The sequence below is a fragment of the Schistocerca gregaria genome, chromosome 7 (genome assembly GCF_023897955.1).
Source record: "Schistocerca gregaria isolate iqSchGreg1 chromosome 7, iqSchGreg1.2, whole genome shotgun sequence".
NCBI lineage: Eukaryota > Metazoa > Arthropoda > Insecta > Orthoptera > Acrididae > Schistocerca > Schistocerca gregaria.
Window position 1 is genome coordinate 184,254,738 of NC_064926.1, and position 72,089 is coordinate 184,326,826.

At 40.2% G+C, this 72,089-nt stretch overlaps 1 protein-coding gene across 1 annotated transcript; it reads left to right on the forward strand.

Moving 5' to 3' along the window:
- The first annotated feature begins 15,747 nt into the window (after positions 1-15,747).
- On the forward strand, positions 15,748-32,093 carry LOC126281193 (high mobility group-T protein-like). Its single transcript, XM_049979901.1, has 5 exons — positions 15,748-19,399; positions 27,799-27,975; positions 29,967-30,127; positions 30,454-30,628; positions 30,716-32,093. Exons 1-5 carry the CDS (start codon positions 18,962-18,964, stop codon positions 30,839-30,841), a joined length of 1,077 nt encoding a protein of 358 aa, XP_049835858.1. The 5' UTR covers positions 15,748-18,961; the 3' UTR covers positions 30,842-32,093.
- Positions 32,094-72,089: the final 39,996 nt, after the last annotated feature.

Here is a 72,089-nt window from a genome sequence, read left to right on the forward strand (position 1 = left end):
ATGCTATACCACATCATTCCCTTTGCTGGGCATAGGGTAGTACTTAATTTGAATACATAGCTGAAATCTTTCCTGTCTAAGTAATGGGTGATTTGGACACACATACAAGAATGGTTCACTAGTATTAACAGGCATATGAACAGCTTAAATAGTCGGAAAGGACTTTATGGACAGGCTTGTATTTTTGAAATGAGTTAAACATGACCTTAGGAGTGGTGATGGAAAGCAGTCCAGCAACTGTTGTATCATCTCCAAACCATAATGTCAGAGAAGTGAAGAACCACCTTCCTTCGGGTAATTAACATAAAGACCTAAAATTATGTCTCTTACAGGCTGTAGTTTACACTCAGTGACATTACATGGTTGGTTTGATCATTTTTGAGGTGATTGAAACATGTGGTGGTGTTGGTTAATGAATGAAATACAGTTCCTGCACCATGCATATGCAAACAGCTTTCGGATATATGGTCAGTCTACAAAAATTATTCCATTCTTTTTTTATTTTCTTATTACTAGTTGACTAAATTTCTTTTGAAGACTGGTTGGAATGTTTTGTGATCAGATTGTGACCCCGAAGACTTTTGTAGATAATGATGGTTGTGAGATAGGTTTCATGTGACTGTTTGGAAAGTGGCTGTGCTGCCTGTGTTTGGAATTGAAATTTGAAACTATTTTAGTGCATAGCACAGATTGTAAACAAATCTTACTTCTTTTAGTTTATTGGACTTCAGTTTTTCAATTATACTTTCTGTGCTAAAATGTTTGTTTGGTGCATAAGTTTGTTCAATAGAGGGGTGGCAGCTGCAGAAGCAGCCAGAAACATATATGCTGTGTATGGGGATCACATTATTGGATAGAAGAAAATGTTTTTCTAATTTTAAGGAAGATAGTTTTAACATTGACTCCATGTTCAGGAAGACCTGTGGGTTTTGATGATGATTGTTTAAATGCAATAATCCACATCTTACTACTGAATGGCAAATATGATGGAATGTGATCACATGCAACATTTTCAATCGGTGGGAAAGGTTTAAAAATCAGATGTGTGAGTGTCTGTGGGTATCTCGTGCTGTAAACCAAAATCAACAGGTGGCCATATGTGCCATTGTACTTGCTAATTCCACAGTTGGCTTGTGGAGAACACCGACCGTTCTTACCCGGTATGATTACTGGTGGCGAGAAATAGTGTCTTTATGCTAAAATAAGGAAAAGGAAGGGATGGCTGAGCCCAGACAAAGCAGCATCTCTATGTACAAAGACCTGGTGCAGCAGTGACATTGTTGTATACAGTACTACAAATAGCTTCCCTGAGATGTAACCATAACTGCTGACATTTGTCAACAACTGAGGCAGCTTGCAGATGAAAGCAAAGAAAAATGAGGACTGTGTGAAGTGATGCTACTCCACCTTAACACCTGCTCGCTGTCTAGTAGATTGACAAAAAGCGCTGTACAGGAGTTGAGTTGGAAAATCATTCCGACCACCTTATTAGCCTGTTCATGTGCTCTGATATTTTCGCAGTTTTCACTTTATTGAACGACCTTCAACAGACTTCCTTTCCAGATGAAAATTAGCTCCAAAAGTAGCTTGATGAACTTTTCATCCCAAAACCACATGATTTCTACAGTTACAGAGTCAAAAAGTTACCAAAGCATTGACAAACTGTTGTAAGTAATGGAAAATATATTTTTTACTCAAATCTGTATGTTTATTAAACTAATAAAAACTCACCGAACCTAAGCACCAACCCAATACTTACTGGTATGTATGCAATAACATTTTTATGTAATTAGTTGTAATAAAACACAAATGAAACTGTATATTTGGTTAGGCTTTACAAGGCTTACCAACCACAAAATCTTATTCACTCGTCATTAAAGTGATCTCTCTTTATCTAATGTTTGGTAAGACAGTTTTATGGAAGCAGCTTTCGTCTCTAAAGTAATAGAATTCTTTGAGGAAGCTTGTAGAAAAATGAACAGGCAGAATCGGTAGCAAGGTACATATTTCTGTGTGGTGTAAAGTTAAGTGACCTACTTCTATTAACTTCATTTTTATGGGGTGTAAGTAAATTTCCTTTCGTTACTGCTGATTAGTTTTGCTCTTTGGTGTAGCAAGACTTAAAGGAGAGGTCCCCAAGGGTTGGATAAAACTTTTGAAACCATCTGTAGGGTGTAGGTTATGATCACACCCTGTAGCTGTTAGTAATAGTGGTCCTTGTTTGCAATTACTTTGTGATAAAGTATTGAGTGATGTTCTGGAGCCTTGAAAGTAGTGTTAGGCTGTGTAGCAGTATAGCATAATGATGTACAGGTACGTTTGTGTCACATAGGAAGTTGTAGGTTCAAATTAAATCAGGTGCATTTATATTTTTGATTTTAAACCTTTACTGAAATAACTTCAAACATTTGTATTCACTTAATGGTTCAATTGTATTTTCTATTTAATTGTTGGCATTTTAATAATTGTGTTAGATTTTTCATTTGCTCTGTGTTCTTCTTTCATGTGTTCTTTTATCAATTGGAATCATTTTGTTAATTTAATAGCTTTTGTCTATTGTCAAAACCTTTTCAGTCATCTTACATTTTGTCCATCTTATTGCATTCATTATTTGTAGTCCACATTTAGTTTGAATTTTGTTTCGTTTGATGCCTTTTGTTTAAATCTTCATTTGTAAGATTTTTGTCCATAGTGCAACAAGAATGCTTTTAAAATTTGTGTGATTACCACCATCAAAAAATGTTCATTTTGTAACGAAAAATGTTTTTAGCACCTTCACACGTCTTTGTTTTGTAAGCAATAGACTGGCATTTTCAGATGTTCCAATGATGTCTACATAAAAGTAACTAATACGTGCATGAAGATACCAAATGGAAAAAAAAACAAATGGAAAAAATGTTAGGAAGAAAATGAGAGCAAATGATGTTGCAAAGGATTAGAAGTAAAAACAATTAAATTTAAATAATTGATTTAGAATAGTGATCAGTCATTTCGATTAAATTCAGGCCACCTGATGTAATTCAAACCCAACCAACTGTGTCAGGGACGAACTTGCTACATCACACTAGGGAAGAGTCAATCCAACATTTGAGACACTGGCATCTTGCAAATTTAAGGCTCACAAATGGTGGCCCAGAAAAGGTCAAAATTGCTAAAGAATGTGTTGGTGGAGAAAAACCATTTTTGCAGAATTGATTTATAAAAACGAAATTTCTTCTCCACGTGGGCAATAGGAAAAAAGCTTTAGTGTTTAATTTCACCACTTAATTCATGTCCTTTGTGAATTGAACTAGTGTCTGGCCTGACGAAACAGAAAAGTTTAAAGTTGTTTGAAAAAAGGACATGTAACAGATATTTGCTAGAACCAAATTTGTCATGCACTGTTAAACTTTGATGCCTTCAGGTCCAGAGTACTTAGCTGCTCACAAGATGGTCACAAGTGTAGAAGTGTGCAATTCTAACTTGAGAAATATAGTTATGTGGCCAGAAAGGGATGATGTAAGAATTGTAACCTAAAAGAAAGAATTGCAAGCTTACAATTTAGTCAGTGCCTTAAGAAACAATTGAAGCAAACACCAAGTGAAGTTATAAGTCGAAAGTAATAAATAGTCTGAGTAGAAAAGTGTTGTATAAATAACTCCGCTAAAACCGACACATTTTCCAATAAAAACAAATGTTTTGCAGAAAAGTGACTGTAATAACTCTCCGAATGATCGTGAACTTGTAAAAATCAGTGAATCGAAAATGAATAGTTTTTTGAAAAAAGCAAACACATTGTCGGTGGAAAAAATGTAATGTACTATTTCTAACAGTCATGGCAGAAATCTATTCAGGTTGTTCTGTGAGAAAAATTGCAACATACCAGTGACTAGTGTAATGAAACCACGAGTGGATGTAAAAATGTTGTAGGCACTAACTCTCAGATGTAATTAATACAAGAAGACTTAATTGTTTGCATAAAGGGCTCAAATGATGTGGCAAAAAATTAAGCAAAGGTTTGTGTGAAAATGCTGCAGAACTGTTTACAAGTTAACATATGCAGAAACACAGTAGTTGCCACACTACCTCATAGACACAATCTAATTCATAGTTCGTGCGTAAATATAGAAGTTCAGAAAACAAACATTAAAATAAGGAAACTGTTCTCAATATGCTAAGTGTAATGTACTGGATATAAGCAAGCTGCATTGAAATCTTCACATGAAGCATGGAATGCATTTGAACTACAAACAGAAAACATTTGTTTGTGATTGTGTTAGTGAAATAGACACATTACTAAGGAATAGAACAATATCAGCTTCCTGTACATCCTTTGAACAGGGAGGGAAATGAAATGAACAAAAAAGAACAGAAATACAACACTGCTGACATTCCTCTTTTAAACTAAAGGCATGTGACACTCTAAATCTGATTCCCAATTACCAAATCGTGGGTACGCCCAATCAAAAAATTTATCACCATCATGTTCAATCCCTGTGTAATGAGTTGTGAAATTAACACAATGCTAACAGGTGAAAAAAGGTATCATTGTTATGCATTTATGAGCACTGGCTTAAACCAGAATTAATCCAGAATATGAAAATAGAAAAATTCATTTTGGCTGCTTACTACTGCAGGAAAAATAGCAAGCAGAGTGCGGTAGCAATATACACAAAGGGAAATATACATTTTATTACCCTACTGTACTTAACTAGAACACATGTCGAAAAGGATTATGAAACTGCAGCTATAAAAATTATTCGGTTCAACCTGGTTATTGCTACAGTTTACTGATCTCCAACTGGAAATTTGGACTTTTCGTAAACCAAATGGGGGCCATTGCTAAATGAAGTAACTAAAATGGATTGTGAGCTGGTAATCTGTGGTGACTTCCATATTTATTTCCTCACAGATGGTGGAAATAACGAGACCCTTTTGAACCTTGTTACATCCTATAATTTAAAGACTGAAGAAAACGCCGCTAATCGAGTAGCAGAAACTCGTCAAACGGCTCTAGATCAGTTTCTAGTCACCAAGAATTTACACAAAAGTAGACTAAAATTTTTCAATGCAGATTGTAGTGTCCCATCATGCTCAAATATTAAGCATAAAAGGAAAAGTCAATATTAATAACATGTCTTTCAGAACCGTTTGTAGAAGTTATAATCAGGATAATCTAAAGTACTTCAACAATTTGTTACTTAGAGAAAGATGGTCAGAAGTGTAAAAGATGAGACATAAACGAAAAAGTCAATTCTTTCATTGACACATTAACTCATTTCTTTGAAATTGCATTCCCACTAAAAACATTAACCATGTGGGGGAACTCTAGAACAAACAACTGGATCACACGGGAATAAGGGTTTCTTGCCAAAAGAAAAGACAAATATGCAACTAAAATTCCTAACCTGAAGTATGAACATACTATAAAAATACTCCAGAATATTAAGAAAAGTAATAAAAGCAGCAAAAAAGGCATAATGATGAATAAGTTTATTATTCAGCTAATAAATCAAAGGCTATGTGAGTGTTACAAAAAGAAATCTGGTGAATAGACAATCTTGCAAAAATAAAACTGTCACATAAAAATAAAAAAGTAACCACTTAGAAGTAGTCAACACATGTAACAACTTTTTCACAGTTGTTGATAATGTTACAATCAACTTGTAAGAGCACCCAGGCAAGTGAATATAAATAACTACAGACCCATCACAATTTCCTGCTGCATCTCTAAAGTATTAGAAAAAGTTATGTGTGACAAACTTATGAAATTTATAAATAAAAACATCCTATGTAATGAACAACATGGATTCAGAAATAAGGTCAACAACTGTCATTTACGAGTGCATCAATTTCATCCTAATCCTGATCGCCAAAAGTCAGAAGTAAATAGTATTTATTGACTTGTCAAAAGCTTATGACAAGGTGGATCATAAAATTCTGCTATCAAAGCTTTGAAAGATATGGTATTAGAGATCTGTCCAACAAATGGATAAGTTCCCTCCTGACTAATCGTAAGCAGGCAGTGTGCACCAACCATACAAATGTTGAAGTAAAAACTGTATCTGAACACTTCCATGACTATAAGCAAACTAAATGTGGTGTACCCCAAGTATCAGTAATGGGACCTCTTCTCTTCCTTCTGTACATAAATGGTCTAAACTTAAATGTTGATGCACAGCCAATAAACATGGTCACAAAACAACTTAGCTCCTGGGCACAAAATATCAGCTTGTACTAAACAAAAAAAAACATTGCACCAAAATTACACAATGCTCCTATCGAGGACATGTTTACCCCATTGACGAACCAGTTGGTAACAGTACTGAAATCAGCTTCTTTGAACTTGGGCTGCAGAGCAATGTCATATTGAATACTTCAATGCAGAACTGAGCAAAACAGGTTACCTTCTTTGCTCATTAAAATCCTGCTGTAGTGAGGAAACAGTAATGAATTCATATCATGCCTACTTTCATTCTTGTCTTATGTATGGGGTGACCTGTAGAAACTCTAAAACACCTTGTAGCACTTTTAAACTCCATAAAAGGGCCATTAGAATATTGTTTGGGTGCAAGTCTTGATATTCTTGTAAATCTCTTAAGAAATCTGGTATTCCACCATTACCAAGTGTATACATTGTGGAAACCCTTTTGTTCTTTAAAATGAATGTAATAGGTAAGAACTGCAAAAAAAAGGAAGGAAGAAAAAGGTAATATACATTATCACTTTACCAGACAAAACTGTAACTTACATGTAACTCAAATCAGCACAGCTCTTTGCCAAAAATGTACTTTTCACATGGGAGTGAAACTTTATAGGAAACCTGAAAACATAAGCTATTACTGAGGTCAATACCATTGGTAAATCTCTAAAGTCATATACAGCAGCACTGCTTTTACTCCATTGAAGAATATTTAAATTTATGAAGGAGGCTTGTATGTTAAGTCCCATAGTGCTCCGAGCCATTTGAACCAAGCCATTCTTGTGCCAAGGCAGCTGAAAATGACGATGGTTTTAAACTGTTACTAGCATATTGCATAGTTTACTGACAGTTTTTTTTTGCATGTTGTCACTACAAAGGGCTAACTGAAGGCAGCGGAAAATTGCAGTGGGCACCTGTCTGGTAGACAGTGGGCAGGTTTGCCATCCAGAGAGCAGGCCACACAAGACACGGTCATGGAAACGGATTAGGTGTAGGTCACTTGGATACAGCTACATCGGTCGCTCTACTCGGGCCCTGCAAGATTCCAAGAATGTCAACAGACTTGAAAGTTTTCAACTAACATTGCAACATATGTACTGGGCAGATGCCTTGCTCATTATCTGCAGATGACCCGCGGATATCCGCACTGGTTGTGATTTTATCCGCCAAGTAACAAACAATGCGGATATCTGCATCCGCGCAGACCTCTAGCCATCTCTTAAAATTCGCAGAATATTCTCATCAGTTAATTATACTTCAAACTGTGTCTCAATTTTGTTGCAACACAAAAGGGTTGCTTTGTATATACACATTACAGTAGAAAACAGCAACTTAAATTACCATGATACCTTGACCAGTTTCAGTTCCATACATGAATTTTGTGTGGAGTGTCATGACCAGAATTATATATTAATCATGATGCTATAAATATAAAAACTTGTTACTCTGGACTGGGAAGAAACCAATGACAGAATTGAATATCACATGGCTTACCCAGCATTGTGTAAACAGTTGTATAGGTTTTGCTGAGTGAGTTTGCAAGTCTCAAAATGTGACAATAATTGCCATAGCTTTTGATTGCATTGACTTAGCTTAACCCTTCATCAGCAGCACATTGTGTACGGTACAACAGCCAGGCACGTACTGACTAAATTGTTTGTGCACTTGCAACAAAGGGGCGAGTAGTTGGGGAACTGGGTGGTGGCAGGTGCCAGAAGTATTGTCACAACAAATAACTAATATCAATATTCTAAGAAGCTGACAGTGAACCATAGGCGGTTAAAATTAGCCAGTGGGGTTGTAAATTTACACCACCAAAAGACTAGATTATAGTATCAGGTATGAATTTAAACTTGATACCTATACCTGCTCCAGAGACAAGGGGTCTTAACAGATGCACAGCAGAGTAATCTTATAATACTTTGGTTATTACAGACTGAGGTATCAAAAATTCTATGAAAATATCCAGTACAGTAATTGGTGGTGGGGTGAGAGATGTGACTACTTCAAATATGCACTTCAGCAACTTATTCAAGATGTGTGAGATGAAGACTAGGGAGAAACTAGTTGAGACGGATAGCTTAGAAAATATCAAGGGAACTGTTTCTGATAAATTTAGAGAAATCACAAATGCAGCAGAGGAATTAGCTGTAGTGAACCATTTGCACATTCCATGTGTGGATGAAGAGAGTTTAGTTCTGTTTTTGTCACAGAATCAACTAGGGTCGTAGACAGAAAATTACTGCAGTTGGAATGAAAATACAAAGTTTTTGAATGGCTGTCAGATTTAGCAGCATGTAGGTTCTTGGTGTATTAAATCACCAATTTTGATTGATGCTTTTGGCTGTATGGAAATAGCTGTATGGGCTTTGTTACATATGATTGTAACATTTAAACCAGACGGAATTATATAGCCCTTGTCACAAGACATATTTCTAAGATACTTTTTGTGTCCTTTCCTTCCCCCCACTTTTTTGTGTCCTTTCCTTCCACTTTGAGTAATTGCATAATACCTCAGTTTGAGATGTAACATCTGATGTTGTTGTAGTTGCGTGTGACAAGTTACTTTTATGCCTTCGTTGTAGCTTTCTTAAGGGTGGTTACCACAACAAACTAATAACACCACAGTGTATATGCTGCAGTGGCACCGTATGCTGCAAATTGTATGTAAGGGTTTAGTTTTCAATATGGAATCAGTTGAGTCGCAGCACGTTGCTTTACTCTTAAAAAAAAAAAAAAATTATTACTCTAGGTATATACAGCATCCCTTCCCCCCCTCCCCATATAGCTCATGTATGGATTGTGAGGATAAGACCAGAATAATTACTGTAGGCACAGAGGTGTTCAAACAAATCATTGTTGCTGCACTCCATATGTGAATGGAACAGGAAGAAACCCTAATAACTGGTAAAATGGGGTGTACCATCTGCCCTGCACCTCATGGTGGTTCGCAGAGTATAGGTGTAGATTTAGATGATTCAGGTACATGTTGTTGTATCATTGATTTTGTTGACAGGAGCTGCAAGAGTACTTCCCTAGTTCTGTAAGCCTAGCATCAAAGAATTTTTACTTTAACATTAACTTAAGTTGAATCAAATTTCTTTAGCATACTAATTTGGGGGAATCGTTTTTACAGATTGGTTGCACGGTACTAACATTGAGGATATTTTGCTCTAGGGCTAACACTAGTTGATATCTAGTATAAAAGTTATCTATGAGTAATATATGCCCCCTTATTTAGAAATGTGAGACAGTTAACTGCAAGCTGCTTTTGCAATAGTCTTGTATTGCCATGTGTTTAAGATCTACCAAGTAAATTTTAATGTTGTATGTATATCCTTCTTCAGTAGAGTATTTTCTGTATCTTTTTTTTTTTTACTACATTTATGGGATAGAAATTTGAGGATTAGATGTTTGTCAGTGTGTTTTTTTCTACTAGATAACTCATTTTGGAACCACTGGTGCAACATTTTTCTGGTGTGAGAACTTGCCCTGCATAAGTCACTTTCTTTAAAAAATTCATTGTCCACAAGCAGAAAAGGCATCAAAAGGGGACCTTGTTTTTAGACTAGACGTGAATGTGAATGCAAATGACTGCTCGGTCCTATGTATGCCATGCATATTCCACAATTCCAATTTAAACTTCTTTCTCTTTAGTTAACAAATGTCATCCTCTGCTTCCATTAGCTGTAGTAAATCAGCTAGTGTTCCTCTTCATTCAGCTTTTCATCCGTCACTTTACAGGCATTAAAGAGATGAAACTAAACTGAAGTTTTTGTGAATGAATCTGCTGCTCTGCATGGGTTAAAATATCCTTTCAGATTGCCCACTGCTACACAGTGTAGGCTGTGTTGCCTTTCTTAGTGTTTCCTTACACTTTTGTGTGTGAACTGTGCCATCTCAAAATGGTGACCAGTTACTAGCATACTGGACCCTCCTATGTTGTTCTGAACAGAAACGTATCTTACAGTGAATCAGACTCCCATCTGATTCTATCAAAATTAACCTGTAATAGTACTAACAGCACCAAACATAAACCACCTTATGTCAACCACAAATGACATTGCAATTAAAATAGGAAAAAAAGCTTAAGTGCTGAACTTCAATGTTTGTGAGGCTATGCTCCGTGATCAGTTTCAAACTTTCAAAACATGTAGGTAATATGTGCCTGCCACGGTGCTGTGACATACATAAACATGTCCACGCAGTGACAAGATGACATTTTAATGTCAACTGCATGTGATTGGCATGTTGCGTTACTAGTATAGTGTTCGGAGATTATTGGTGAAAGTCATTTATGACTGATGTGCCAAGCAAAGAGTTAGTGTTCTAATTTTATTTAGATGCAGGGATGTTGCAACTTGTCCAGAGGTAAGTGCTCATACATATAAATGACAGCACCATGACAATATTATGAACAAAATAGGTAACTGCTTTTCATAATGTTGCTGTTATGCCAATCTGGACTTCCCATTGCTGGATTAGACAGCCGAGATGTGCCCTACTAATGAATTATATTCATGTAAAAGGGTTACATAAAAATGTTGTATTGGCTGTTGACTCATTTGCACTCTAGTCTTATTAAAATGACTAATGAAATTGTATGGCAGGGCTTTATCGAGGAATTCTACTAGAAGTAGAAATTCATTTGCTTTCTGCTTGCTTTCATTAATGAGCAACAGTAAAAAAGATAATTTAGAGATGCTACAAATGTGAACTTCTTGCTTAACATTTGTTGTGACTTATTGACATGAAATGAAACAACAAGGTTACTGTTAGCAGTCACACATTTATTTCCACAAGGCATTCCACAGGGTTAAACCTCCATCTGGTGGGTTTATGTGGGCTTATACAGTATATATATATATATGTCTTGTGTTAAGACTTTTAAGGTAACCAGTGGCAGCAGTACCTCCAGTGGTCACGGACTCTTTAAACATCTTATACAGAATTGCCCTTTGTAGACACTGAAGGGAGAAGAGGTAGTGTAATACTTCAGTTTGGTCAAATTTAATCACAGATTTATGTTAACCATTTCCCACTCTTGTATGTTGTGATTTCTTACTGCTGTCTGTGACAAACTACAGAACATTGTGCACGAAGTGATCTCCAGTTTGTTTCCAAACAATATAGCAAACTTAAGACTGTGCACATATTTGGACTTTACCTCTATAGGCTGCATTATTTCCAAAAGTTTGCTTAAAATTCTAATGTCTGGTGGTTCAGTTTTATCAAAGTTTATAGCAGTACAGTTTCCAAGTGATATTTTACATTTTTGTTGTTTCTGACTAGTGTTGTTTATAATATTGAAAAAAGTGTCTAGTGAGGAGCTGCTGAAAGGAAGGTATGTTACCAAAAGTGCAGAATTTGAGTGAATAGCTAGTTTGCAGTACATTAAAAAAATTGCATACAGTTTTGTGACTAATGATTTTGATGAAATGCAGAAAGTGATGGCAAATCATAAGCTTTCCTATCAAGTCTATTCTGAAAGCTTACTTGATTCAACCTTGGTATGTGCTGCTGCCAATTTTATGGTGTGTATTGAGGTTTATAATACCCATGTCAGCATTTATAGTGTGTACGCATTGTGTGATTCTCACTTAATGTACCAGTTTTTCAAAGATCTGTAAGTGGCAACCTCTATATCCAGCCATTTTGAATGAGGCCAATTTCAACTCGGGCAGCAATAACTTGTGCTTAAAGTGGGTTACTCGCACATAAATTCTCTTTGATGTAATACACAAATGCTAACAAGTGGATTAACTAAATATCAAACGAAACATAAACCATATATTTCAATGAATTTTTTATGTTTCTGATTTATTTTTGAATCATAAATAACCTGAAGACCTTCATTTATAGAATGAAATCATTCAGACTATGCTATACCTTATGTTGCTTAATTGTTTGAACATTCTTCCAAATGAAGGTTTGAATAATAGTGCTGTCAGGGTTAGATATGTTTGTGGATTAATTGTTGAAAAAAGCCTAAAATGTAGAAATAGAAAGCAGTTTGCCAAATTCTTCATAACCACAGACAAGAAGTTTATATGCTTCCAAATAAAATATTAAGTAGAGCATGCTGTCATTTCTAGACAACATGTATTTTCAAACTTGACACTTTTTCTGCCATCATTCTAAACTGTGATTATAAAGGTAAATGTGATGATTGCTCACTTATGGTAAATTGGCCATATCTTTGTAACATGAAAATTGCCAGTTAATGTTAATTTAATTGCTGTTGTGGTCTTCAGTCCAGAGACTGGTTTGATGCAGCTCTCCTTGCTACTCTATTCTGTGCGAGCATATTCATCTTGGGGTAACTACTGTAACCTACATCCTTTTGAATATGTTTAATGTATTCATGCCTCGTTCTCCCCCCCCCCCCCCTTTAAAAAAAAAAAAAAAAAAAAAAAACTGCACTTTCCTCCGGTACTGACTTGATGTTCCCTTGATGCCGCAGAATGTGTCCTGCCAACCGATCTCATTAGTTGTGATATACCCATTTAATCTTCCCCAATTCTATTCAATACACCACCTCATTAGTTAGTGATTTACCATCTTATCTTCAGCATTCTTCCGCAGCACCACATTTTGAAAGCTTCAACAAAACTCATCTACTACTTTGTGTCTCATTTCCTAATCTAATTCCCTCAGCATCACCTAACTTAAGTTGACTACACTCCATTATCCTCATTTTGCTTTTTTTTGTGTTTTTTACATCCTCCTTTCAAGACATGGTCCACCCTGTTCAGCTGCTCTTCAGGTCCTATGCTGTCTCCAACAGAATTACATTGTCATTGGCAAATGTCAAATCTTTTTTCTTCTCAATGCATTGTAATTCCTACTGCAAATTTTTCTTTCGTTTCCTTTGCTGTTTGCTCCATATACAGACTGAATAACATCGGAGATTATAACATCGGAGATTGGTAACAACCCTGTCTCACTCCCTTTGCAACCACTGCTTCCCATTGACCTGTTAGAACTTCCATCTGGTTTCTGTACAAATTGTAAATAGCCTTTTGCTCCATGTATTTCATCCCTGCCACCTTCAAAATTTGAGAGGAGTATTCCAGTCCACATTGTCGAAAACTTTGTCTGCAGATGCTGGAAACATAGGTTTGTATTTTCTTAACCTACCTTCTAAGGTAAGTTGTAGGCTCAGTATTGCATCACGTTCTATGGAATCAAAACCGGTCTTCAGAGAGTTCGGCTTTTACAATTTTACCATTCGCTTGTAAAGAATTTTGTGTTAGTATTTTGCAGCTGTGACTTATTAAACTGATTTTTCGGTAATTTTCACGCCTGTCAAAACTTGGGTTCTTTGGGTTTGGAATTATTATATTCTTCTTGAATGCTGAGGGGTATTTTGCATGACTAATAAAGATTGCTCACCATATGGCACACTTTCGTCAGGGCTGGCTCTCCCAAGGCTATCAGTAGTTCTAATGGGAGGTTGTCTACTCCCAGGGAATTGTTTCAACTTAGGTCTTCCAGTGCTGTGTCAAACTCACCACTGCAGTATCATATCTCCCATGTCATCTTCATCTATGTCCTCTTCCATTTCGATAGTATTGCCCTCAACTACAATTAATTTAGTAATAAGGCCTAATGGTATAGGTTAAACAGAAACCATGATAATTTTTACAGATCCTGCTGCTGAGCTATTTATTGAAAGTGAACGATAGTAGCATACAGCCTTCATAACACTTCATATGCTTATTAATATAAAATTTCAAATCACATGCAACTTGATCAGTGAGCAACAGCTATTTATATGTGAATGATTATATGTGACATATATAGCCACTGATAACTTATATGGTGTCAATAGAAATAATTACACCACTTATGTGGAATGTTAGCACACTATTCAATCTTTCCCAAGCCATGTAGTGTCTCTTTCATAGTTATTTTTACTTTTCACATACACATGTGATAATTATCTACTGTGCGAAAGAAATAAAAGCTTGAGGTTTGTAATAATGAATAGGGAGACACAGGTATCAAGTCATAGGTTAAATTTCCATTAAAAATGAGCATTGTTTGTTTTTCATAAATACTGTATGCTTGTCCCTATTGCATCATAAAACAGGGATATGTACTTAACATATGAGGGCCGAAAAGTCACTATCCGTCATAACCTTATTGAATTCAAAACAATGTTGGGATTCTGAGAACTTACTACTTCATTGAATCTACAGGATTTTGACATTTTTTCGTGATTTTTGATTGTTGTTGACAAATTGCCAGACAGTCTGGGGACCCTTGTAAAACATTGAGTGTTGTTTCGTCACTTTTTGATGGCCCCCCTGACCTGTGGTAATTCACTGAAAATCCAGTTTTCTCAAAATGTTCCTGTAAATTGTAGATAGCCTTCCTTGTAAGTGGAATAGTGTTAAAATTATTATTACACTCATTTATTGTTAAATTATAACCACATTTTAAGGCAAAAACACTTCCTTCACTAAAAAGTTCTCACAACTGGCTTGTATCAACAGTGAACACTGGAAGAAGTGATTGATTCAATAGCAGCACACTTAGTTTGTAAATAATTAACTATAAAAACCATAGCACTGCACTCCAGTGTTAGTTTTAGTTCTCTCTCTCTCTCTCTCTCTCTCTCTCTCTCTCTCTGTTTTGTGCAAATCATTTAATCCAATTTTTCCTATATTGTATATTTCCCACCAGCCAAATACTTCCACCGTTACGCAGCTCATCCTGGTACAGTTGTGAAATAGTGATTTTTATTGCGTACAGTTATGTTCTAGTTTAGTGCAAACATTTTTATTTGCTATTATGTGGTGTTTTAGCAAAACAAATTTCGTATACTAATTTAAATTATTTGAACTGTTCAGGCTAATCAGTGTAAATTGTTGACATGGATACGGCCCAGGTGAACTGTTTATTTATTCAGTCTCCAAACTGGTTGTAGCCGGCCGCGGTGGTCTCGCAGTTCTAGGTGCGCAGTCCGGAACCATGCGACTGCTATGGTCGCAGGTTCGAATCCTGCCTCGGGCATGGATGTGTGTTATGTCCTTAGGTTAGTTAGGTTTAAGTAGTTCTAAGTTCTAGGGGACTGATGACCACAGTTGTTAAGTCCCATAGTGTTCAGAGCCATTTGAACCATTTTTTCCCTTCGGCATGCCACTGCACATCTTGAAAGTTAGGACCACTCCAGGGAAATTTGAACCAAACTGGTTGTTAATGAGGGTACTCTTACGTATTACATCCAAATGTGGGCAAAAATTGTGTAGTTACAGCATACAAAATACTCTTAAGTTACTCCAAGAAGTAGTCTGTTCTTATCACTAGTTTAGTGCTTCTTATTACATGTTGAACAAAAAGTCTGTTAGTAATTGGTATACCTCAAATGAAGTTGTTCATTCACATCCGTAGCTACCCTGATATTCCAGAATATTTTCTAATATAGCACCAAAAACTGAGGTTGTGCAATATACAAAGCTCCATATCTGTATCTGTGAAGTTTGGCATTTTTTCTAAAAGGGTATTGTGGGTTGGCTCTTTGGAAGGCTGCACTGTCATGCATTTTTAAATGTGTGTATATTATCTGTCAGTTAATGCTAATTGACTTTCTAGTCTGTTCTTTCTTCATTTTCTCACCCCTTTTTAGTAGCACCGACTAATGCCCATTCTTGGTGTATGTTTCCGTGACTGGCTACAATGTTCAGCTTCCTGGGTTTTATCTTGCACTTAATTACTCTAGCTTCTGTCCTGCAAATTTTCAAGCATGACAACTGGGTCACAGACTGGAGCTGATCAATTTCTTTTCTTGTTCCTCGTTGTTTCACATGAAGTTCTGGTCCAATGAAAGACAGATAACTAAGATATTATTCCCTTCAAACCCATAAGTCGTCATAATGCAAACATGTATGCACCTGTTTCTTCTTGCAAATCATTTATTAGCCCACTTGTTAACAATTTTGTTACGTGCCCGCTTGAATCCTATGGAAAGAATGAATGGCTAGTCAGTTTTGCTGGTAACAGGGCTTGTAGGTGACATAGGTGGGATATCTGTATTCTTTTTAGCTAAGATTTGTTTGTGGTGAAATATTCACTGAATTTAAAGTCATTCAGCAATTTAATGTGAAAAATAAGTTACACTGACGGTTGGAGTGCACAGTAAACTACATGTCTTTTCCCTGTCTAAACCTTTTCTTCTCTTTATTAATTATGCCTGCATTAAAGTTATTGGCAGTAACAATGATTCTCTCTCTCTCTCTCTCTCTCTCTCTCTCTCTCTCTCTCTCTCTCTCTAATGGTCTTGTGACATCTAGCCTTGTAGGCCTAGAAACAAGTGTTGCGTGGTTTAATGTTGTAATAGTATCATAATGATTATTTAACATTCCAGTACTATTCCAGCTTCTGAGGTTTGGTGCAAAGGAAAATTGTGAACAATTATTTTTCACATTGTTTGCTAAGGACACTAGTAGAAAAATTCATTTTCCTGAAATACTGAAACTCAACTCGTCGATTTGCGTAACAAGTTTGACTTTATAAACGTAAAGGGATGCGAAAGCGTCTATTAATTTTACGCGGTAGTTATTTAACACATTTTTTTAAAAAAGGTCGCGAGCAGCAAGGGCGCTGGAGTAAAAGAATGATGCTTGGTAAGGAAAAGCGGATTCCAACTAACTTCCAGAAGTTAATTGAATTGATGCTACATTAATAAAACTGGTTTTAGTTTTAAGGTGGCTTGATCGAATGTGCTTAAGAGTTCTGAATATATGTAACGTGTAGCCGTGGTTCGTAATTTTAAGGTAATTCGTGATTCCTTATGTCGCGTTAGCATTTTTATTCCAGTTTTACAAACGTTTGGAACGTGATTAGAAAGTTGATGTGAACTGAAGTGTAAAACTAATTTTCTCTAAGTAGACCACTTGAGCTACTGCGTAAGAAAAGACGTCTAGCAGCTATGAACCGAACTGAGCGACGGACATAATTATTTTGTAGGAAATATGTCTAAGCCTTGTAAACGTTAATACTGCTTAAGGTAGTGATAGGTTAACTTGAACTTCGCGTTTTGTTTATTCAGAAGTTTTCGCAGAAATTCTATCTCTTAGCAATGACAATGTGCATCTGCCTATTATCGCCGCCTATTTCGATCGGCAAAGAAGTCGCCATTATTATTATTATTCTTTCACACTCCTTCCAACAAAAATGTTCAGTGTATCATGTTTATTTAAAAATTCGTTAAATTAAGGATGTGTGTGTGTGTGTGTGTGTGTGTGTGTGTGTGTGTGTGTGTGTGTGTGTGTCGTCAATGGACGAAGCGCTTGGCGGCCAATACAGGTGAGAAGGGGATGCATCGTTGAGAACGGTACACAGCAGCTACCCCGCTAGACCGCGAATTGCGCTATGCTCGTGTCCTCCCCTCCACATCTCCCTTTTATGCATGTAAAGACCGAACCGGCGTCCGGGTTGCTGTGCTGTCGGCCGGCTCGGCACGGCCCGGCTACCCCCAGGCAAGCCTCAGCCCTGGGAATGCGTTCGCCTCTCCGTCCGTCTTATTGACCGAGCAGCCGCACTCGTCACGGCACGGCTATGCCGGTTTGCGCGGGGCGAAGCGGGGTTTCCTAATTCCGGTCCGATCCGCTGCGTTGTGGAGGGCGCACGGCGCTGCCGATCGTCGTCCGTCGACTCGGATGCCGTATTCGGCGTTGCCACGTCGAAGCTTATTAACTTACAAGAATTTTTTTGCCACCCCTTCTTTCCCCTCCATTCTAATGTTTCGTGCTTTCCAGTGCGCTCCCGCGCCAATTTATGCGCTCTTCCTCTGTGCAGGTGGCGGTCCTGTATTGATTTTTAAGACGCCTCGCGCTGCTTCAGCCATTACTATTGGCTTTCCTCAGACTTGGAAGCAGCGGACTGAGCAGAAATAATTTTCCCCCTCCCGTTTAATTCGTCAATACGCACTTTTTTGTGTGGTTTGTTACTACAGGATACCATCTCTTTGTATTAAGTATCTTAGAATGTAGAAGTTATCGAAAATGTATGAAGTGTGAATTTTGCTAAAAGATACTGAGCATTTGCTCGTATATGTTCTCCTCAAATTGGAAATAGCATCCGTCGCGATATAAAATTTGAATATTCATGGGTGGTAAACAGATAATTAGTATATCGTTCTGTTGCTTGAATGCAGTCTCATGACACAACACAATAGTGTGCACGGCCGGTCAGATAGTGTACGTTATCACAGGTCTTTGCTGGCGTCGAAGCGTATTACCCGATGTAATTTCTGTAGGTTTTGTTTCAACTGATGTTGTCGCACACTACATGACGCGATCTTATGGTTGTCATCCATCCTTTCTTCGCTGATGCTTCCCCCGTTGTAGCGTCTTGAAGACACCGCCACTGTCGTAAGACTGACCTTCGGTCTCCTCCGGGGGTGTTTGGTCGGTTGTCAGCGGAGTGGTGAAGAGGGCGGAGACGGCAGACGCGGATCACGCCCCTCCCCGCTCTTGGAGCCAACCGCCCCACCTGCCCCGCGCGCCCGGGCCTCTTCTTTGTTGGCCGTCGGCGCCGCCACCGCTACCGCTTGGCAACGTCGCCCCCACGTTGGAGGCGCGCGCGCAAGAGAGAGAAAGCAAGTCCGCGCCGAGCTGCGTTCGGCCCCCTCCCGTACCACCCCGCCCCCTCTACTCCTCCACACACTTGCGCCGGTGTCCGGGAACCCCGCGCACCTCTCTTGTGCGCCACAGGCCCGGCCCCTGGACCCCTCAAGCTCTTGGGGCAATACCGCGCGGTAGTAGTGAAGCCATGTCCGAGCACCACCGTGGTGCCTGGGGATCGCGCGACGACGCGGCGGCAGTGTGGTGGCCAGGCGCACTCGAGTACCAGCACCATCAGCATCTGCTGCAACAGCAGCTGCAAGCCGCGGCGCAGCAACAGCAGGCCCAGCAGCAGCAGGATGTCGCTCGCAGCACGGCTGCGGCTGCCGCGGCCGCACAGCACCAACTCTTCTCTTACAAGATGGCCAGTAGCTTCCAGAACCCTACGACGACCACCGCAAGTGTGTCGTCGCCAGTGGCCTCCTGCGTGCGCGGGCCTACTGCCCCTTATGATTACAGTAGCGGAGGTGGCCGGACGGAAGCCGCTGCTGCGGCTTCTCTCGTGGGTGGCGCTGCCCAGTGGTGGTACTCTAGTGGCATGGGCAATCCTATGCATGGAATTTCCACACCCACTCCGCCCACTTTGGTACGTACCCTAATAGAATCCATTTTTCTTTCAGTCCATCCCCGCATCGTTTAACAGCGCCAATTACTAGCACTTTCTCGTTTTGCGGTTAAAAGAATGCCAGACAACGACGCTATGTGCGTCTCTCCGATCACAAGAATTTGGAATGGTAACCGCCTAAAGAATTCTCCCTCACAACGTTAACTCTGGCCTTTGGCGGGAAGCGTAGCGTCGCTACGTCATGTCACCCACGTGCTGCCAGGGCGCCTTCGCTTTTTTCTCTGCCGTCGTGGGGAGCAGGTGGCGGTCTTAAGGTGCGCCGTGATGGCCACTTCGGCGAGAGGAGTGGGAGACGGAGAAGGGGAGGTAGTGGCCTCTGCCAGAGTACTCCTCACATGGCGACCTTCTTCTTAGAACTGTCTTAGGCGATATAATAGGAGTACGAATTTCTATAACTGTATGCCAACAAGAATTGATTCATTGTAAAAAAAAAAATTCTTTAGGAACACTACTACAGATTTATTTCCATTTTCAAAGTGAATGTGGGAAGTTCTCAAATGTTTCTGTATTTTCGAGAATAACGTTGCAGTTCCAAAAAATATTTACCTGCTGGTTCGTTTGAATTGTGCCAATTCGTTCCCCATACACTGAAGTGGATTGTAGCGCTCTGTATACAAGTTTGTTTACAGAGCAGTATTTTTAAAATTGCTGTGATGATACTGGAGGGGTGACGGCCTAACTTCCCATGACTTGAAATAAATCGTAAAGACGTAAATGTAGTCCAAGGAAGGTAATTGGTTGAATGGTGTTTCATTATTTAGTATAAAGCGGCGTGAAAATTACGCCCACGGTGCCGAGTGTCGCTTCCCGTTTTGATAAAAGGTGGACTGCAGCACATTTTCATCGCGTAGCTACCGATGTTGCTGCTTCCGAAGCCTGCGCGGTTCTACCTCTTTTCGGGTTCTCTCCGTCCAGTGTGTACTAACACCTATCACGTGACTGAACGTGTAATAGAAAATATTTGGAAACTGTTTATTGAGCATGCCCTGCCAATAAATTGCCAGCCAATACTAAAACTTATGGCAGACTTTAATTTCCTTACGAGCACATTGCGCATGTGTGGCCATATAAAGTCATTACGTAGTTCAATAGAAGCAACAGAAACGAACCGTGATGCACATACAGGCTACTTTGCTTCTCATCTTAATCATATAGACCAGGGAAGACAGAATTGCTCTTTTTGTTGAGACCATATTGTTATTGCCACAATGGATTAGTTAACTACATAATTCACGTACTGGATTAGTTAACTACATAATTCACGTACAAGCTATCTTCAACATTTTATATACATATATGCACATTTTGTGGCTGGTCCTGCATGTTGAGCTAGTAAAATTATGGTGCATGTTTTAAGATAGAAACTTCTGATTACCGCCTTTGACCGTATGTTCAGTTCGTTGATTCATCAAAGTTCTGAGCATGGCTGATTCAGTGCATGGCAGAGTGCGTTCCACTATTATGGATAGTCTTTCCTACTCAGTTCGCGTAGTGAACGAGGGAAAAGTGACTGTATTCACCTGCACGTGTCCTATTATACTAAGATGGCAACATAGTGGTCTGTTTTCCTTCCTTTTTTTCCCCCTCAGAACAGGTCCACAAAATTTATCTTACAAGGTTTCCCAAGAATTAAGTGAATATGAGTAACTCCTTCTTATCGTCAGTTATAAATTCATTATTTTTGTGTATAGTGCGAAAAATTGTTTGAAGGAGAGAAGTGTGAAAAAAAATTTTTTTTTCCGTTCATATGAAACCAATGGCGCTCTCTACAGGACGTCGAGCTGTTTGTTTTCTTAAATCGGATACGTGAACAAGTTAAGAATGGTATTCTTGCACCCGATTAGCGATTTGTTCAGACTGCAGATAGGATTTCCTACAAGGGCAGTTGACGAAATAGTTAAAATTGGTGGGGTCCCCAATGTCGAAGCACACATCTTCCATCACCCAGGAACCAGGATTTTTTTTTCCGCTCTCAAGAAGAAATGAGCCATCAGCGAGAGAGTGGATGCGCGTGCATGTGTGTGTGTGTGTGTGTGTGTGTGTGTGTGTGTGTCGTATCTAGATGCACCCATTTCGAAAAGAACATATGTGCAGTGAAGGCGGATGAATGTTTCCAAGGGACAGACACCAGCGCTCCTCAAACTTACATGGGCGTTTTGCAATGGGTGGACTAAGTATCATAGCTGTGATCTGTGTTTGTCAGTATGATTGAGAGGGGCTGTAGAGTGCTCAGCCGAGCAGTTTGTTCCATTTTCTGCCTTATGTTTGGACAGCTGGCGATCGTCAGAATATCGCGTAGAAAAATAAAATCGACAACTCAGCAGAAACTCACAAGCGCGCCAGTAATCATCTTTAAGCGTATTTTACCGCGGTGTACCATCGGTACAGTATGCATGTATAGACATCTCAAAAGTTAGTTACTGGACTACTATAAAAATGGTCACCAAGGCTAACCTGTTACGAGCTGCTGTACAGAGGTTACTCATAAATTCAGTTGCGAGCGAAACACTGGAGCAACCACACCCATCAAACCAATTATCTTCGTGTATGGGATACGTAAGCACCCAACTATTGGGCATTTTCATGCTCATTGGTTTGAATTAGACACCACAGGTGTCTTTAGTCATGCGGTACATTAGTCATCCGATCTAAAGTGTACACTGAGAGGGGTTCTGTGTCCGCTTCAAAAGTGATGGGGCGCACTGAAGATTAATGCTTCCGAATGTCTGGTGTGAAAATCTTTAATTCATATTTACGTAATTATTTTTAAACATACCCTGGCGACGAATACATTTCTTCTAACGAGAGACCTGTTTATTGATACCGTCACTGCAGAATGTTTAACTTTGTTGACGGAGCCACAATCTTGCCTCTGCTTGTGCCGTTTCGTCACTACCATAGCGAAGGTGCTCTTATGTTTTGAAAATAGACGAAAATGGAATAGGCGTCGGATTGTTGCAAATGTCGCAGCGCTCGTGTGGTCTTCCATTGTCATGCTGGAGGAGACTGCTCCACTCGTTGGACGATCTTATCGTATACGAAACTAGAGTACAGTACGCTGTCTGACACATTGTTAAGGTTGAAAATGGCTGTGTTACGCGCCACAATTGGGAGCCCTCCAGCAGCAGAGGATTGCAAATATGCCGAAATAATACACATGTAGAGTTGTAATAAACATTTTTACTTCTAAAGCTTCTAGAGATTTAACATAAATTCGGGGGCGACCTCTTAGATAGGGCATGAAAACATTGTAAGAGTTGTGCAATGGATCACAGGTAAAGCCGCATTTTAGTCATCAGGGGTAGTAGAAGTTTTGAAAACTGTTTCTCACCTCCCACACATACTTCGCATATGACAAGGTTAAAAAAAAATCTGTTTCGTAACTTCTTCAGTGCAATTCATATTGGCCATTTTGTAGGAATAGTAAACAAATATCGTATCGTGTATTAAGATTTCCATATATCACTTCACGTACGCTAAAGCTGTTCCCTTAAGGCAATACTACGGAAGTAAAGACAGTGTATTAAGAATAGACCGTAACATATTATGCACAATGTGAGATAACCTGTAGCACCGAACTGACAACCGTCATTGGTGTCCCCAAGTAACTACGCGATGTTGACTGCTTTAATTACTAGCTTTTGCTGAATGGTATTTTTTTCTGTACCTGTTGACGATTTTGTCACGTAAGTGGAAGGCGTGCATTTTAAACTACACGAATTTATCTTCAATGGACTATTCATTATCGTAGCCGTAACAGAACTTTATCGCACCGTATTAACTACCACAGAGCAATCTGACTCACCATCATGTAATGTAAAACTAACATGTTAATACGAATTGGAACTACGCTTAGTCACATTAGTGAAAGTGGAAAGTTTTCGTTGGAAATAACATGGTATAGCAAGTTAAGGAAATTTTTATATAACAATGCAGGCTTGTGGAAGCCGGAAATCTTAGGCAACTAGAAATAGTAAAGTGTTGCAAACGAATAATTCGGAATTTCGTTTGGTAATGTAGTGTACTGCTAAAACACTTTCTCAAATGCAGATTACTATGAAAAATATATAGTATGTACTACAGTTATCTGCGGTATTGAAATATGTTTATACTGCGTAGAGCACGAAATTTTAGTCGCTCACGTGATGCAAGAAAAAATAAAGCGTATATGACATATTATTAGGAAAAAGATCTTCCCATTAGGTGATAAATAAAATTACTCGTAATTTTCACGGAACGCCATTGCAGTGTTATGCAAAATATAGTACATGGAATCACATTTAAGTGGTGCCAATTCTGTGCTTATGTTTCCCATTTCGGGTAATAGTTAGTTCGCCACGCCATTCAACGAATGAATCCCACTCTTACAGTCAAACTCAGTTCACTTAATCATCACCAAAAAGTAAATCAGCATGAATTGGCTGTAGTGTTCATTCATAGCTACTTTAGCCTGTTACTGAACACTTCGTTTCACATTTATTGATTCTTTTACACTTGTGTTAGGGATGCAGGCAAAAATTGTCTAGTTGCCAGAGCAGTGACTTCGTTTGACAGTACACAATCATCGGTGGATGTTGTATAAAGGCTTGTACTGGCTAGTCAACAAAAGTTTTTAAGGTGTATTCTGTTTGAAACTAAGAAACATGGCGTAGGGGACAGTTGCAGAATACCACAAACTACTTGTTTTGAGAATGTGAAGGAAGCTTTGTTTTTTCTTGCCAATCATAGCTGTTAGATTACGGCGATCGAAACCACTTAAGTTAACATGAGTGAGCGTAAGGTAAACGTAGAGTCTAGTGCTATAATCAGGAATTTTACACTGCGATTCACCCGCTTTCGTCTCATCTAAGTTAAATTGCTTATTACGGGTGCCACGTGGAACAGCTTGTTACAGTACAATTAGCTATTACTTCTTTGCAGCTGGCGGTGAACATGTCTTTGAAAGAAGTCACAACATTAATTTGTTTCAGGAATGATTGCGTCTTTAACATACATGACGTGGAACCGAAATTTACTTAAGGTATGATACTCATTAATGTGGTTTCGAAAAGTCTGTTTCCAGTTACTGTCACTTACGTCTAAATTCTATGCGTATGGGTAGAGGAGTTGAAGGAGTTCTAACTTAAAACAACTAATTAAACTAACTGCATTCAGGACCTACCAGCTAGCCGAAGTGTCAACTGTAAGAACTCAGCTCTGACGTACGAGAACATCAGTTGCGAAAAACAAAGGATCGAAATTGTTACCACTCAAATGGGATGATTTTGTGTCGATCGATCAATACACCTAACCAGCGAGATTAAACACGAGCGAATAGATTATTCGATTATGATCTTCATAAGCTTCACTGTCACTTATTTGTAGATGATCCGTAATGGCCGACAGATTTGGCAGTGGTTGGAACCGGAGTTGTTTCGACAACCTTGATGGAAATTGGTGTATCAGATTACTACGTCGTATGTTTTAGGATTGATTTGCACATGACCCACCAAGCCGTTTTAAAACAATGCTTGGAAGTAATCAAGAGTTTGTCGAAGTTGGATCAGTAGCAAGCAGCTCCAATTTTTGCCGCAGTGAAAACCCGCTTGACATTTGAGAACGTGAACGCGACTTCACAACACCTTAGTTTACACAGTGGCGAACACAAGCAAATGAGCATTAGCAGAAGAAAATTCTGATTTAAACGGTAGCGAGCGAACTGCATTCGGTCGTGCTAGGTTCGTATTCGCTGGTTGTTGGTCTTTCGGCAAACAATCAAAGGAAGTTATCGTCCTCTGCCGCAGCTTTTGCACTACAGGAGCTTATTTTACCGTCCTGTCTGCTTTTGATGGTGACAGTTGTTTGTGAGCGATTCAGTGGACCGAAGACACTGTAATGTTGTTAATAAAAGAACCTTTAGGTCTTAGTTGCTTCTGGGGCCCAAAAGATACCCAGCAAAAAGCCCAAAGCAAAAGAAAGTGATGGGTAGAAAACTGCCAAAATATTCAAAGGACTAACCGGGCGCTTGAGAGTCGATAAAAAATAAAATTCTTGCGTCAGCCTGGTATTAGCACAAGTTGAATTTTAATTGAAAATCAAAAGCGCAATAAATTTCTTTGAAATTAAACGAATATGTACCTTTTATGCCCGTTAAAATTTAAACAATACGGAAGACCTGATAATTCTCGATGCTTTCATTCATGGTAGCTGTACACGACTGATGCATCAGTCGTGTTTTATGTATGTGTAGTTTGGGTGGGGGCACACTACTGCCCTCCAACTATCACATTTTAGGAATAACTTATGTGACAGGTCGTATGTTGTATCTCACGTCTCTTTAATTATATTTTATTGATATTATAAGCGTTAATCCTATTTTTAAATTATTGGAATGCGAAACAGTCACCAACGTAAATTTTTCCAGTTGCCAATGATAAGGTGTAAATACAAATATTTACTTTAGATTTCTTGTTAAGTAGCGTTCCGCATTGAAATTTCTCAGTACTAATGAGAAGCCATCAGCGATATACATAAACAATCATACATGCAGCTGAGTGAATTTCACGCGTACGTGCAAATTCAGACACGTAAATTACTTTTCCATATTTCGTAAAAAAAAAAAAAAAACTGCGCTTGCTACGCGAAGCCTCGGAATATGAGTTTTGCTTAGTGTTACGTACTCAGTACCGAAAAACAATGCAACCTTCGTGAGCTATACCCGTTATTTATCTCCCACCATGTGTTAAATTGTCTTTCTCATTAGCATAACCGCTATTTCAGATCATGCAAATACTAGTTCACTTCTGTCCTCTCCAGCACAAATCAGGCGTAATGTGAACAATGGGTGCACATAGGACAGTATTACTCAGACAGCCTTTATATTAATGCAATGTTGCTGAAAAATTCGACGCGTAGGTATCTACCAACAAGATGGCGCACCATCACACCTTACGGATAACTATTCCTGCGTATGTTGATCTAATATTTCCCAACGGATGGATCGGGTTATTTGTTTTGTGGAATGGACAAGTATCGTGTGTAAAACAAATATAATCAGTGATCTAAAGGAATTTCCATTCCCGTGAAATTTGTGTGCGGGCTTTACATGCTACCATTAATCGTTGGTCTCTAGTTATCAAACTTGGAGAAAAGTTGAGACTACGGTATAATTTACGCAATCGTGGCAACTTTAATTCAAATGATCATATCTACCACTTAAGTGATATGATTTTGAACCATCCTGTATGTACCGTACCGTACTTTACGAAAATGATAGCATTATCTGTATAGTCCAGAAGTGTCGATCACTGTTTTAAGACAGGTAGTGCTTTAGGAGTTCCTTGAGGAACGTGACGGGGAGGTACCATGCCATCCAGCATTTGTCACTACTAAGCTTGCATAAGTTAAAGAACGAACAGTTATTGTGAACATAAGCCCATCATCTGTTCCAATGCACTCTTGTACTTTGCCTAGGCTATTGTCAATCAACGGACAGAAGGGATCCTGAACACCCTCTAGTTAACACCTCGAAAATTTTTGCAGTCTTAGCGGTAGGCGACGAAATTGAGATTTTCCGTTTGCAGTAGGGGATTCTGTGGCTCCCATAATTTTTGTAAAAACTGTGAAAGAGCTTCACATTTTGACCCCAGAATGTTGCTGATCGTGTTGACTTCCTCGGCCTTAGTATCAGCTTCAGCAGAGAATTTTAGGATTGTGAAACGCAAAGAATTTCCGTTTATGCCAAATGTCAGCTACTGAAAAAACTGCAACTGCCAACTTCCCTGAAATGCATATGCTCTCGTTAAGAAAAATCGAGTAAAGGTCCTAAAGTTGCGTCATTGTTTATAACCAGTAGTGTCTAATTTTCCATTTGTCATTAATGAGGTGAATCTGCGTGGATGGTTTTTGTGAGGTCTTAATTATTCAACATTGCAGGAATAAAGTTGTGAAGATATGGTAGGAAAAATTGTTGAAGTGCTAGAAACAATGGACGTGGGAGACTAATTTCTGGTTCCTGCTGCCAAGGACTGAAGATGCTACCGTAACGATAGTGGTAATTACGTTTTTAATTTTCCTCGTCAGGCCTCAGATATGCCTGCACGTGTAGTAGCTCGAAAGCTTTCTTCCGTTAACATTTGGTCTAAGGATGAATGGGGAAAGGTTAGATAAATAGCATAGGTAGCAATTTTCAGAACTAAGTACCCGTTACAGGTTTTCCGTTGTTAGTTTGGCACACGAAAGCAGCATATTTGTGTTCCTAATATTTTTCACTTTGTATACTGTAACCGCGGTTCTGCAGACAGAACTCTTGAGACAAAGTTCTTACACTTCCGTTCATTTGCGGCTACTTTAATTTGCAGATAGTTTGTTTTTGGTTGCAGCCACCGCAGCAGCAGAACAAAAAGATGCCCCGTGGGAAAGCTGATGCTAAACCTAGAGGCCGGATGACGGCTTACGCTTGCTTCGTACAGACATGCCGCGAAGAGCACAAGAAGAAACATCCGGATGAAAATGTGATATTTGCAGAATTCTCAAAGAAATGTGCAGAGAGGTGGAAGGTAAGTTTTCAATTTATGCCATCGAAATTATTCCTTTCATGCAGAACAGCAGTATGATACAGCGTAAATAGTGTATTGTTGTATCCTGATTGTTAATGTCATGAGACGGGTCACATTAAAGGCTTTAGCGTGTCTTTTGGATGATTGAGTTTAATCGAAATTGCTTGTATCTGCAATCGCATTCACAACGTAGCATCACTTGTAGTGAATAGATATACGAAACAAGCTTCGCTGCAAGCAAGAGAGAAAGGAATTTGGTATCGTATCGCAGCATCAGCGTAGCATGCGAGCATTATTATCCCGGCTTTCAAACTGAAGGCAAACGGGTTTTCGGCAGGAGCGTCCAGTCGCGTAGCTCTCTCTTTGAGCAACGTTGCCAACTCGGAGCACAGAAGCAGTAGTAACGAAAATAATTGAAAACGTTTGGATTTTTCCGACATTTGTGTTACGATGCGCTGAAGATGTTGCGTACGGAACACGTTTTGCGTTTCCGAGTGTACTAAATATAAATTTAGAACTCTCTTTTTTTTACAGCGTTCGGGAATCTGAAAGTATAAGAAATAATAAAAAATGTGATCTTGCAGTTTTATTCATTCTGCAATTGCAAAATATGTTGGAAGCTCATCTTGTTCCCTGCAGTTATAAGCAGTACGTTGTCATTTGCAGTGGTATTTTGCCGTAACTTGCCCCTGCCTTCGCGGTTGCAAAGCTCCACTAGCGCTATTTGCCGCAGCAGCTGTATTGATGTTTCCATTGGTTACTGTTTGCTCCGGGAAATCTCTGCGATGCAGGAGTAAGCCCCCCTTTGCCCGTTAGCGCGCCTGGTCGATACGGTTTCCCGCGTTCGTTATCATTGCGCGTCACCGTTTCGCGACCTCACTGCCTTTGAATTTTGTATTAGAAGGAAATGCCATGAAGATTCAGAATTTTGAGGTCTACTCATGACGATACCATCAGTCTTCGGCGTCCATCAGTAAATTACGAACAAAAATATTTCAGCATTGCATAAGGGGAGAAAAAAATACTGTAATTAAAAGTTTCTGCAACCATAGCTTTTTCTTAGATGGATTGCTGAGAATGAATGTGTATCTCTCTTTCATATAAATTACTTTAAAGTGTGTGTTATACAAAGAATCCACTTGATCATTAAATTTCATCAGTAATTCAGTTTGTATTCATGTGGATAATTTGTGCCTGTTGTTAAAGCATATTAACAAGTTCTGTGGTATTAAGATAAAGTAGTTGCAGCATATGGTGTTGATGGGAGTAAATGTAGCTGTCATTTGTTTGATTACATTTGTTGCCTTATTACTTTAATTTTTGTTTGTTAAAATTGCCCAAGGGTATAAAGTTTTCTTTTGGTGCCTGGTGTATCATATTTATAGAACAAACTTTATTCCCAGCAAAATGTTACATAGTCTTTCATCTTGCCAACTAGATTAGAACTGTGGGAAATAATTTGTTGGACAAAAAAATACGGTTAATTTTGGTATAGAAGATGGCACATAACTGGTGGCAAAGTACTATAGTTAATTTTGTAGAGAGTTTATAGGCGGATAGTAAACAGTCACTCATTTTCAAGACTCCATCTGCTAAATATCCTATTTTACTATGATTGAGCTTTTTTAAAAAAAGTTGGTGCTTTTTTGACACGGTGATAAATTTTTGTGGTGTAACTATGAAGCCAAATATAAAATACTGCTGCAAACCAACAATTCTCCATGACTATAGAAATCAATGCAAGTGAATAAAATATTGAAAACAATAAATTACCATAAAAATTTGGTTCACCATGTTTTCATGCCAGAATACTGAAGAGAAAAGGGCAAAGCAGTAAAATGATCATGAAAACTTTGAGTTCAGTTGGTTTAAAATTTCAAAGATTTTTCTGCCTAGGCAAGTGTCAGAATCACAGTAAACTGTCTTAAACAGTTTCCATGTAATTATGTAAATTTAATCTTCTGTACCTACTAAACAAAATTTTCTTACAGACCATGGTTGATAAGGAAAAGAAGCGTTTTCATGAAATGGCAGAAAAAGATAAGGAACGTTATGATGCTGAAATGGAAACCTACACACCCCCTAAAGGAGAAAAGGCGCATGGCAGGAAGAGGAAACATGCCAAGGACCCAAATGCACCAAAAAGGGCATTGTATGTAATAGTATCCTATAGTGACCGGCATTTATTATGCAAATTATTACTTTAAATATTGACAAGTATTCTCTCTCTCTCTCTCTCTCTCTCTCTCTCTCTCTCTCTCTCTCTCTCTCTCTCCCCCTCCTCCTCCTCCTACCCTCGCCCCCTTTTTTTTTTTGTGTGTGTTTGTGTGTTTGTGTGTTTGTGTGTGTGTGTGTGTGTGTGTGTGTGTGTGTGTGTGTGTGTGTGATATATATCTCTTTCAAGTAGTGTTTACTGTGGGATATGGATAATAGCACCAATATAGTGCACCATGCAACAACTATAGTTTTTATCCACAGATCGGCATTCTTCTGGTTTTGCCATGACGAGCGCAGTAAAGTAAAGGCACAGAATCCAGAATTTGGTGTTGGAGACATTGCTAAGGAGCTGGGCCGGAGATGGTCAGAAGTCGATCCGGAGCTGAAAGCCAAGTATGAAGCAATGGCAAAGAAAGACAAAGCACGATATGATAGGGTAAGTTTTTCAAAACTGGGTTCATTATATTTTGTACTGAGTAATTGTATCATTTCCAGTAATATTCATTGTATTCCTGTTTTATAGGAAATGACAGCATATAAGAAAAGGCCAAAGCAAGGAGGGCAGGGAGCTGCAACAGTGAAGAAAGGAAGTGAAGATGAAGACGAAGATGAGGACGAGGATGATGATGTTGAAGATGGTGACGAATAGTTTGGCTCCAGTATTTCATTGCCATGTCATCTTTATTAAGGAACTTTTGAAAGGACATCATATCTCATAAATTCATCCGTACCCTTTACCAGTTTTTCACTCACCATAATTTGAGTTCAAAGAATGAAAGTGAGTTTTCAGGAAGAGCATACTTCAGGATGCAGGAGAAGTGTGTGTGTGTGTGTGTGTGTGTGTGTGTGTGTGTGTGTGTGTGTGTGTGTGTAAATAAATTTTTCAGTAACAGTAACTCACAAATATTTTAATTTGTCTTAATGCAGCAAAATTACTTAATGTGAGCTTTACCAGTGAGTCACTGATGCATTTCTGCAGGTGTTGTCTGGTAAGTGTTTCAGAAATGCATCACACTGCTCAAATGTCCTCCCATTTTAGTTACATCACCTGTATGTGTTTCTGATTCTGTTAAAATACTGGCCATCACCAAAGTTCTTTCTATTGAATTTCAAGAATGACCTGCAACACATACCTCTTTACAGTCTTTCATCATCTGTGCAGTGGTTTTGTGCCATTTCAGATCAGGGTTTTACTGCCTCTTTGTTAATGTGTGAATAAAAATGTAGTTAGTCTTTGGTGTGTGCCAGTGTGTTGTCATTGTAATCTAGAGTATTTCTGAAGTTGCAGATGATCTTAGCCAATTCTTTGCAACTTGAAGGACTTCCCCCTTCTCTCAAAAACTTACGTAAGGGTTTAAAATAGTTGCGTCGTGTTTTCTCTTGTCATGATTGGGAGTGCTGTTGTGTGTTCTCTTAAGCCATCAGTGTGTGCAAACAAGCGGACAATATTTTTCAGTGTTTTGAACTCTATGGCATAGCCAAAAGAGTGCAAATCTTAAAACTTCTTCATATTAATGAAGAAGTCATTGTATTAAGACGGTTTTAATAGCCTGTTCTCTTTTTGAGGAAGAGGTTTCATTTGATGGAACTAGCAGTAAAGAAGAGAGTTTTTTCAGGTTCTGTTTCCATGTCTCTAAGTGTAACATTCCCAAATTGAAAATAAGGAAAATTTGTACTTTGTGACATGGGTATTCAAATACAAATAGCAGTACCTCTGATTTTGTGTGTACAACTGTATTAAAAATTGTCAAAATATTTTTATTGATTTGGAGATTTAATGAAAACCTGACTTAGAGTTCGAAAAGAACAAGAGTTGCGGTTATTTTTAGGAAATTTCAAATAGAGAAAGGCACTGTTTGTTTTGTATCTAATAGTAATTAATAAACTTTTAAGAAAAGTGATTGTCAACTTTAATTCCATTGCTTTACAAAAGGCAAGAAATAAATCTGTCACATTGTTTTTATTGGACCGTTGATTTGCCCACAGTAATATGTTAATGAGAGAAATTTGTTTCCTAAGAAAGACTGATTATGCAGTGTTATTAGTTATATTAACTTCACTGACATTTGAACACAAAGTAATTTATATTCACTAGTGTTGGCACCAGCAGTGCTGCTTGCGTGTTGTGGATGTAACTGTGGCTAGTGTAGACGTTATCCACAGGAAACTGAGAGTTCAACACATTTGTTTTTGTCAATTCACTGAGATTGATTTTAGTAAAAATTTAGCCACAGCTGTAGTTATGTTATTGTCTGTGTAGTTGCATATTTTAGGATTGACATTAGAATGTAATAATAACTTGTTAAACGAATTTTTGAACAGCCCTTTTAATTTCCGTTTTTTCCTCAAGGCTTAAGTGAAGTGTTAATGTTATCACAAAATTCACCTCCAAATCGTTTCCAAAGACAAGTCACTAAACTTCAATATTGATGCAGATGTGAATAGCCAGACAACTTGCAAAATAAATTGCAGTGATGAAATGACACTTTGGGACCTAAGCATGTTCATAAAATTTCTCATTTGCAGAGTTGTCATTGTGAAAGGCATATTGTCCTAAATCAGCTACTCACTCCTAACTTGGCTTGTCACAGTTTGTGTGTTCAGGTTTTACTGCTTTCTGCCTCTTAATTGATGCTGCTCGCTGCTGCCATATACTTACTTACAGCTGTCATCCGTCCACTTGATCCCAATTTTTGCACAGTGGGAAAAAAGCTGTGCAATAGCTTGTTTAGAATGGGGTATTATGGAAGTCTTAGCATGTTAAAAACTTATTTCTACTGTGTTTTGGCAACTGGAATGTTGGTCCTTTTTATGGTAATTGATGAATTTGATAGAAATAACATCATATGGTGTCTAGTGATAAACATGACCAATTATTTTCCATGTTGTCTGCCTACAATTAGTTTGGGGTATATAATTATTTTTTGATCCTATCAAATACTTTAGGGTTTCTGAAGAGATCATTGGTTCTTTACTTGCTTGCTGGGTGTATACGACCTGGGAATTTTTCATTGTTTTAGTTACCAGTTAAATTTTTGTGATTTTGACTGGTAAGAACCAATACTCTAACAAAGGATATTGCTGTATCCCGCTTCTGCAGAATAATACTGCAGCGACAAAATATGGAGGAGAGGGGGAACAAAAAATAAAACAGAAAACACGCCATATACAACAACAAAACAGTGCTCATACAAGTGTCTGCCAACCAAAGTGTGTCAAAGGCGTTAGGAAGAATTTGCAGTGCTTCCTAACAACAAATTGCCTCCAGTGAGTGTGACGTGACAGCTGTTTACATTAAATTCATTTGAGCAATTGCAGGCAGGCTCTTGTACATGTGCAGTTGAGTTGCTTATGAGTAGTACCTTCTCCCGCTTCTGGCTACAGATGTGTGGTTCTAAATTTCTACGGTTCAGAAATATTGTAGATCTGGGGCTGATGCACAGAGCAGTGTAATTTGTAGTGGAGAGGTGGGCAGTCTCCACATGGCCTGTGTTTACGTTTAGTGATTTTGCTGTTTCCTCTTCGTTTATGCTCTCACATTAAATGTAAACAAAATGGATTTCTGTGGCCTGGAGCTACCAAATGAATTAAAATATGTTCGCATAATTACGGAAGGCTAAAATACGTTGTTAGTTCTAGGTTCTATTTCCAGCTTTCCGACAGTCAAGCATTCTTCACCTTGCAGAACAAAGAAGTTATTTTTGTCGGTTTGCTAAAGAGATTTGGCTTTTATTAATCTTTTTGGAGAGAGGCAGTCAATTTATTTGTAACAAAGTGTTTAATTTTACATTGTTGGCTAGTTTCAACTGTTTGCTGCATTTCAAGTGCACATTTTCCATCTTCTAGCTCGCATGACATTATGCCATAATAAAGAACAAAACATGAGATAATACAGTACTGGTACTCAAGAAAATTTACATCCGAATCTGGGCATAAAGATTGTGCACTTTAAGCCAAATTATGCATTTTAGTATGGTTCACGAAATTCTGATGCTCTTGAAGTATCCTTTGATGTGTTGTTTCTTTCATGACATGATGCAAGAAGCCCGCATGTACGTACGTGTAAAACATTAAAGATCTTGCATTCCATAACTGTGCAGGCGCAGTGACGCCTGTTATCCGGCGCTCTGACAACTGCTGAAAAGAACAAATTTATAACAGATCACGGGAAAATATTGCGAATGTTGGTTTGAAAAGTGTTACTTTCAAAGTAAATTTCCTTTTACGCAAGATGAACTACATATGTGCGAGAATGTACGATGATTTTCTTAAATCACAGAGCGTTTGACTCTCATTCAAAAATCATCTCTGAGGACGACCATCTAGAAGAATTTTGAGCCCAGAAGATCAGACATTTACATCGTTATTAAAAATTTTACTGGCACGTTTTTGTGTAACATACACAAAAAGATCAGCATTATATGTGGAAGCTTAGCTTCTCTTGCAGCTTACTAATCTTAAAGACCAATATTATTTGTGAAAGCTTTGTTTTTCTCGTAGCAACACTATGTATATTAATTTAAACCATTAACTTTTCTTTTTTGTATGTTCACACTACTTAAGAGTGATTGTGATATTGGTTGACTACATCACGTGTCCTATGCTGACATCAGCTGGTGAGATCACTTGACATGAGCTATGACTGGCTTACAAAAGCGAATCGCAATCCTAGATTTCATTGCTTCGGAAAGTAACGTGCACTGTTTGGTGGAATTTGAATTTATACCTCCATAACACGAAAAAATCAAAGATCTTTCCAAAATGTTTTTTCCCTCCCTGGGTTTAGTTTTCTAAAGTGCCAGCAAATTCTACATCTGTGTAGAAAACCTTAAACATTCTTAAGGATTGATCAGTTTTACAGTGCTGAGGAAAAGTATGTCACTTAAAACGGAGAAAGTGTATTTTCAACCGGGAAATCTGGTAATTTTTTTCCTTGTCCATGTGTACACCCTGTGCTTGACAAAAAGTGCTTTAAGAATTTTGCGGTAACTTTCGTCAGTGTTCTCACCTTTGCTTAAGACATTTTGTCATTCCTTTCGTTCATTCTCCTGTGTGGTAGTTTCCCCACTGTGCTCTTACTCAGACTAAATTTCTGCCAAGTCAATGTAGTAATATCCACTTCATTCATTCTGTGTGGTTTAGTTTTGTTTTCTCTGTTGCTTGTGTGTGTTTTCCCTCCTGCTTGAGGTGCTTTCTACACCATCGGTTGTATCATTGTGTATGGAAATAACACTGCTACAGTGTTCACAATGCACTTGTGGATTTAGAGGAGTTGACTATGAAATACTTAGTACATTAAAAGTTCGTCATATTTAATGCTTTCTTTTTTAGATCCATTTTGAAGAATAAAAATTACATGTTCTTCAACGTAGTCATGAACACTTACAAATTATTGGCCAGTATATTAACTGTTTAAACAAATGCACTATATGTGCAGTTTAACTTGACACCTTACACGGGTGAATGGAAAGGTTTCCTGCCGTGCAGTCACTACATAACAAAACGTGTACCTTTGCTGCCTCGAAATATTTGAGGTACTCATTGTTTAAAATATTCTATACAGTTGAACCTGTAATATTGTTGGTAAAAATACCATTATATTGCCATTCACTGCTAACGTGAACAAAATTGTTTGCTGTGCAAGTTTGGCATCAGGTGGAGCCTAGAAAATCCTGGCAGACTTTGATTTTTATGTTGCCAGAATCCCAGACTGAAATGAAATGCCATATTATATTAAATTTACAGTAGGGCATGATTTCACAAAATAAAAATCAGCAATAAATATCAAAGGAGTGTGCAAAACCAGTTTTAAAATAAGCTGCTTTGTACTACTAGTGTTTTAGGGAATGTTTCCTGTTTCTGTTCTTCAGTGTTGGCATTGAGATTCTGCAATCTAAAACTATATTTCATTGAGCATTGTATTAGTTGTTAAATTAGGCATGACTTATTATATCTAGCAAGGGTACCATCTGTGTCAAATCAGGAACTGTGATGAGTCATTGGTATGTTGTAGAGTGACCTGTCCTGAGTATGTGGCAAGTGGCTTTACATGCAACAGCCCCTAGTTCCTGAGAAAATCGATGTTTGTTTTATGTGGATCTTGTAAAATTTTAATGTTGGTAGTGTTCTGACCAAGTGAGTCTAATGCAGCAGCTAACGTGTAGGCTTACTGCACTGGTGGCACAGGTTCAGATCTGGACACTGTACTTTTTCTGGTTTTCTTCATATAGAGTATTGTTAAATAGTATGTCATGCTACATTATTCAAAAATAACTATTTTTGGTGTAGTAGTTAAATTAATAGTTTGGTCTTCAAACTTTTTTCTGATGTGTATTCATTTTGTTGCACAATAGATCAAGAAATTGCCTCTTTCGCTACTGCACGTATTACTGTACTGGAGTAAAATTCTGGATGACATTTGTTTTTGGAGTAGCTTAAACACACGTTCGAATATACTTTGCACATTGAATGTAAACTGTCTCTTAAAGTGCATAGGTTTTTCAGAAGCTGTACTAAAACACAGCTGATTTGAATTTGAAAAGATTGTTCGTTCTTTGGTCAGTTTCATTGCGAACCAGAAATGGCTTAACGTTCCTGTGTAAGCAAGTGCACTTAATGGATGCTGAATTAAATAATATATTTTTAAGAAACTGTCCCTGGAAGATCTTTGTCCCAAGCAAGTTGGTAACATCTGAATTTTTGTGATGATTTTAACCTACCAATAAAAATAAACATTGCAAGCTGGATAAACTGGCGTATATTTGGGTGGTATTACTTCAATGATTTTCCATTACATGCCACACTGACAGGCACGAAAAAAACTACATGCAAAAAATAATGTATAGTCATTGTGTAATTACCTATTTAATCAAAGTGCAGCACTTCAACCAATTTTTTGAGAAGGGTATGTTATTGGTGTTACTTCGTGTGCAAACAATGAAGTTTTGATAATTGCACTAGCTTCAATTGTTTCCTGCACAACCTGGAAAACACAACATTGAATGTGAGCGAATGATGTATTTCTGCTCTTGCAGTGCTTATTGTTGAACCCTGAATTGTTCCTCTGTCAATCACACTTGGTTTTAGGATCTTTCTGCAATTTTCATTATCAGCTTTATGGAGTAAACATGCTGTTAAGCCCTGAAGAAGCAGTGGAAGATGGCTGCAGCATGCATTACATTGCAGAAGTATTGAAGACTGCACCATGATTTCCAGAATGTAGGTAACAGAGAAACTGCAGGCTTGGCAAGATCAGAAACAGGCTGTAGAAGACAAATATCAGAGCGAGATGACCGCTTCTTACAACTAAAAGTTCTCCACAACCGCCACACCACCGTTACTGAAGTGTGAAATTGGCTCGCCTAGTTTAGAGGAGTAATGGTAGTGAGAGAACCGTTCAAAGAAGACTGGAAGAAGCCAAGCTTTAGTCTGGAAGACCTCCTACAGATCTGGAACTCACCAGAGAGCATTACACAGCTTGACTACGTTTTGCAACGGAACACCTTCGCTGGACAGTACAACATTGGGCTCAAGTGTTCACTGATGAGTCGCAATTTGGCCTCCGATCACCCGACAGAGGAAAGAGGGTCTGGAGAAGGCCAGGAGAAAGTTATTAATCTTACTGCTCATTGGTACGTGGAAGAAATCCTTCTGGAGCATGTTATGCATTTCAATCCATTTATTGGTTGTGGTTTTACACTAATGCATGCCCACGTTGTGGGAATTGTGGAAGAGTTGGATGAAACAGGGGTTCATGCTATGGGTTGGCCTGCACAAAGCCCTGATTTGAATATTATTGAGTATGTTTGGGACCGGCTGAGGAGAAGCCCATCAGCACTTTGCAGAGACCCCACAGGACTTACCAGATGTCCTTCTGGAAGAATGGAACATCATCAACAGGACATTACCGCATCGATCAGGAGCCTGTCTGAAAGGTTGAATGCTATCAGTGGTGTAAGAGGTGGCAAAACACGCTTTTGAAGAGTCAGATGTCTGCTAAGTAAAGTGTGAAGTGTATAACATCAAAACAGACGTGCAGTACCTTTGAGGCTATTCTAAATTTCCTTGAAGTGTGAATCTCTTGCTTAATTTGTTAAATTTGTATATAATCTTCTTTCTTTTTTCACTATTGGACCTGTCGATGGGACCATGCCACAATATTCCATCAAAGATAGTGGATTAGTCTGTTTATTCAATAGTAGTCTGTATGACATAATTCAAACACAAGTACGCAGGAATCATTTGAACTGGTATTGTCATTGTGGTAGTCCTGAAAGTTAGCTGCTGTTGCGCTTGGCTAACTTGGTCGAAATGTGGCAGATGTTACTGGGATAGGTGATGTGCGTAAAACTGCAACATCAGTTTTCTAGGAAACTATAGGGATCAGCGCATGAAAAACAGCCAGATACTAAGGACAGGTCCCTCCACAACATACAGAAAGCCCATCTCGCATGGAATAAGGATCTCTGCAAGTCTGCTATAGGGTGTGCATGGCTGGTGGCAAGTAGATTGGGTAACTGCCACCTCGCACACTGAACCTCTCACATGGTGCGGTATCCGGCACAGAAGTAAGTTCACTAGCTTGATATGAACAGTAGGAGCATGTGCCAGCCGAACTGCAATTTTTCTGAAATGATTGTAAACAAATTATTTGTTAAAAAAAATTAAGTTTTTCACACACCTTATAGCTCTATTCATGGGCTTCATGATGAACTATCATTTCATTAATGGTAATATTCATTGTGATATTTTGGATTAAGTAAACTACTGCGAGAAGGTCAGGAAGTATGCAGTGTGAAAAATGGTTGTAATGAATTTGCGTCTGGTGCATGTTAGCTCATATGTTGCTTTGTATCAAATGTAGCTAGCATATTGAATTGTTCTTTAAACTTCGAAGGTTGTTGCTATGTCTTACTGACATGAAGAAAATGGATCGTATATAAAGAGCTTTGTCCTGTACTCGTGCACCAGCAAAACAGCCAGAATAAAATCATCACAAAAATTCCTCATATCTCGTATATGGTTTCAGATATCAGAACAAGACTTTGGCAAATGTTAACATGCAAAGAGGAAAGTATTTAGTCATAAGATTAATATGCGAAACTTATGTATGCACTGCAATTTTCAAGTGACTACTGGTTGTTTCAATAAAATTGTATAATATTTTAGTGCCATCAATAGCTGTTGAAACAAGAACACATATGTGAGGAATTTTTACTTTATTTTCATACTGATAATAGGCATATTCTTAAACTATTGACATGTCTTTTCATGGGTTGTTGTTTTTATTATTCTGTCGCAATTTCAACTGCATTAGAATGTTAGTGACATGAATATTTGCAAACTCTGCTGGATTTTGAAGCAGATTTGAACGTGGTAACGAGAGATCTTAGGTATTACTCATAACGTCTCTCTGAAGAAGTTGAAAGGTAATAAGAAATCTGGGGGAAATTAATCTATATTTCTGTTGAAATTTTAAGCGGCAAAAGAATTTCATTTCTGTATCTGATCTGAGAAATATGAAAACATTTATTACTCGTGACAAATGTGATGCAGTTAGTCAAGTGGAGGAATAAAATTTAATTTTCATCAGGTTACCTTCCATTCGGAAAGTGGGTGCATTCAGCGACTATTGTGGCTCATAAATTAGTGCTCGGCAATCAGTTGTCCTTTTTTTAGATTTTATTGTGCAAATCCAGATTTTGGCTAGTGGTTAGCCATTCTCAATGCACTGTTTCCTATTCTCAGTGCATGTAAGTCCTTGTTGTTTGGGTATCAAATCGCATTTCTTGGAATACTACTGCCGAACAACGAACTTAAATCCATAGAAAATAGTGCATTGAGAATTGCTAGCCACTAGCTGAAATCTGGATTTGCGTAATAAAATCCAAAAAAGAATGACTGATTGGTGCACTCTATAATTTATAAAACAATGTAATTTGTTGTGTTCCTTCACATTATTTAACACGACTGGTTGTCCTACTAATTGCAGTACTTTCTTTCATTTCTTTTAAAGTGGTAGGTCAGTTCATAAGATTTTTGAAGTATCACTCTTGGGCACAATTATATGTTGGGTGGGACAGATGATACTCTTCAGAATGATACATCACAGTTTTGTTCGTAAGTGTCTTGTTAGTAGTGGCCACAGTACTGTACAAAGTAGCCCAGAAACAAAATAGCCTTTGTATTCTCAAACTTTAAGAAGAGTACCCTAGTTTGTGTTTTATAGCTGGAGGTCTCTCGAAAGAAATTGGTGAGGTATAAACATTCGCTGAGGACCATACCTGCAAAAATGACTTTTGGTTTGGTTCAACATGCAACTGGATAAATGTAACGAAGTGGCGTGAATGATGTATTCATCTGCATATAGCCACCAGTTGGTGTGTGGCGGAGAGTACCCTGTGATATTCAGAGCAGTGTGGTAGTGTATTGGTTAAAATAGTGATGAGTGAGCACTACTGGATGAGACATGCAAAATTACACAAGTAGATTTTTGTTTTAGTAATGAAGTATCTTCAGTTGTTTTATGTTGGTTGTTCTCTTTGTAGAGTTTCCCTCTTTTCTGGCTTTCCTCTTGGAAAATTGGCGTTAAGAAAAGTTGTTACAAATTCGGTTGCATAATGTGCAAAGCCATATGCCAAAATCAGTATGGGTTTAAAATAATTAACTTACAGTATGACAATCTTCAAAGGAGTATGAAATTGCAAGAGACATGGATGTTGTTAACTGCCTGATTTGAAAAACATTCTGTCCTCATAGACAGTTTTACTTAATTATATTTACTGGTCCCTCAATGTGTGGCTTAGAACCAGTTCATTAATTATCCCATTCCTTATTAGATTGAGGATGTAGCCAAAAGTTCTTAAAATTTTAATTTTGCTCATTAATGGTTCGGAATACATGGGTTTACCTGTTGGTGTGTCTCCAAATAGATGCTACTTGAATCAAAATAGCAAATTGGCTATGAACTGAATGATTAATGGCCATATTTATGAGATGGTTGGATTGGCTGGTGTGAAAGAGATGCTTTTATATGTAAAGTTTCGTTATAAACTTGTGAAAACTACTGCAGAAACACAGCAAGCCTACACACACACAGATTTAGGGCACACACAGTCTTAAAACTTGTCTAGGTTTTTCAAAAATAGGTGAACGGGGTTGCTGTGTTAGATTGTCAGTTGATATCATACCAGAATATGTTCAGAAAGCAAGTGATCTGATTGCGCAAGACTAACACTGTCACAATATCTCTCCAACATTGTACAAATTCTATTGTGTTGTCAGAATAATGTATTTGACTAGGACTGTTGTGAAGTTTGAACCATAACTCCTTTGAGACCATCAGAAGCAACATAGTGTGGAAGTGTGCAGGGAACTAAACATATTACGTAAAAAAGCTCTGAACTTTGTAATGTTTGTCACTAGTGACAAAAGCTAGCCAAAAACCTATGACTTTGGAACAAGCAGCAATTGTCATAACAGATGGGATCCTTACTTCAGAATTGCCCGCAGCATTTATTTTTATTTGTGTAATATATCTATTTGTTGGGGAGAAGTAAGAATTTAGGTACTTGTAGAACAAATCTAGAGTATGTGCTGTCATGTTACAATATTATTTAAATCTGCCTATTACATTTAAGAGTGGGCTGGTTTTGCTCCTCTTCGTCCCCTTCCCCCCTCCCCCCAATCCCCTTGATATCGGTAACACAATTTTCTCATTAAAATATTTCTCGATGTGGCAGAAAGAAATGCAGTTTCTGACTGTTGGTACTGCTGTATTGTGTTGCCATTGTTGTTCAAGCAGTGGTAAATTACTCACAGTTCTAATAAGTCCCATCTGTATGAGGTTTCTCAAAGATGAAGAGGTGTTGGCTATAATAAATGAAGCAAGTGAAGGTGATGAAAGTGATCCAGAAGAAAATACAGTTGTAGTGTAAGATAGTGACACAGCAATTGAAAATGAGTCAGGTTTATGGAGTTCATCCCCTGGTGAACATCATGCAGCTGCTTCCAGCACCATTGTTACAGCAAAAAGCAGTAGGGAATATATTACCATGCCTCCAAGGCAAGTACACTGGTCGGTGCAAAATAGTGAATTCTCATGAAGGCTTGACCTCTAGTGTCAGAATCTTTCAAAAAGGTTATAACTCTTGAAATAATTAAAATTACTGTGGAGTATACAAACCAAGAAGCTTGCAATAAGATCTTAAAACTTACAACCATAGATCAAATGTACGTCTCCATTAGTATTTTGATACTCGTAGGCATAAAGAAAGACATTAGACTGCGTATTGAGGAGTGAAGTACTGGGAAACAATAGTGAGAATGAGTTGTATTCAATGTGGAGAACTTCTGTCCCTGATTATCATTTGATGATAAAGAAACAAGAACTGATAGAAGAAAGCAGGATAACGTTTCCCCTTCATGAAGTTTTTGACAAAATTGTTGAAATGTTTGTGAAAGACTACAGCTCTAATGTTTGATGACATGCTCTACCTATTTTGAGGAAGATGTTCCTTTATGGTCTTTATGAAAGACAAGCCTAGGGAGTATGTCATATGAATTAGGATGTTACCAGATTGCACACAACTGGTATGTTCTAAAATAGGTGTACGCAGGGATGGATGAACGACCTGCTGAGGAATGGAGTGCAAAGGCAGTTGTTAGACTCTTAGTGAATCCGCTGGAAGGAAGTGGAAGAATATAACAGATCGTTATTATACATCCATAGCCCTAGTCGAGGAGCTTTACAATGAGTTAACATTGGTGGGAACATTAAGAGCAAGGGAAAACACGTAGCAGGACAGCTAAAGAAGATACGGGGTCAAGAGCTATATTCCTCTAAGTTCTTATTCACAGATCTCAAAACAGGCAATGCACCAGTTACCATGGTTGCAAACCTCTCCAAACTGAAGCCTGAAGAATCTACTATTCCTTTCCACACAGCACAATAACAAGGTGGAAGAGTCGACATAGGAGAGCTGCATCAGTCTCAGGACTGAAGACCACAATAACAACAACAACAACATTTCAAGCAAGTTCTCAATCTGTGCACCCTGTTGAAATCGAAATACAATCTGAATATTTGTGCAGCTTCTCTCATATAGTACTTACTATATGCATCATCTGCAAAAAGCCTGATTTTTTTTTTTACTATTAATGTTCTCTGCAAGGTCATCAAATGTACATCATGAACAGCAATGGTCCCAACACAATTGCCTGGAGCACACCTGAAGTTACTTATACATCTGACTTATATTCTCCATCCAAGGTAACATACTGCAGCCTTCCTACCAAGACGTCCTCAATCCAATCAAAAATTTCACTTGGTAACCCATGTGATTGTGCTTTTGACAATAAACATAGGTGTGGTACTGATCATTTGCTTTTTGGAAATAAAGGAACACTGCACATACCTGATTGCCTTGATCCAAAGCTTTCGGTATGTCGTGAAAAAAGTGCGAGCTGGGTTTCATGAGAAAGATGTTTTTGAAAACTATGCTGGTTGGCTCTGAGGTGGTCAGTCTGTTCAAGATACTTCATTATGTTTGAGGTCAGAATATGTTCTATCTGTCTACAACAAATCAATGTCGAGGATATTTGACAGTTCTGTGGATCACTTCTTGTACCCTGCTTGTAGGTGAATAAGACCTGTACCTTTTTCCAAGAATTGGACACGATTTTTTGTTTGAGGGATGTAAGGTACATTATAGTTCAAAGAGGGGTGTGACTCAGCTGTGCCGTCAGTAATTTTCCCAATTAATTGTCGGATGATTAAAGTCTCCACCGATGATTAAGTGTGATTGGGAATTGTACTACTGAACTGAGATTTTCTTCGAAGTTTTTGGTTACATCAGGAGATGAGTCTGGTAGGCAATAGGATCCAGTTATCAATGTAGCCAACTCCTGATAATGAATCTTGCTGCCCAATAAATCTCGTGCAGCCTCAATTTCTGTCTCTGTGAATCCAAGTTATTTGGCTTCTGTGACAATTACGTGACCTCCATTTCCCATGTGCCTATCCTTTCGATATACACTACAATTTTCACCAAGAATCTCACTTCTATCAATTTCAGGTTTCAGCTAGCTGACTTCAAATGAATGTAAAGCTGTCTTGCAACATGTACTGATTAAAAGTGTGCCAAATTTGTGTGTTGTTTTCAAGAGAAATGTTGGGTATTACCTTCACATGTAAGTTAGTGGATGTGATATGTTAAAATGAATTGGCCTAGGTAGCCTCCCTTCACTTAGTCCTCTTGAGTACATGTGTTCACTTGTGCTGATTGGAAGAGAATCCATAACATGTTTAACTAGGTACTTACTAATTGCTAGTTTTGGAGTTGAATTTCCTTATTTATGTATTTGTCAGCAGCATACACACACAAGTCTAAATTTTCGTTTCTTCTCCAGTGTATCTGTCTTGAGACAAGTTTCAACAGGAGGCCTTCCATTGTCTGGAGCACCTTCCTCCATCTATTTGCATGCTCATCCTCTTCTGTCACTCATCATTCCAATTATGTTCTCATTCCCTCTATTTTTCCTGCTACAGTTCTTTTTTGTAGAAAATTCCTATGCAGTATATATGTCACAGCTCAAGAGATTTTCCTCTTTGTGATCACTTCAAATCTTTCTTTTCTCCTGTTTTCTTCATTCCTAAGTTTGTTACAACATAACAAACAAACAAGCAACTTCTACATTGTTTTCTTGTACTTTGAACACCCCGTCACAAAGATCATGGTAGCAAAGTTGTCTGATAAGCTTAATGCTGCCTTTGCCCCTATTTGGACACTATTTTGGCTCCCCAGTTTTTCTTGGCCATTATATTTAGTGCAGATGTTGACTTCAAAAAGCTGTCCACTAGACTTCAGCCTAGGTCTTGGTGGAGTAAGTCCATGCTGTAGCTGTAATTCATGTTCTTAGACTTTCATCCTTTTGGCTACTTTGCGCATGTTATTGAGGAGTGGTACCTGCCATATAGTAAAATTATGAAACAGGGCTTTGTTTTGAGCATTCAGTAATTAGCTTTTTGCAGTTCCGTTAAAGGCTACATCTATTTTCTAGTGGGCAGATTCATTACACACTGGGCAGACATATTCACCAGCTGAGAAACAGTGCTATAGCAGAAGTTTGGCGTATCCAATTACTGTCAAACTAGTGGTGAGATGTCACCTTATACTTTGTACCAGGGCAGTGCTATTGCTGAGAGAGTAAGCTAAGATAACCAAAGGTTTTTGCATATAGTACAGTCTCCAGCTCAATGTGTTCCAAAATAACTCCTTTTCTTCTCTGTCTGATGGGTGGAAAGAGAGAGAGTTTTTTCTTTGTATGGATTTGGTTTTGGCTGATCATTTGTGTGAATGTTGAGCACCAGTGACTACTCACTCTCATGGGGTAGATCACTTATTTGGATCCTCAAACAGCTGTATGTTCCCTCAAGCTAAACATAGAATCTTCGGTTGTACAGTAACATAGCAGTTATTCTAGTGGAACCATAATCCTGGATAACTGTGTAGATGTTGCAAATCTAACACATCCTACATGTGTCACATCTGTGTGAATAATGGGCACCACAACTTCTTTGATATTATCCTCGTCAAATAAAGTGATATTTTCTTGTGCAGTAGACAAACCCTATCCATGTGTGTATTAAGAGATGTGGCAATGTAACAAATATTTCCTTTTCTTTTGATCACTCAAAGCATCTCTTATTGTTGCGACAGCTTTTATTTTCTTTCTCAGTGTGAACTGTGTGTCAACATTGGTGAAAAATTTGTCAAAGGAAGCTTGTGATTTGTATAGTCTAATTCTGGAACATGCAGATTAGCTCATTTACTACTCTTGTACCTAAAGGCTCCTCTTCGTTGTCTGTCTTGCCACAGTTTGGTGAAAAATTATAAAGAAAGCCATTTGAACTTGCAGAATACTGCATTTTATATCCAAACATGATAAGAAAGTCTATCAAGACTTTCCCCTTTGAAACATCTTACCTGAATCTTTGTCATAACATACCATAATTTCATCAGTTGAGAGCTCTGAATGAAATACACCAAATTCCTTAAGTATTTCAAAGTACCTCTGTCTGCACTTCTATCTGTTTTGAAGTTATCATTCAGATGAAAAAATTTCTTTTTTGTCAGGAGTCTGTTTCTAGTACATAGTTCCGTGGGCGAAGCTTACGATACCCACGAAGCAGTAATATGCCAGTAAGTGTGTTCCGTTCCTCTGTGTGATTGGAAGATTTCTTTTGTTGGCAAGCACATGCTTTGCTTTGTTTTAGAATAGTATTGACTACTTATTTACTTGACAGTCTGCAATAGAATATTAATTGCTCTTACCTATTTCATAAGTATTTAGGTGTGTAGATTTGGATTTATACCACTTAATTTATGTTCATTGTGAATATGCACCACTTTGCACTCAACATCCTGATACATTTCTTGCCTAACATCTTGAGTAACACCAAGCGATGTGGCGCAGTGCTTAGACACTGGACTCACATCCGGCCATGCTGATTGTAGGTTTTCCGTAAATCACTCCAGGCAAATGCTGGGATGGTCCCTTTGAAAGGGCATGGCCGACTTCCTTCCCCGTCCTTCCCTAATCCAATGAGACCGATGACCTTGCTGTCTGGTCTCCTCCAAAGCAACCACCAAATCTCGAGTAACATTAGTTTCACCCCAGTTTATTATTGAGTTCTAAAATACCTGCTACATCTTGTACAGTAGTCGTTCAGTGCATTGTCTTTGCTCTCTACGATTATACATTGGCTAGAACAATCATCAATTGTAAATCATCAGCCTTCATCATCATCACCACCACTCACTACATAGCTCTCCATTTATGCTAGAACTTCAAATACTAAGTCTATGCATCATATTTTTATCCTATTGAAATTGTAAAATGTGAAAGGGAATAGGCCACTCTACTACGTAACATGGGATAAAATATCTTAAAATTGAAAGAAAGCAGATCTCAACGTAAATAAATATAAAATGTAATGTACATGTACATAAACAGACGTAATCACTGCATAGACATTTAGTCTTCATCATACAGCTTAGATTTCATCAAGTTCTGTGAATGTAGTGTGTAGATCAATTTGTTTAGTGTTGAGCAAGAAGAGCATCACAACTGAAGTGTGTTATACTGTGTGCTTAGTTCCATTGTATAGCCTTTGTGTATGATAATTAGCAGTCAACTGGAGAGAAAACACCATATTAATCAAACTATGATCCCATATTTTGAAGAGTTTTCTTGTGAATTTTTAAAACTAATTGATATTGCTCAAAATAATAAACTGTTTTACTGATATAAAAGTATAATAAAAGCCAAAAAAGTTAACTTTGCATGTTGCTAACATCTGATTATCAACATTTTAGAAATAACAGGAGTAAAATAATCCACAATGGTTTACATACATATCTACCTCAAAGGCTTGTTTTTACTACTTCAGTCAGCAGTCTGTGATACCAACCTTTTTTAATAGTCATTTATAAGATTACTGCCACGCTTCCTTCTTGTCACTCCTTACATGTTGTTTCATCTTGTTTGCTATGGATGCCCAGTGGCCATTAACCACAGCTCAGTCAGCTGAAGACATTTATGGGCAATCAGCGGCCTGTAGAGTGCTTCTGCAGAGTGTATCAGCAGTGGAGAAGATAGTATGATTCAGGAGATCTCTCGCGTCTTGCTTGTTTAGTCTATGCACTCTGCAGTTGGGCATGTTTCAGCATACCCGACGCAGGGGATCCTCACTCATTGCGGGGTGAGTGGTGAGTTATTCTGTGATTGCATTGCTTAAGGTGGAGATTCAATGTGGAGGCTGACTGTGTGGTCTTGCCTACTCACTCAGGGCAGGCATGATGGTGGGGGTTTGCTGTCAATTTTTGTATCTAAGTCACTTCCGCTGTCATGGGCCCTGCAGAACGCTGTCTACAGGGTGCAAACTACTGGGCATAATCTTGGGCTTTCTCCCATGGCTTTCAGTTTTCAGTGGCAAGGTCGTGTGTCGTGCATTTCTGCCGTCTCCGTACAGTCCATCCCCATCTGGACCTGTTCCTCGATGGCCAATCTCTTGGGTCTGGTTTTCGATGTCCGGTTGATATGGCGCCCTGATCTTCGGCAGCCGAAGAGGTCGTGCTGGTTACTTCTCAGTGTTCTTAGATATCTGTGCAGTACCAGCTGGGATGCAGACCACTATTCTCCTGCGATTGTACAAAGCACTGGTCCAGTCTCGTTTAGATTACAGGAGTCGTCCTGTCTATGGGTCTGCGTCACCTTCGACATTGCAGATACTAGACCCCATCCACCATTGTGGGGTACGACTTGCGACTGGTGCCTTCCGGACTAACCTCGTGATTAGCCTTCCCACAGTAGCAGGGATTACATTGCTTTGATTTTTGTGCCAACAACAGCTGATACCACATTCGCTGCACCACAAAGCACCCTAATTATGGTCTTTATCCAGACACGGATATAGCAACCTCCAGCAGCGGCGGCCATAATGTGGGTTTACTGTAGCTGCCCGCATTTACACACTCTTTTCTGAACTCCAGCACTTCCCTTTACTGCCTTTTTTTTCCGCTTACGCACGTACCCCTCCGTGGTGTGTCCCTTGGCCACAGCTCTGTCTTAATCTCCATCAATTCAAAGGATTCTGTCCCTCCGGAGGCCCTTTGCCACCAACTCTATTGTCTGCTCAGTTCATTCCCGGGTTCAGAAGTGATTTATACTGATCGCTCCATGGTTGCTGGTCATACTGGTTATGCTTACACCTATGCGAGGCACACTGAACTTCGTTCCTTGCTAGATGGCTGTAGTGTTTTTACTGCAGAATTGGTAGGCATCTTGCGCGCACTGGACCATGTCTGCTTCTGCTCAGGACTGTCTTTCACTATCGGTAGTGATTCCTTGAACGGTTTGCAAGTTATCAGCCAGTGCTTCCCTCACCACCCGTTGGTCATAGCTATCCAGGACTCCCTTTCTCTCCTTGATCAACGTGGATGCTCAATGGTTTTCATTTGGATCCCAGGCCATGTTGGGATCCCTGGCAATGAACTTGCCAATCGACTGGCTAAATTAGCTACTAATTGGCCATCTCTTGCTATTGGAATTCTGGAAATGGGCCTTCGCTCAGCATTACATCGTTAGGTTTTGGGACTGTGGAATGCAGAATGGCTCACTCTTTCTTTGCCGAACAAGCACAGGGTGATAACGGATTCTACAACTGTGGCGGTCCTCCTTACAGGCCTCTTGTAAAACCTCTGTCATCCTTTGCCGGCTCTGCATCGGCCATACTTAGCTGACTCAGTTATCTTCTCCATCGTGAGGACCCCTCTCTCTGTCGTTGTGGATCACTGTTGATTATGGTTCACCTCTTACTGGACTGTGCCAACTTAGCTGCCCTGCGATGAACTTTTAGCTTTCCTGACTCGTTACCCCTGGCATTAGCTGACAACGCCACCATGCAGTGTCGCTTTCTGCATTGAGGATGACCATGGAATGCTCTGCTGATGCCTGTGCTGTTAATTCCTCATGTATGCCAAGGGGTAGTTGCCCATCCCCATAGGGAATCGGGACTCCCAGCAATGGCCATCTTGCCAGGTGGCCTTTGCTACGGCTGGGTGGCGCCCGTGGGGAGGGCTCCTGGTCAGAGGGCAGATGACATGTGTTGAAGCGTAGTCCATCATCTCTTGCTGGTGGTGAAACACCAGCAGTCTCTAAGCAATCACGAGCTCAATTCAACACACAGAAGTACAACCCAAAATCGTTCACGTCCATGGCTACTCCATGGGAGGAACGTCACGCTAAGGATGGCAGCGGATCGTATTTGCCCTGGTACCTTGTATGTTCAAGAGCTGACCAGGAATCTTTCATGACAATGAGGCCTCAGTTTTTTGTTGAGCATTTAGATAAGTTTGGGGAGGTGGAGGGCTTGTCCAAAATGACATCTGGGTCAATCTTGATCAAAACAGCATCCTCTGCACAGTCACGGATGTTACTCGCTTGTGACAAGCTGGAAGATGTTTCTGTAACTATCACGCCCCTTAAGAGCTCAAATATGGTCCAGGGTATCGTATTTCACAGGGACCTTTTTATGCAGTCTGACGATGAGCTGCGTGCCAATTTAATCAGTGAGGTGTAAATTTCGTGTGGCGTGTCCACTGGGGTCAGAGATAATCAGGTCGTCACCGGTGCCTTCATCTTGGCCTTCGAGGGTGGCACAAGAAGGTCAAGTTGGTGATCTACCACTGTGATGTACAGCCCCAAATGCCTCCCCCAATGCAATGCTTTAAGTGCTGGAAGTTCGGCCATATGTCTTCCCGCTGTACTTCCAGCACCACGTGTCGAGATTGTGGACGCCAATCACATCCCAATACTCCATGTGCCATGCCTCCCATCTTTGTCAACTGCAGAGAGTACTATTTGTCTTGCTCGCCAGACTGCAGCATTCTCCAGAAAGAAAGGAAAGTCTTGGAGTACTAGACCCTAGACCGACTGACTTACACTGAGGCTAAGAGAAAATTTGAACGCCTGCATCATGTGGCTAGAGCTCCTCCTTACCCCGTCGCATCCTGTGCATACGAAATTGTCTTACGCCGCCACTACAACAGTTCTGGCACCATCAGCTCTGCCAACACCAGTCATCCCTCAGAGCCAGAAGGCTACACCTGCCTCCTTGATGGTGTGGGGAATTTCCCTCCCTGTTGCTCGCGCACCATCTACTTCGGGAGGAACACCCCCACCCCTGCCAACCATTGGGGATGTCCGTCCCCACATCTAAGCTGGAGAAGAGTAAGTCTTCTTCGACTCCTCTCGCCAGGAAGGGATTCCTTGAGTCACTCCCTTTCCAGGTTTCTGCTAGTGGGAAAGATGTCATCTGCCAGTGGCTGAAGAGCTATAAAGCAGCTGGTTGTAGGGCTTCACCCTCATCCTCAGTCCTGAAGACTGAGCCAGTGGAATTCTCCCAGCCAGGGAAACCAAAGGAGCAGTCAGAGAAATCCTATCCTAAAAGAAGACCTGTAAGACCAAGGAAATTGCGGAGGCTCCACACCACCGCTACCTACAAACTCTGCGTCTGAGGATGGGGTGGAAATTCTGACATCCACTGAGGACCTAGATCTCACCATACCCACAAGACACAATGGATATACAGGGTGTTACAAAAAGTTACGGCCAAACTTTCAGGAAACATTCCTCACACACAAAGAAAGAAAATATGTTATGCGGACATGTGTCCGGAAACGCTTACTTTCCATGTTAGAGCTCATTTTATAACTTCTCTTCAAACACTTTGTTACAGGAAATGTTCAAAATGTCCTCCATTAGCGAGCGTACATGCATCCACCCTCCGTCGCATGGAATCGCTGATGCAGCCCTGGAGAATGGCGTATTGTATCACAGCCGTCCACAATACGAGCACGAAGAGTCTCTACATTTGCTACCAGGGTTGCGTAGGTAAGAGCTTAAATGAAAGTCAAGAGGGTCGAGATCAGGAGAGCGTGGAGGCCATGGAATTGGTTCACCTCTACCAATCCATCGGTCACCGAATCTGTTGTTGAGGAGCGTATGAACACTTCGGCTAAAATGTGCAGGAGCTCCATCGTGCATGAACCACATGTTGTGTCGTACTTGTAAAGGCACATGTTCTAGCAGCACAGGTAGACTATCCCGTATGAAATCCTGATAACGTGCTCCATTGAGCATAGGTGGAAGAACATGGGGCCCAATCAAGTCATCACCAACAATGCCTGCCCAAACATCCACAGAAAATCTGTGTTGATGATGTGATTGCACAATTGCGTGCAGATTCTCATCAGCCCACACATGTTGATTGTGAAACTATCAGCTGCTGATAGTGCCTGCACACGCTGTACATGGTGCGGAAACAACTGGTTCTCCCGTAGCACTCTCCAAACGGTGACGTGGTCAACGTTACCTTGTACAGCAGCAAGTTCTCTGACGCTGACATGAGGGTTATCGTCATCTGCACGAAGAATTGCCCTGTCCATTGCAGGTGTCCTCGTCGTTCTAGGTCTTCCCCAGTTGCGAGTCATAGGCTGGAATGTTCCGTGCTCCGTAAGACGCCGATCAATTGCTTCAAACGTCTTCCTGTCGGGACACCTTTATTCTGGAAATCTGTCTCGATACAAACGTACCGCGCCACGGCTATTACCCCGTGCTAATCCATACATCAAATAGGCATGTGCCAACTCCGCATTTGTAAACATTGCTCTGACTGCAAAACCACGTTCATGATGAATACTAACCTTTTGATGCTACGTACTGATGTGCTTGATGCTAGTACTGTAGAGCAATGAGTCGCATGTCAACACAAGCACCGAAGTCAACATTACCTTCCTTCAATTGGGCCAACTGGCAGTGAATCGAGGAAGTACAGTACATACTGACGAAGCTAAAATGAGCCCTAACATGGAAATTAATCGTTTCCAGACACATGTACACATAACATCTTTTCTTTATTTGTGTGTGAGGAATGTTTCCTGAAAGTTTGGATGTACCTTTTTGTAACACCCTGTAGACTGCTCAGGCAATAACTCAGTGGCAGCAGGTGACTCCGAGGCGTAAACCGCCTCGTTGAATGTTCCGTACCTTCCCAGTCTCTCAGTCGTCATCTTCCGGTGGAATTGCGGTGGTTTTTTCTGCCACCTGGCTGAGCTACGGCATCTGTTACGCTTTACACCTTCTATCTGCATTGCCCTCCAGGAAACCTGGTTCCTGGCAATGTGGACCCCTGCCCTCTGTGGCTATAAGGGATATTACAGGAACCATAGCGACAATAATCGAGTGTCAGGTGGAGTTTGCATTTATATCCTAAACTCTGTCTGCAGTGATCATGTTCCCCTTCAAACTATCTTGAAGCTGTGGTTGTCAGAATGATGACGGTTCAGGAAATAACTGTCTGCAATACATATCTTCCTCCAGATGGTGCAGTACCTCAGAATGTATTAGTTGCATTGATTGATCAACTCCCTAAACATTTCCTAGTTTTGGGAGATTTTAACGCCCTTGTGGGGTGGCACTGTGATTTTGACAGAGGCAGAGATGAAACTACTGTCTCAGTTCGACCTCTGCCTCTGAAATACTGGGGCCGCCACACATTTCAGTGTTGTTCATGGTAGTTAACTCGACCATTGATTTAGCAATTTGCAGCCTAGGAGTTCTCCCATCTATCCACTGGAGAGCACATGACGACCTGTGTGGTAGCGACCACTTACCCATCTTCCTTTCACTGCCCTGGCTTCAGGCCCACAGATGGCTGCCCAGATGGGCTTTAAATAAGGCGGATTGGGAAACTTTCACCTCTGCTGTCACCGTTGTATCTCCCCCACACGTTATCATCAATGTGATGGTTAAGCAGGTGACTACAACAATTGTTTCTGTGGCAGAAAACTCGATCCCTCGCTCTTAAGGGTGGCCCTGGTGTAAGGCGGTCCCTTGGTGGTCACCGGAGCAATTAAGGAGTGTCAGCGAGCTCTACAGTGGCATAAGTGGCACCCTTTCTGGAGCACCTCATAGCCTTTAAACGGTTCTGTTCCCGCGTTCACCAACTTTTCAAACGATAGAAGCTGGAGTGTTGAGAGAGATATGTCTTGACCATTGGGTGCCAGACCCCAAAAGGTCTTCACGGTGTTACCATAAATGGCGTGTTACCTACCCATGCAAATGCGATTTCAGGTCATCTGCATTGGAGAACTATCCCTAGCCTTTCGCACTCTCAAATGGCGACTGGAGGGGAAAGTCCTCTCATTCACTTCAATCTATAACGCCCTACTTACAGAGTGGGAGCTCCTCAGTGCTCTTGCACATTGTCCCAACACAGCTCCTGGGCCAGATTGGATCCATATCCAGATGATTAAACATCTCTCATCTGACTACAAACGACATATCCTCACCTTCTTGAACCAGATCTGGTGCAATGGTGTCTTTCTGTCGCAATGGCCGGAGAACACCATTATTCCAGTGCTGAAACCTGGTAAAAACCCACATGATGTGGATAGCTGTTGGCCCATCAGCCTAACCAACATTCTTTGTAAGCTGCTGGAACATATAGTGTGTCGGCAATTGGGTTGGGTCTTGGAGTCACGTGGCCTACTGGCTCCATGTCAGGGTGGCTTCCGGCAGGGCAGGGTCATTCTACCACTGATAATCTTGTGTCCCTCGAATCTGCCATCTGAACAGCCTCTGCCAGGTGCCAACACGTGGTTGCCATATGACACGACCTGGTTACATCATATCCTTGCCACATGGTATGAGTTGGATCTCCGGGGTGCCCAAGTTGGTGCCTCCCATAGTTCCATCCATATCCAGTAGAATGGAGTCCTGCAGGGCTCTCTATTGTGGCCGTTAAAAGTCTAGCAGAAGCTGTTCGGCCCTCTGTCTCACCTTCTCTGTATGCAGACGACTCCTGAATTTCATTCTGCTGCTCCAGTACTGGTGTTGCTGTGAATCGCCTACAGGGCGCCATCCCCAAGCCGCAGTCATGGGCTCTAGCCCATGGCTTGTAGTTTTCCACCATGAAGAAGTGCGTCAAGCATTTCTGTCAGCACCATACTTTTCATCCGGAACCAGCTCTTTACCTTAATGACAATCCACTCACTGTAGCGGAGACATATCGATTCTTAGGTCTGGTTATCGATGCCCATTTGACTTAGCTTCCTCATCTTTGTCAGCTTAAACGGAAGTGTTGGCAGCACCTCAGTGCCCTCCGCTGCCTGAGCAACACCAACTGGGGTGCAGATCACTCTATGCTGCTGCAGCTGTACAGAGCCCTTGTTCAATCCCACCTTTTCTATGGAAGTGTGATTTGTGGTTTGGCGGCACCCTCAGCATTGAGTTTACTTAACCCATGCACCATTGCGGAGTTCGACCAGTGACAGGAGCTTTTAGAAAGAGCCTGGTGACCAGCGTACTGGTGAAAGCTGGAGTCCCTCCATTGAAGATCAGACATGCACATCTGATCACCAGTTACTTTGCACGTGTTCATAGCTCTCCTGAACATCCCAATTACCGTCTTCTTTTACCAACCACGGTAGTTCATTTCCCACATAGGCGGCCCAGGTCAGGGCTAACAATAGTGGTTCGCATGTGATTATTTTTGTCTGAACTGGAGTACTTCTCTTCATCACCTCTCCTCGAGGTCCATTCACGTACACCTCCGTGGTGTAGCTGTAGGCCAAAGCTTCGCCTGGACCTTTTGCATGGCCATAAGGACTCCGTTAAACCTGCAGCTCTCCGCTCTCACTTCCTCTTGATTCTTGAAGTGGTTTACACAGATGGCTCAATGGCTGATGGTAATGTTAGCTTCGCCTTTGTCCACGGAGGCCATGTTGAACAGCTTTCCTTGCCCGATGGCTGCAGTGTATTCACTGCAGAGCTGGTGGCCATATCTTGTGCACTTCAGTATATCCACTCAAGCCCCGAGGAATTGCTTCTTCTGTGTACTGACTCCTTGAGCAGCCTACAAGCTACTGAACAGTGCTACCCTCACCATCCTTTGGTGGCATCCATCCAGGAGGCCATCTATGCCCTCGAACAGTCCCATCGTTCAGTGGTGTTTGTGTGGATCCCAGGACACATTGGCATCCCAGGCAACGAACTTGCCGTCAGGCTACGCAGAAACAGCTTCTGGAGATGGGCATCTGTGAACCTGAGCTGCGTTCTGACTTATGGGTTTGGGAGACGGAATGGCATAACAGTACGCACAACAAACTGTGTGTCATTAAGGAGACTACGAATGTGTGGAAGTCTTCCATGCGAGCCCCTCGCAGGGAATCAGTTGTCGTCTGCCGGCTCCACACTGGGCACACTTGGGCTACCCACAGTTACCTCTGGCACCGTGAAGACCCGCCTCAGTGTCGTTGCGGTGCCTGGTTGATAGTGGCCCATATTCTGGTGCATTGTCTCACTTTGACTGCCCAGTGACGAAAACTTGGGTTACCGGACTCGTAGCCGCTCGTTTTATCTGTCAACACCTCATTGGCTGATTCAGTTTTACATTTTATTCATGAGGGTGGGTTTTATCATTTGATATAAGTTTTAGCACGTCCTTTGTCCCTCTGTGTCTTCCACTCTAGTGCTTTTAGGGTGGAGGTTTTAACATGTTTCAGAGCGGCTGGCTTTTCCTTTTTATTCCCGTGGTCAGCCAGCCACTGTAATCTGCTTTCCTGTTTTATTCTCTTCTGTTTCTAGCATCTCTCTGTTGTTTTTCTTGTCTACTTTTGCTCCTTTTAGTGTTCATTGCCTTTCCTTCATTCTTGTTTTTTCTCCTTTTTTCCCGTTTTGTGTTATATGTCTCGTCTGTTTTATTCTCGCACTTGTGGCATTGTTTTATTAGGAACAAGGGACCAATAACCTCCTAGTTTGGTCCCTTCCCCCTCATTTAAACCAACCAATCACAGGATGCGTGATCATGATTGTAGACATTAGAACAGCTGTGGATTACACGCACATTATTGTGGAGCACCTGCATCCCTTAATGCTTCAATTTTTCCACAATGGCAGTATATTTTCCATTAGTTAACTGTCAGTGTTAAAAGGCCAGAATCATACTACAGTTGTTCGAGAAACTTGGTGGTGAGTTCACGTTATTATGGTCACCAAATTTGTCTGATCTTGAAGTCAGTGCAACACATTTACACATTTGAGATACTATTAGGCACCAGCTCTGTTCCCACAAACCACAGACCTGTATTTTATGAGAATTGTGACAGAACTTGTCACATCTATGCCACGCAGAGCTGTCTATTGGATTCCAGAAATGGACCAACATGCTTTTATTACAGGTGCTTATGTTTTTGCTTATAAGATACAAACAATTTGAATAAACTATTGTCTTAGACATGTTGAAGAGATTTCAGTGACTATGAAGACAAAGCATACACTCCTACTTCATTAATGCTTATGTTATTCTGATCCTGATCGTATTACTTGATTTTCCATATATTTTTTGATTTCCTCTTATCTTATTTTGGACAGTTTTCTTCATTGTACAAGCTTTTGATATGTCCTTTCTCATACATTTAATAATTTTTCCATGTGTATTTTGGGGGCGAAGGGATTTACCATTTCTGCAGTGTTCACTTTTCTTAAAACATCTTCCTCATTATCTCTTCCATTCTGATTTAGCCTGGTTGTCCACATCTTGTTAATTTAATTCCTAAACCACCTATATTGCTGCTTATGTACTTCAGTCACATCTTTTACATTAATCCCCCCCTACCCCAGCACCAACTCAGTTGAGCTGAACACTCGGTTAACATGAACAAAAAACAAAATTCCTGTCCAACAAGCCATGGATATGATAATATAAGAAGTTTTACTGAAAAACACTAATTTTGGGTAGCATAAAATATGAACTGTGGCCATTGTGTCATTTTTTCTTTAATCTCTCTCTCTCTCTCTCTCTCTCTCTCTCTCTCTCTCTGTGTGTGTGTGTGTGTGTGTGTGTGTGTGTGTGTGATATATGCCAACACACTGCCCATTTATACTCTTACTTTGTGTACACAATACTACTGCCATCGGTGATGGGAAGTATTAGGGTAAGTCAATTATTATCTGCAAAGTAGTTATAAAATTTTATTGTAATCAAATAGGAAACTTACAAGAACATGATTTTTCAACATAGCCTCCTTGTGTTTCAACGCACTTGGTCCATCATTGTACCAGCTTCCTGATGCCTCATAAAAGAAGGTTCTCAGTTGAGCTGCAAGCCGGGAATGTACCGCTTCTTCCACTGCTTCGTCAGAGGCAAATTGTCGGCCCCTTAATGTTTGTTTGAGTGGACCCAACAAATGATAGTCAGAAGGAGCAAGATCACGACTATATGGAGGATGATCCAGTACTTCAAATTTGAGTTTCTGGAGTGTTTCAGGAGTGTGGGCAGCAGTATGCGGATGGGCATTGTCATGCAATAACACAATACCTTTTGACAGCAATCCTTGGCGTTTGCTTCGAATTGCAGGCTTTAGCCTGGCAATAACCATCTTGCTGTAACATACACTGTTTATTGTTGTGCCCCTTTCCCCGTAATGTTCCAGTACTGGACATTGTGTGTCCAAAAAAACCGTAAGCATCAGTTTTCGTGCAGATGGTTGGGTCTTGAACTTTTTCTTGCACAGCGAATGTGGTTGTTTCCATCCTATACTCCGCTGTTTACTCTCCGGCTCTTAATGATGGATCCATGTTTCGTCACCAGTAATGATCCTGTCTAAGGAGTTGTCCCCGTCATTACCATAGTGATCCAAATGTTTTTTTGCAGATCTCCAAGTGCATTTATTTGCAACTGTGTGAGTTGTTTTGGGACCCATCTTACACAAACTTTATGAAGCCCAAGTCTGCTGTGGATGATTTCATAGGCAGAACCATGACTAATTTGCAGACAGTATGCCACTTTGTCAATAGTTAATCGTACGTAACACTTGTACAATCCATTCGTAGACACTCCGTTGGGGCAAAAAACTGTTCCCGTACTGTACCGAAGGTCTTCGATATAATTTTGGCCCCTGATATGTCTCCCGACCACAAAAAACAGATCACTGAACATTGCTCTTCTTTGGTGCAAGGAGACAGTGGAGCAACCATGATTAACAGCACGGCAGCGATAACGAAATTAACCTAGCAGCTTGAAAATTGCAAAGATATAACAACAAATAAACAGAGCAGGCATAATCAATGTAAAACATCAGTACTACCAAAATAAACAAAAATGTAACTAAATTGCGGATAATAATTGACTTACCCTCGTGTATAAAGGGACAGTGCGTTGGCGGAGCTTTTATTTGTATCCACGTGATTGTTGTGAAGAGGTTTCCGACATGATTATGGTCACAGTACAGGAATTTAACAGACTTTAATCGTGCAATGGTAGTTGGAGCTACACATATGGGACATTCCATTTCAGAAGTCATTAGGGAATCAACACATTCTGCAATCCATGGGGTCAAAAGTGTGCCAAGAATACTGAATTTGTCATCTTTCATCAAGGCCAATGCAGTGGCCAACACCCTTGGCTTAACGACCGAGAGCAGTGATGTTTGAATAGAGTTGTCAGTGCTAACACACAAGGCTGGAATAACCATAGAAATCAATATGGGACATACAGCACATGTATCCATTAGGACAATGCTGAGAAATTTGCTGTTAAGGCTATGGCAGCAAACAACTAATGCAAGTGCAGCGTAACATTGCGAACAGTGCCTCTTCTTGGCTTGTGACCATGTCAGTTGGACTCTCTAGATGACTGGAACTGTGGCCTATTCAGGTGAGTTCTTATTTCAGTTGGTAAGAGCTGATGGCAGGGTTAGTGTGGCACAAAGCCATTGAACCAAGTAGTCAACTAGGTACTGTGCAAGCTGGTGTTCACTTCATAGAGGTGTGGGCTGTGTTTACATTTTACGTGCAGTGGACTGGGTCCTCTGGATGTTAAGCTGCTTTGAGACAATTTGCAGTCATTTATGGATGTCATGTTCCCAAATAACGATAGAATTTTTGTGGGTGACAATGCGCCATGTCATCGGGCCACAATTGTTCGCCATAGGTTTGCAGAACATTCTAGACAGTTTGAATGAATGGTTTGGCCATCCAGATCACCAGACATAAATATTGTCAAACATTTATGGGACATACTTCAGCGGTCAGTTAGTGCACAAAACCCTGCACCAACAACTTGTTGAGTCCACACCATGTCGAGTTGCTGCACTACACAGGGAAAAAGGTGGTCTGACACAATACTAGGTCACCTCAGTGTATTGTGCCTCATACGACTTTGTCATATTGATAAACATTGAGTTGAAGCGTGGTTTTATCCTTGTTCAGGTAATGTAAGTGTGGTTATGAAGTTGTGATTACAATAAATATTTTGCTTGCAATTCACTTGAATTGTCATTCAGTTGGTGTAGGTTGAGCTTACTAAATGCAATACTAACAGTACATATAATGAAGATGAAATCGCAGCTCTGGGAATGTTCACCAAGTACCCTGGAAAATGAAAGGAAAAAGAGTTTGTATTTGTTTACAATACTTAGTATGGAAATGCAATGGGCATGATTCAGTTAGAAGAAACATTAAAAATTTGAAGCTGAGCACTAGTTAGTTACTGGTGTCATTGTGATAATGATATGCCAGCCTTCCCTGATCTTGATATCCCCAGTTTCTCTCTCTGAGATGCTGTACTACTTCATTCATCATTGACTTAATTGAGCATACTGAAAGTGTGGACCTCGTAACTGTTGTCATATAATGGTAAATTGTTGCTGTAAAGTTTCACCAACTCAACATGGATTGTTGCAGTGTTGCTCTCCTGCACAGAAAACAATTACTGGGCAATAATATACTCAGTGAACTGTGCTATTATGTCTTCCCTAGCAGCATGCTGCAGTATTTTCATTGTGTAAAGGACGCAGATGTACACTTCCGATCAAGCTAAACGATGGTAGTTAAAACTTTGATGATACCTCATAGTGTAAAATTCTCTATTCCACAAATTTTCAGCGTACTACAATCAAGAGGGTGTGGGGTATTTTCAGCTGTTTCGTAGTGTTGCACAGGAAATACAATAGTATTCGTTTTTTTCCATCTACATCAGTATGCACATGCAAACATTTTTATAACCTGTGTATTGTGGTTGGAATTACTATGCATGTTTGACTTGCAGCTCCATGTGGCCTTTACGTAAAGATAAAAGTATGACAAAATCAGTGAACTAAATATCATCTCTGATATGGATATGATGTTTTCATTAAGAGCTGAATAAACTACATTTATTTTGTTGACCACATAGCAAAAACTTTCTCAGTGTTTTTAATTCAGAATGTGGAACAAAAAAAATCATTGGCTAATACAGCAGAAGAGCAAATATTTTGTTCAGTTGAACACATACTATTTCTGAAGATGACATAAATGGGTATTTACTTTGTGCAAATAAATTGTATCTATATTAACATATAAAAGATAAACAAAGTATGATCATATCAGAGTAATGACTGTGCACCACTTTTGTGTACACAGCAAGTAAAACAACTGTACCTGTATTCAGTGTGTGGCTTTAGGGTGTAGTTTTTACACTGACAAGATGTTGATTTATGAACTTTTGTCAGAGTGTGCAGTACCATTCAACACTTCTTGAGATGCTTTGAGACTCAAAAAATTGCCTATCTGTTCCTTGAGGAAAGTGAGAAAAGTGCTCACACCTTGTTCCACTGTAATGTTCATACGGATACTCCTGAGTAACTGCTGTGGAGCAACATGTGACAATACAAATGACTTAGCTACAGTTTTAGAAACACATTTAATGCACTTACAGAGGTATATCAAAGTCACCAATAAAACTACTAAGACTGGCATATATAAACAAAGATGATGTGACTTACCAAACAAAAGCACTGGCAAGTCGATAGACACACAAAATTCAAGCTTTTGCAACCAACGGTTGCTTCTTCAGGAAAGACGAAAGGATGTGGGTTTTAAGGGAGAGGGTAAGGAGCTATTCCAATCCTGGGAGCGGAAAGACTTACCTTAAGACAGGTATACACTCGCATGCGCGCGCATGCTCAAACACACACACACACATAAATACAAGCAGCCATTTTTAAACAAATTAAAACTAACAGTGCATACAAATAAATGAAATTCAATACTTGGTAGCTTCCTAACAAAGCAAGAGAGGATTAATTTGAACACTAACCCCTTCCTGCTGGATGGGATTTAAAAGTCCTATCAATACTCTGCAGGGGGGAAAAAAAGCATGGAGTTGAATTTATGCACTGGAATCCTGTTGGAATGTCTATGTACCACTGTTGTAGTGCAGGAAAGTCTTTGTCATGGAGAGGGGGGGGGGGGGGGGGGGAGGTGTCGTACCATTGTATTACATGCCTGCTGATGTGAAGTTACACTGTGTGTTTTGGTGTTTATAATCTGGTTTCGTATTGTTAATGTTATCAAGTGTTAACACAGCAACAAGTAAATAACCCAGTTCGATATGATGAATGTTATCTTGACAGGATTAGAAGGTCCAACTTGTGCTTTGTACATGAGTTAAAACAAATATATGTATTACAATTTGTAGAGGGCAGTGATAATGTTGAATAGAATAGTTTTCCATTAATAGGGAATTAGTATCAACTGCAGGAATAAGATAAGCCAGTCTCTTTCTACAAAGGAGATTGTATTAGATGCTACAGGCAGAATGATATATGACTGCAAAATTAGGAAATGTCTGAGGCATGATCACTCATTTTCACCCCATTTATTTAACTCATATATTACTGAAAGAAGTGAAACTGAATCCACAAGATATTGGTTATTAAGGATAGAAAAATCAACTTGTTAAAATTTGCTAATGCTGTAGGTGTTGCCAAAAGAGAACAAGAATCGAGTTGAGCACTTAACGAAACGAAATGTGCTATGTGATGGCTACAATATACACGTAAATGAAAGGTTGCTATTCAGGGAGTCAGATGGATATGGAAGCTGCAAGAAATGCACAGTAATTAAAGATGGTCAAGAAAAGAAATGGCTGGTATCTTCAGAAATATCAACCTTAAGACAAAAAGATCATGGAAGGCTATGTTTGGTGTGTAGCTGCCTACTGATGTGAACTGTGGTCACTGGAAAGAGTAGAAATGAAACAATGAGTGTGTGTTACAGGAGGCTCTTGTATATCAGATGGTTTGAATAAGGAATGATGTCCCACAAAGGCAAAGATTCGAAATAAATGATGCAGTGAGCCTGAGATGGAATGATGGTAGATGTGCTATTCATTGCTGAGAAGTGTAATTGAATAGGTTGTGGAAGGAAACAATCATGAGGGCAAGGCCAGATGTGGGTGTATTGTCAGTGCACGATTTTTGGGCTTAGAGTCTATTGTCCTTGTGGATCGGAACAGCATGTCTCCAACATGTGCTTTCCTTCCTAACTGTCACAGCTGATGTATTTGCGTGCTTCTTAATATAACTTTGTAGTGGCTTAAACTGTCCTGTTGTTTTTGGTCATCTTCAGTTTGAAGACTGGTTTGTTGCAGCTTTTCACACTACTGTGACCCTGTGCAAGTCTCTTCATCTCTTAATAACTTCTGGAACCCACATACACTTGAACCCGCTTACAGTACTCATCCGTCGGGTTTCCTTTCTACAATTTTTACACCCCTCCCCCAGTTATTTTCTCCTTTACCAGTTTGACAATTCCTTGTCTCAGAATTTGTGCCCCATCAACCAGTCCCTTCATTTGGTCATGTTGTGCCATACATTTATTTTTTCCACAATTCAGGTCAATGCCTCTTCATTACTTTTACTCTATCTACCCATCTAATCTTTAGCAGTCTTCTGCAGTGGCACATTTAAAAAACTGATGTTCTTTTCATGTCTGAACTGCTTATTGTCATCGTTGCACATCCATAGGAGGCTAGATTCCAGACAAATACCTTCAGAATGGGCTTCCTAATTTTAATAGACTTGTCTTTTTCAGAAATGCTTTTGTTGCTATTGCCAGTCTGTATATTATATCCCCTCTACTCTGGCTATTGTCAGTTATTTTGCTCGTAAATAGTGAAACTTTGTGTCTTATTTTCTAATTTAATTCGGCTAAATTCCATTACCGACGATTTACTTTTCTTGGTGTTCATCTTATAGTCTCTATTCAGGCCATTATCCATGATGAACAATTGATTTTTCAAGTCCTTTGCTCTGGCAGGAGTACAGTGTCAGCAAGGAACTTCAGGGTTTTTATTTCTTGTCCCTGAACATTAATTCCCTCACCAGATTTATCCTTGGTTTCTTTTACTGCTTGCTCAGTGTACACAACTTCAGAAAGGCTTCCACCTTGTACTTCACAATCTTCTTTGGCTCTGCTTCCCATTTAGTTACATTCTTATAACTGCAGTCTAGTTTCTGTACAAATTGTAAATAACCTTTCATTCTCTGTATTTTATCCGTGCTTCCCTCGAAAATTTCAATGTGTATGCCACTCAACATTGTGAAATGTATTAGGTCTAACAATGAATAAGAAAAGAGGAATGTGGCTGATGCTGTCTGAACAGCATAATGAATGCATTATTGTAGGCAAGACAGACATAAAGCCAACAATCACGACAATATTAAAAATTTATATGTATAGCTCTGCAGATTGTGAAGAGATTGAAAGACTGTATGATGAGGTAAAATAAATATTCAGACAAATAGCAAAATGAAAACTCAATTCTGGTGGTTTCAATAGTGGGAAAGGTAAGACAAGGAAAAATAGGAGAACATGGATGGGTGGGTGGGGAGGAGGAATGGAGAAGGAAGCCACCTTGCAGATTTTTTGCACAGAGCATAGTTTTATCAGTGTTAACTCATGGTTTAAACATCATGAAAGAAGTTTGTATATGTGGAAGGGACCTGGAGGCACTGGGATATTTCAGACTGATCGTATAATGGTAAGATAGAAATATTAGAACCAGCTTTTAAACTGTAAGACGTACCCAATGATAGATGTGGACTCAGAGCATAATTTATGAGCTATGTAACTTAGGATATGAGACCTGAATAAGCTGAAATAACAAGAGTTTGTTGGGACCATTAAGCAATGATCGACTGAAACAGTGGTGAGGGGAGCAATACGTGAGATGAAGTAATGAAGGCATGAGAGGATGAAATAGGCAAAAAGACAAAGCTAGCTATGATATGGTAATGTTAATCTTTTTTAAAAAGTTTACTGCCCTGAAACTGACTTTAACCTTGTTAATGTTCATAATCTTGGTGTAAGAAATGTAATGCTTAAAATACGTGGTCCAGTCTTCTTAATGTGACCAACTGCCAAAAGCCTGAATAGCCATCTTTTGCAGTGCAGAAGTGAAGAAAGTATCAGTGAGCTGCTTGAAGGTGCTGCCAACAGGGATGTGGAGCTATGCCGATTCCAATACTGTGGCTCTCTGCAGGTCCGGGGGTTAGAATAAGCCTGCAGCATTCCTGCCTGTCACAAGAGGTGGCTAAAAGGAGTCTCACATGTTTTGGCCTTCATGTGATGGTCCCCTGTAGGGTTTGACCTCCATACTACCAAATTTTTCTGAAGAGCGAGCCAATTGGGAAAGGACGCCTTACATGGTGCATCATGTCCATCATGCACTGAGATCTTTAGCCCGCTTTCTCGTCGTCACACTGCAGTCCCGCTCACTCTCCAGCTCTTGGGCAAGAATACATTCCTGGGTGCAGTTTCCACAATCCACTATGCTGTGTTGCTTTCTGCACCAACGGTGACCATGGACTTCTTTGCACCTGATATCCAGCACGGTAGCCAGTCCATTGCGGTGGGGTCACCATGTACCCTTTTGGTTGTAGCCCCCTGACAATACAGGGATCGCTTTAATGCAAACACATATGACCCCAAATCGTTTCCCTCTCTGGGTACACCATGGGAGGAACGAAAGGCTAAGAATTGCAGCGAAGCTTATTCGCCGTGCTACCTAGTATATACGAAAGCTGATGGGGAATCCTGTGTGTCCATGAAGCCTCAATTCTTTGTAGAGCATTCAGAGGACAAGTTGGGGGAGATGGAGGGCTTGTCACAAATACACTCTGGTTCAGTTTTGATAGAAACAGCATTCACTGCCCAGTCACGGGCATTTATCAGTTGTGACTAGTTGGGGGATGTTTCAGTTACCATCACACCCCATTAAATATGATCCAAGGTATTATATTCCAGAGGGACCTTCTTTTGAAGTCCGATGATGAGCTACGCACCATTTTAGAGCACCATATTCATCGGGGTCCAAGGTATAATCAGGTTGCCACCGATGACTTCATCTTGGCATTCGAGGGTGATACATTACCTTAGAAGGTCAAGGTGGTGGTCTACCACTGTGATGTCAAGTCCTATGTCCCTCCCCCAATGCGGTGCTTTAAGTGCTGCAAGTTTGGCCATATGTCTTCCCACTGGACTTCGGCCTCACATGTTGAGATTGTGTACGCCTACCACATCCCAAAGCTCCATGTGCCCCACCTCCCATCTGTGTCAACTGCAGAGAGCGATCATTCACCTTGATCGCCAGACTGCGGGATTTTACAGAAAAAGAGGAAAATCGTAGAATATAAGACCCTGGACCCACTGACCTACACTGAGGCTAAGAGGAAATATGAATGACTCCATCTTGTGCAAATAACTTATTCTTATGCCGCTGCTACGACAACAGTGATAGCCCCATCAGTTCAGTGAATTCCAGTGGGCTCCCCAAGCCATCAGGCTACACCTGCCCCCTTGACCATGGTGACCACTACTCTCCCTGTTGCTCCTGTGCCACCTACTTCAGGAGCAACACTTGCAGCTGGAGCTTTCCACACAAGCCCTGTAAACAGCCTACTTGTGGAGGCTGGTGTTCCTCCATTGCAGATCTGGCGCCAACAACTACTGGCCACTGCCCCAACTCAGTTGTCCGTCTTCCAGACAGGATGTACAATCGCGGTTCACATCCGGGCTCTTGTCTCTGGCCTTGAGTTTTTCCCTCTCCCACCTCTTTTCCAGGCCCATATATGTATATCCCCTGTGGTGTGTGCCCGGCCCATGCCTTCGACTGGATTTGGCACAGGGCCTGAAGGACTCAGTCCCTCCTGAGGACCTCCCTGAGCAGTTACGAGCTATCGACCAGTGTTTTCCTCGCTCTCGTCTGGTGATGACTATCCAGAAGTCCATCCATACTCTTGCCCGTTGCTGCCACTCCGTTGTTTTTTTGTGGACCCTGGGTCATTTTGGCATCCTGGGTAATGAAAGTGTTGACACGCTGGCCAAACTGGCTGTAGGTCCACCGGCTTTGGAGATTGGCCTTTCGGAGTGTGATCATTCAGTTTTGCAGCAGAAGGTCCTTGGTACCTGGGATGATGAATGGTGCACCCTGCCTTCACCCAACAAACTACAGATCGTTAAGGAGACTACCGGTGTGTGGTGCTCCTCCTTGCAGGCCTCTCGCAAGGACTCTGTTGTACTCTGCCACCTGCGCATTGGCACTTGCAAGACGCATGGTTATTTATTGCACCTTGAGGACCCACCTCTGTGTCTGTGTGGTTCAGTATTGATAGTGGCCCACATTTTGTTGGACTGTCTAGTTTTAACTGCACCAGACAGTCTTTTGCGCTGCGTGATATGCTCCCTGCACTTTTAATGGACAACACTGCCATGGCAGACTTAGTTTTGAGTTTTATTCATTCAGGGGGCTTTTATTGCTTGATCTGAGGGTTTGTGTCTTTCTTTTGTGTTGAGTCTGGCCTTTGGCCTACAGTTTTAGATTGGGCTTTTTAGTGTGTCTGTTGGTTGTTGGCTTTTCATTTTTTTGTTTCCATGGTTGGCCAATCCCTGTAACACTCTTGTGTGTTTTTAATTCCTCTTTCCTGGTCTTTGTCTATGTCGTTCTTGTTCTGTGTCATCCCTGTCATCTCCGTTACTTGTTTTTGTTCCTTGTGGGTGTTTCATGGTCGTGGAAAAATGGACCGATGGACTTTATAGTCTGGTCCCTTCAACCTTCACAAACTAACCAATGCTGTGGTCAGATGTGCTAGGTTTCTTGGTTGAGGATTTGCGGCATGAGCAGCGTGATCGAGGTAATCCCAGAAATTCTCACTTCAGTTTAAATCCTGGGAGTTTGATGGCCAGGGATTACAGTAAAATCCTACTGGTACTCTTTGAAACACACATGTACACTGCAGTCTGTATGACACACTGCATTATCCTGCTATTAGACACCATCGTGCCAAGGAAAAGACAAACTGCATGTTGGGGTGGACATAGTGTCCAAGAAAAGACGCACAGCTGTGTTGATACATTGAGCCTTCCAGCATGACTAGATCACCCAGGGAATGCCTTGAAAATGTTCCCCAGACCATAACACTCCCTCCTGAAGCCTGGAACATTTCAACAACAGTTGCAGCACTGTAGATGCCAACAGCCGTCTTTGTGATGGAGCATGAAACATGATTCATCTGACAAGGCCAACTGTCCCCATTCAGTGAACATTCAGTTGCAGTGTTGGCACCCAAGTTCCAGCCTTCGCGCCAATAACAGCAGTCGGCATGCGTGCATGGCAAGCTGCCTATGGCAGACACACACATGCGCCAATGTTCACGGAATGGCCCTGAGGAGACCTGTTAGTAGCCCTGTAGTTCAACTGTATGGTCAGTTGCATGTCTTTTCGCCTGTACACATATCCACAGTCATAGATCACCCCAATGGTCTACAGTGCCCCACAGTTGCCTCAGCACCAGTTTTTGACTGCGCCGTTCTGCCATATGCGATACACTTTAACTGCAGAGGCCCACAAACAGTTTTACAAACTTAGGTGCTTCAGAAATGCTTTTACCCTTGGTCCAAAAGCCATTAATCATGCCCTTTGGAATATCAGATTAATTGCTCTGTTTCTGCATTATGACAACGAGCGCACTGTGTTCCGCTTCCCCTTGACATACTTTGTATACCCTCCATTGCTAGTGCTTATTGCACATTGAAGTTGAATATAGATGATGGTCACATTAATGTGAATGGTCCATATATGTAACTAATGCTGCCTGACTTAATGGTATGAAAAATACTATCTAATTTTTGCATTGGATTGTATAACCCACTACCTCTCCTGGTTTTAATGTGTAGGATCAAGATGCCCAAGCACACATGTGAAAAAGCTAATTATTTCTGACAAGTGCATGATATTAATCTGCTACATAATGGTACAGCATTATGGTTACAAGTACAGTAACCATAACTGAAGTGCCAGAGAAACTGCTATATGCGTGCATATAGAAATGCAGAGGTATGTAAACAGGCAGTATATGATGCTGTGATAGGCAACACCTGTATAAGACGACAAGGATGTGGCACAGTTGTTAGATCAGTTACTGCTGCTACAATAGCAGGTTATCAAAACTTAAGTGAGTTTGGATGTGTTGTTCTTGTCGGCGCACAAGCGATGGGGCACAGCATCTCTGAGGTAGCGATGAAGTGGGGATTTTCCCATACGACCATTTACAAGTGTACCGTAAATATCAGGAATCCAGTAAATCATCAAATCTCGGACATCACTGCGGCTGGAAATAGATCCTGCAAGAACATGACCAATGACAACTGAAGAGAATCATTCAATGTGACAGAAGTGCAACCCTTCCACAAATTGTTGCAGATTTCAATGCTGAGCCATCAACAAGTGTCAGCATGTGAACCATTTAACGAAACATCGTCAATATGGGCTTTTGGAGCTGAAGGCCCACTCATGTACCCTTGACGACTGCACTACACAAAACTTTATGCCTTGCTTGGGCTCGTGAACACAGACATTGAACTGTTGAGGACTGGAAATATGTTGCCTGATCAGATGAGTCACGTTTCAAATTGCATTGAGTGGATGGGTGTGTATGGGTATGGAGACAACCTCATGAATCCATGGACCTTGCATGTCGGCAGGGTACTGTTCAAGCTGGTGGAGGCACTGTAATGGTGTGGGTTGTGTGCAGTTGGAGTGAAAAACGGGACCCCTGATACATCTAGATACGACTCTGACAGGTGACACATATATAAGCATCCTATTTGATCACCTGCATCCGTACATGTCATTGTGCATTACGATGGACTTTGGCAAAAAATGAAATGATCGTATGGCATTGTTCGCCAGGAGGCCCCATCCATGGAAGTTCGGCCAACGAGTACGAGTCTTATTGCAGTCAACGCTACACTGGGCGACTCGTGTGCCGTGATGAGTATTAGGATGAAATGATGATAACACAACACCTAGTCCACGAGTGGAGAAAATCTCGAACCCGGCCAGGAATTGACCCGGCCCCCCCATGGGAGGCAAGCACGTTACCACTCAGCTAAGCAGGCAGACAATTCCAGCAGGACTGTGCAACACCCCATACGTCCAGGGTTGCTACAGAGTGGCTCCAGGAACACTCTTCTGAGTTTAAACACTTCCGCTGACCATGAAGTTCCCTAGACAAGTACATTATTGAGCATAGCTGGGATGCCTTGGAACATGCTGTTCAGAAAAGATCTCCACCCGCTGTACTCTTGCAGATTTATGGACAGCCCTACTGGATCCATGGTGTCAATTCCCTCCAGCACTACTTCAGACGTTAGTCGAATCCATGCCATGTTGTGTTGCAGCACTTCTACGTGCTCACGTGGGCCCTACACAATATTAGGCAGGTGTACCAGTTTCTCTGGTTCTTCAGTGTGTGTTGGTTTAATGTTATTCAATTGGGTGTTACAACTGACTACTTACCTTCCTCACATCATTAACATATTTTCTTTATATATTATATATACTCTTCATAATTCTTGCCATTAGTGATAGAATAACTCATAAATATTTTAAATTTCAAATTCAGTTTGAAGTGAAGGTACGTCTTGGTTTTTATATGTAATTCCAATTGAACCCCAGGTTTTTCTCATTGTCAGTTTACGCCATGGTTGCTGCAGTGCATGGGGTCACTGCCCCCTATATGTGCAGACTTCTATTCAGCCTGTTTGTGTGTGGTGTGTTTTCTCACACTCTAAATAATTTTGTCTTGATGTATGATAGCATAGTAACCTTGGTAAAACATCAAGTCACTTCTTAATAGACATTAACAGTGTTGTGTTCGACAGTCTGTCAGATGAAAGTCTCTTCTGTTTCTCCTCTTATTTATGGGGGACTGATGACCTTAGCTGTTTAGTCCCCCTTAAACATCCCAACAACCACCACCATCGAGAAAATAGAAAATTTGCACAGCATGGCATGTAGTCACAATCTTCATAGGCAGTTTTCGTGTTACAGCTTGATCTTTGTGCCTTTCGAGAGTATCTATTCATATTTCAGCAATTCGATATTTTTCACAAGGAAATATCACTGCTTTCAGCTAAACAGTATGGAATGTAGCAGCTTTTGCTTCTCTAATGTAACACTCATGATTTCTACTTTTTGAAAATTTCTCCTAAATTGCTAAAGCCTCTTGTGAAATGGGATGAACTTACAGATAACTTTATTCTTTCTGTTCTGCTATGTCATTAACTAATTCTTACCATGTTGTTACCGTGATTGAGATTACCATGCCATCCAAATCTCAGGATTATTCCATTACACTCAGTCTTTAGTTAATGTCTGAAATCTTTTTTTCAAATTTCTGTTCTGTTGGTTTGTGGTGGAATTGTTTAAGGTCAGTGGTCACTTCTTTGAATATTCCATGCACTTTGCATCTAACTACATTGCTTAGATTACTGATTTTCCACTGTAAATTAGTTATTCGTTGACTCAATTTGGTATTTTCCAGGTGTATTTCTACAATAATTCTAGCTTCTTGAAATTTCTTTTATATTTGTCTCAGTGAATTTACTATTCGTTTTTCCCCTTTCAGCATTTATTTGTTTAATTTCATTATTTCATGAAGATAGGAATTTGTGCTTTCACTACTTGTTTTTAAATGCTAATTTTTTTGTTTAACGCAGATTTTCTTGTTGTTACTGGCATACAATAAATTGCAAATGAAAAATTCAAATATTAACCAAGGAAACGTCTATTATTTGCAAGGAAACGTCTATTATTTGCAATCATCTTAAAAACAACTAGTGTCTAATGAATATTTCAGTATTGTGATTTATACATATAGTCACATTGCTGGATCTGCTCACCCTTGTTCCTTCAGTCCCAGTGTGAGTTGTTATAGCTAACCCCACCAGTGGAATTTTAAAGCCCCAAGATAGGTGAGGAAGCAATACCTGATGAACAGCTATGAGTTGCTCTGATAAGACATACCACTAGGTCCATACCCTTCCGCAACTGATGCACAGTGTGTAGGATGCTTTGTTGAAATGAGGCAAACAAGTGACACTGTCTGACAGCAAATGCTAACACTGAAGCTTGCACTAGACAACAAGCACCTCTTTCCTTTGCCATG

Bases quoted from the DNA above. Each gene is read 5' to 3' on its own strand.
- LOC126281193 (XM_049979901.1), top strand. From the start codon at position 18,962: ATGTCCGAGCACCACCGTGGTGCCTGGGGATCGCGCGACGACGCGGCG. The intron at 19,400-27,798 runs GTACGTACCCTA...TTTTGGTTGCAG, and splicing joins CACCCACTCCGCCCACTTTG to CCACCGCAGCAGCAGAACAA. The intron at 30,128-30,453 runs GTATGTAATAGT...TTTTATCCACAG, and splicing joins AATGCACCAAAAAGGGCATT to ATCGGCATTCTTCTGGTTTT.